Raw genomic sequence first — 70,176 nt, forward strand, 5'->3', positions numbered from 1 at the left:
ATACATATATATCTATAACTTTGTGATTGTAAACTTTCTTTTCTTTATTCATGATAAATTATGCTTTTACAGCATACATTTCTTTTTCCCTAAAAACTAGAATGGAGGATCCTTCCTCATTCTTCTGCACTCCCGGCGTTGATCTGCTCTCTCTTTCTCCAGCCGCTCAAGCGCATACTCTATATTGCCTAGCTTGATGCTAAGCTCGGTTTTCTCCAGACTATCTTCTGTAGTCTTGACTCTTCTCTCCACTGCCTCCTTCTCTTCCAGAAAATTCAGCTCAAGCTGGCTGAGTTCTTGAATTTCCTCCACGAAGGCAAGGAATTCTTTCAGATCCTTCTCTAGCTCTGGACAAAGGTCCTCTTCAAGCAATGTCTTCGTCAGCTCATGTATTGTTCGTGTACCATCAGGGTGTCGGATGTTAAGGAACATGTCCTCCTCGAAGGCCTTCCTTCTGAGCTCTTCCAGTGCAACCATGTATGATGCCATTTCTTTTTATGAAATTGATCGAGTTGTGAAGCTTACCTTCTTCTAAATCGCTTTATATAAGCTTCATTCTCTCCTTGGAAGTTATTGCTCCTACAGTTTCTCGAGGTTAAGTCCTTGGTAACTGAAGTTCTCTTTACTCCCGTGGCCGGTGGTAAACGATTCTTCTTTTGCATTAACTCCCTACCTTAATTCACGTAACTCTCATTCCTATAGCGTTTATTTCTCCATCTTTTCACTCAGACCTTCTCTGAGGGGGAGTACTTTGTACTTCAAGCTGAGTTTTTCACACCCCATACTTTTTGCTTATGACAAAAAGGGGGAGTACACCTAGTTTTTGATGTGTGATTTATTTTTGGAGAATTTAAGAGTTCCACTTTTATGACCATAGATATGTCACTGGGCAAATACAAGGAATACATTTCACTTCTTCTGAAGTGATTCTAATTGACTCTGATACCACTTATCGTTGACTCTGAATACTTATGCGCTCTGATTATTTTATTTCATCTATGTCATGCGCCTTCACTCTGAACTCTTATATTATTTAGCTCAGAATCTAGACATTTCTAACGTTATCATTAAGTCTTAGATTCAGGGGGAGCTATGCTCATAATCAAGCTGTGACTTGGATTCAGAATGAGCAAAATAAACTATTCACATCAGGATAAGTTTTATTCTATATCTCTAAACTCTGAGTGAATTCAGTTTATTGTTTAAGAATTGTTCATCAAAATACTTAGTTTTGTCATCATCAAAAAGGGGGAGATTGTAAGATCAAGTTTTGATCGAGTAGTACAACTCTATGTTTTGATGATTACAAGTTAACATTTTAGTATGAACAATTATGGTACTCTAACGTGTTTTTCTAAGTGTGCTATTTACAGGCTCTGACCTCAACTCAATCTCACACAAATCAGAAGCACTGTGCATAAAGAGTGACCCAAGCAACGCTTTTGCAACATCTATGTTCACTCTGAACAGTAGAAATGCTTCAGAAGATCTGAAGTTATACAAGCTCTGATATGGACTCAGTCACTTGAAGTTCTGAAGATCCAGAAGTTCTGACAACCAAGAAACTCTGAAGGTTCAGATGTTCTGATGGTGTAGAAGACTCTGAAGATCCAGAAGCTGAATAGTGGAAACTCTGATGTCCAAAAGCAAGATGACTCTGAAGACCATGTACTTCCCTTTGAGTTCAGAATCAGAAGATACAACGGTCGGAGGATCTGTGCTTTCCCTCTGACTCTGATCAACCGGCTTCACAAGTTCCAACATGAAGCACTCCCCTGATCAGAAGACTCCTAGGTTTAAAGGTCAAGTCACTATCCAAGTACAAAAGCAAATGTACTATCCTGACGACCTACCTAACATTCTCAGCCACAGTAGAAGCTGGAATTTCCAGAACTGCCCTCCAACGGTAGCATTTCCATGCAGCGTTCAAACCCTAATCCTTGGAGTATAAATAGAGGCTGAAGATTGAAAGATGCGGTTGGAAGAATTACACACGCGCAAGCTATATTCAAAACCTTCTAAGCATTCTTTCATCTGAATTCATTGTGTTTACTATTAGCTTTTTAGAAGCAAATCCCTTGTAAACATTCTTTCTTAAACAGTTGTTAAGTTACCTTTAGGAGATCAAGTTTGATTGGATCCTAGAGAAGACTAAGAGAGTGAATCTTAGTGTGAGCTAAGTCAGTGTAATTGTAAGACCTGGATTTACAGAGCGAGTTAATTTCTGACTCACGCGTAGGATCAGTGTAAGCGTGACAGAGTTTGATGTTTGAGAAAGATTAATGAAGAAGAAAGTTCAGGAATTGCTTGAGGAATGTTGCGTAGTCGTTTTAGGAATTAGTGCGAGTCATCTGCACACCTGCCTTATGGCGAGAGTGTCCAGAATAGGCTAATTGCGCTTTTAGAGCAACGTTTATGTGAGATTTCGAATTCTTGGGAAAATAAAAGGTTCTCTTTATTTTTCCTTCGACCAGCGTTTCATTTCGGAACCTTGGACTGTACGCACGATAGTATTCACTTTTCGGAAGTCCGACGACGCTAATTTCTTTGCTTCGAAACCCTAGATTCGTGCGATGGATGAAGACTTTTTCTATTCGGGACTTCTAACGAAGTTTCCGTCTGCGTTGCCAGATTTGTTTCGACATTTCTAATCTTTCTTCAGAAGGAAGTTTCTTCATCCGACGTCAAACGCAAAAAGTAGTTTTGCGACATATTTCAACCCATACTACGTTCAAGCTATTTTCTCCCTTAAATGAACCAGGAACAAGTATCGACCTTTTATAGAGAGATACTTAACTCTGATGCATAATATGACGACGTCATATTTGTTCTAATTGTCTCACAATTATTCTTTAGCTTAGTTTCTACTCATTTCTTGATTCATGGATCATTTTATTTTGCTCAAAGTGATTCAAATATATATTTTATCATTTCATAGAGTTCCTCATAATTTTTGGGATAATAATATATCACCCTTATATTTTTATCTTAACTCTATGAGTTAAATCATTTAGCGTCTAAATCAATCTTACCGATTAATAAATATCTCATCCATTTTACTTGGCCTTTCTTGCTCCACGTCTTTCATGTTGGCCAATCCATTCATTTTACCACATGTTTTCTACTTTATTCATTCCAAATTTCTTTCCCCTGGCAGAATGCGCACACCGTAGTCCCTCTGTTTCTCTTATTCACGTCTTCTTTCCCTCACCACTCTCTTTACTCTCATTTTCAATTGGTTTCTGCAGCAATTTATAATCCTTGTTCCTTTCATCTTGTTCTCATCACCAACCTCATCTCGTTCATTTTCTTTGTGGCAGCCCACACACAACTGTGCCTTCTTCCTTCATGATCAAGCCACCACCTTGGTTCTCTCTTCACCCACGCAAGGCACAAACCACCACCACCTCTAAGGCATTTTCATGGTAAAACCTCTTCTCCTTTTTATCATGTTTTTAATGGGTAAAGATTGAGTTTTGATTTGTTATGCTTTTTCAAAAATGACTTTCATCCAAAGTGCTTTTACAATTGTTGTTCCCTATCACCGGATCTATAGATTTCACTGATTAGTTTTCTAAAAAGTTGTTTTTTTAGTTAAGTGATTTTGGGATTTTAATGATTTTAATTTAAGCCTTGATTAGTTATTTTTAAATGTTAAAAATGGCTTTGGAAGTGATTTGGGGAAAAAGGAAAATTTATACATATTTATGTAGTCGTGACCGAGCCTATGACATGTGTTTTGGGCTTGGAAAATCAATTCTGAAACTTGTTTTTATTTAGTGAAAATCATAAGTTAAGTTTATGGTGACAAAACTTTGGGCTTAAACACAAGAGGCTGAGAAGTTTTGGGTTAAACTGGAGTTTTAAAAGTATTGGGGTCTGTTTGATAAATTTATTAAAGATTGAGGGTTGAAAAATAACTTACCTTTATATGTGGACCTTTTCATGATTATGTGCTTATCAAGGGACTATGGTTGAATTACTTAAAAGTTGAGGACTGGTTTGCAAAATGGGTTTTTCTTAAGGACCTTTCTTTAAAAAAAATCACAAATATTTTCTCTTCGGACTTTAGCCCTTGGAACATAAAGCATATGCATTGACCTAAGTGAGTTAGAATGATTAGCTAAACTTATTTTGGAACTTTAGATATGACCTTAGAGACTAAGGTTTAGCATATGAACTTATGAAGGGTACGAATAACGGAGACGCATGGCGACGAAGACAAAGAACAAACGGAAGTGAGCCAACACGGGAAAGCAAAGATATGATTGGATTGGTATTGAGTCGCAACTTAGTAAGGAAAGCGCCTAAGGTTAGGGCAACTTACATATTAGCTATGACTGCATGATAGGCATCGATAAATTCGACTTATGCTTTACTTTGATATTGTTTATGATGATGATTTATTGTTATGATGTTTTACATAACTGATGATGTTGAGATGATTGTTGGATTGTGCGTTTTGACGATTCATTGATCTGGTGATCTTTGATATTTCGGGTTGGATGAACAACCCTAGGCAAGTCCAAACGAGGGGTTTGAGACTTAGCCATTTGTTGGTATTCGTTGGTTTACTTAGACTTTCCCCGGGAAACCTCTTTTGGGTGGTTGGTTTTTGGAAACTTAGAAAGATTAGAATTTCGAAAATTAGAGACTTTGGGAGACTTAGACTTTGAGAAATAAACTCATAACCTGACTAATCCAATTCGAAACGTTTTTACTAAACGAATATAGGGAACCTAAAGGAGAAAATGATTGCGAAAGACGGGGAAAAGTTGACTTTTGTTGTGGGTTTGGAGAGTTTTGGAATTGGGGAAAGCCACTAAGGTGAGCTATGGTGATGATTGAAAGTCACCGAGTACTCTAGTACTCTTGGGAGTGTTGTTCAAGTCGTGTTGTATTGACCGGCACAGACTCTGGGCTTTGTTTGTGGGTTTTGTGGTGGGAGTTGTGTTGTATTGATCGACACTAACTCCGAGTCGTGTTGTATTGACCGACACTGACTCTGGCTTTGATTTTGGGTTTTTTGTTGGGGCTGTGTTGTATTGACCGACACTAATCCCTTGGGTTATCTTGTTGTTGGAGCCGTGTTGTATTGACCGACACTTAGTGCTCTTGTTGTTTGGGCTGTGTTGTATTGACCGACACTAGACCCTTGTGTATTCTTGTTGGTGGAGTTGTGTTGTATTGACCGACACTTACTCCGAGTTGTGTTGTATTGACCGACACTAACTCTTGGGTTGTTTCGAGTTTGGGTTTGAGCTAAACACTTATGTGGTGAGGACGATTCGATGTTTGGCTAACCATATTGCATCAATCGGGTGAATAACGGGAATGGTTCACCTGTGCATCTCATGGTGAATAACGGGAATGGTTCACCTTGCATTAATGATGAATAACGGGAATGGTTCATCATATGGTGAATAACGGGAATGGTTCACCAAGGATGAATAACGGGAATGGTTCATCCAGGATGAATAACGGGAATGGTTCATCCATAGTGAAGAACGGGAATGCTTCACTTGTGGCGAACGGGAACGCGTCACAAATCCGGATCATGATTGCATTTCACGCATACATTCATTCTGACTTGGATTGTGTGCTGTTTGATTATTGAAGCATTGTTAGAGCCATAACATGCTAGGATTGTTTATATATATATATATATATATATATATCAACATATATCTATACCCCGTATCACATGTTGAGTGTATATCTACTTATTTCTGTGAGTTGACCCTAGCGCCTTGGCTTTGGTTGCATGTTTGTGTTTTGGGCGGTCGGCCTGCTGCCAGATGTCGATGGCTGATTGGTTTTCGATGGTCTCTCCCTCGGGGGGGATCAGGTATGAGCTCGTAGATCGTGCTGCCCCCACCGCTTGGGTGATCGATGTCCCTGGTCACCGAGCGACGTACCGGGGAAGGGTCATGGAGGACCGGACTGACGAGCGTGGACGTCTGACGAAAGGAGCTTTACGACGCATGGAGCTGAGCTTCAACTTGCCAACTTTAGTTCGCTGTGGACTCGGTACCTAGAGGGTAGGTTTAGGCAGGCGTCATATTTTGTGTAGATCTCTGATTCGTTTTGTTTTTGGGACAGGGTAGGTTCCCGACGCATGACTTTTGTGTGGTTCTCTTACTGAGGGATCACAGTGAGTCAGTCGGACCATAGGAGTCTTTGCTTAGGCCATTTAGAGGCCGACTTTCTCCTAGTGGTTTGTAATTATAATTTTCTCACTTACACTTCTGGGTCTGTATATATTTGCCTACGAGCACACTGCTTTGGAGTCACTGCGAGTGCGCGTGACGTGGAAGTGCAGCTGAGGCTGTACATGTTTATATTTGATGTATATTGGTTAGTTTAGTTTAGTGGTTGGGCTATGTCTTTATCTTCTATTGCTTGATTTAAAAGGAATCAAACGAAAAAAAAATTACCGGTTTTCCGCGTAGAGTTATTTTTTGTTACTAAAGTGACACCTGGAAATCGGGGTGTTACAGTAATTGTTAGTCACTTGTAGGTTTCAAGTGCAGTTGTAACACTTACCTGATTAGTGGATTGCCTTCATTCTAAGAAGGAAGAAATCACCTTAACGGGTGGACTGGATTAGCTTGAGGGATTTATCAAGTGAACCAGGATAAAAATCCTTGTGTGCTTTTCTATCTCTTATCTTAAGCACTTAGTTCTCGAAAGATTTGTTAAAATCTTTAAGTTGGAAGTTTTATCTTGAAAACGTTATTCAAACCCCCCTTTCTACCATTTTTCATACCTTCATCTCAAAGCATGTAAATCAAAATTGAAAAATAGGAGGGTAATGGCAAATCAAACATAGAGAAGGATCCTTCGTCTCTCACCCTGCATTATTTTAGAACTGCAAAATAGGCGCCAAAGAATAATTAACCAAACCATAAACTTAGATTCAAGAATCCCAAATTAATATAAAATAGACTATAAATTAAAACTTCTGACTTTGACATATTTCTTGGTGATATACTATTTTAAGGCCATGCATAGAGAAGGAGAAAAAAAGAGATGAAGTATGTGTTGGTAAATCCGCAAGTGTACGAATCCACCCGATTTTAATTATCGAACCACAGGAATTGTGAGTAAATAAATTCAGCTTAAGCCTTGAGTATGAAGGTTTGCTTTATTGAGATGATGAAACGTCGAAGTAGTAAAAAGGGAAAATAAACATAAACTCAGAAAAGAACATGCTTTGGATCCTTGATCAACTAGCCAATTTAAGCACATCATTCTAAGCACATGAACTCATGAATCTCTCTTGATGTTATAGCCTAAGCAACTACCTATCGATTCCTCACATAGATACTTCTTTCAAATCAAAAGATAAGCCCAATTCCTTGTATACTTAAACATTTGTATGAAGCATAAAGATTATAAAGTTCAGGCCAACAAACTCCAACCCTTCCTCTATTCCTAGTAGCAAGCATAGAAGGGGTAATCCCAAATCGGTTCCCTAATCTATAACAAACTTCCGTTCTAATTATAGAAAACCATAAAGCAAGCATGCATACAAGCTTAGATTGATATTCAGAAAATAGGATTCAAGTAAAGAAGGAGATCATGTGGGAAAGAACTTAAGATTATAACTTAAACATGAAAACCAAAGCATAAGAAGAGATATTGCCATGCTTGGCTAAGAACCTGAATTACAAGCTTGGAAGTCTTCTCTCACTCTCCTAGATGTTCCTCTCCTTCTAAACTTATGTAAAAATGGAATAGATATCAAAGATTACAAAAGCAAACCACTAAAAACCTATTTATAGGCAAAAGAAATGAGTCTGGGCGCTCAGGCGCCAATTAAGCACGCCTGAGCGCCAATTCCACCCAAAAACACAGCCTCTGGAAGGCAATTGGCGCCTAGGCGCCAATTAAGCATGCCTAGGCGCCAATTCCAAAATCCTGGAAATAGTAATTGGCGCCTAGGCGCCAATGGAGCACGCCTAGGCGCTCTAAACACGGTGGAAAGTCCCTTGATCTTCATTTTAACTCATCTTTACTCCACCTTAAGCCTCCATTCAATTCTCCAAGCCTCCAGACCTTCCCCTCTTCAGTTGATTCAACCTGAAACCTTGATGAACAAGCATGAAAAATATCTTGAAACTTAAAGGTCAGTTTTGCACAAAGGCCCTCAAAACAAGTGGAACTTTCAATAACCTCTTAAACTAACCTAAAATGCAATTAAAGCCCCTAATAAACTATGAACTTACCTAAATGAAGCAAAAACACAAATAAAGATAAAAATGCATGAGAATGCATAAAACACTACATGAGACTCAACAAAAAGACTCAAAACTAGCAAGGAAAAACCCTAAAAACATCATATAAATCCGGGTCATCACACCACTATACTCAACGACAGCTCGCCCTCGAGCGTCACTAAGATTAGCTTGCCCTCAAGCACAAAGAATTACTCCCAACACACATGCCAAAAGAGGGATACATTTTTAGAAAACTAGGGGATCAAGTAAATGCAGTTAGTTCCAAGAGAAAGATTCAACAATCAACTCTGTGCAACTTTTAGACAAAGAGGAATTAGAGTCCACTATGAGAAGCATTTAGAACTAACATCCTAGCTTGAGACAATTGTTTAGTGCACTGAGCACACACGCAAGTTCATAGGTTCTGAGAATCATTCACTCAAGAGCAACTAAAGTTGACAATGCATTATTCAATGAGACTTCAAAAGGGTTGTAATGTTGGCTAGGTAAAGCACATGGTAGGTGGTCCCTAAGGAAGACTAAGGTTGCTGCAAAAAGTTTGAGTGTGGTCCTATTTGGAACTCCGGAGCTTTCAAGCTATTGATACTTATCACACAAGTCTCTCAACCCCCTTTTGTTTCAGAATTTTTTTCTTTTTTTGGAACTCCACCCATTCCATGGAGTTCATTTTTTTTCTTTTGAATTTTGTTCAATTTTTTTCTTTGGGGCAAGAGATAATTGCACTTTTCATAAACTAGCTCCATTAAGATTTAAGGACCACAACTCCCCATTGAATCCAACCATTCATCGAGCCCAAAAAACAAGGTAACAATAAAATCTCCATAAGGCTCAAAAGGGTCGACTAGGGACAAAGATGCTATAAAACAAATTCTGAAGTCCAAGAAAACCTACCAGTCTCAAAAATGCAAGTCTCATAAAGCTACTCTCAAGGACGCGCAAAATGAAAAATAAAACCCAGAAGTGCAAGTGAGTCAGGATCCTCCAGGGAAATTATATAGTGAAGGGTCAAAGCTGGATCCTTGTGGACTCACATCAACTCTATCCTCAAGACAACACTTAGAAGGCCGAAGTCTCTCCCTCTCTTTCTCAAACATACAATCACTCCCCAAAAGAAAGCACAAAGTATCCACTTAAAAACATTTTCAAAACCAGCATCATGTGAGTGAGCAAGACTTGGGAACATGTCATTTGAGTATAAGAAAGTAATGACCAAGGTTTAAAAGACTCTAAATGACAATGCATGATCGAAAAGTATAAACAAAATCTATAAAAGAAAAATATGCTAAAAATGCATGGACTAAAACTCATAGCAAGAAAAGAACCTCCTTCCAAGTGATTGAGGCCTCCAAGTGTTCTCCAGTGGCTTTTATTTCCTGAAAAGCAAGCAGAAGAAACAAAAACGTAAAACAGAAGAAGAAAAAAAACATGGGTTGTCTCCCATTCAGCCCTTAGTCTTAGGTAGACTATACTTCAAACTCGTAACTCAAACCAAAAACCACAAACAATCCCCGGCAACGACGCCAAAAACTTGTTGGTAAATCCGCAAGTGTACGAATCCACCCGGTTTTAATTATCGAACCACGGGGATTGTGAGTATATAAATTCAGCTTAAGCCTTGAGTATGAAGGTTTGCTTTATTGAGATGATGAAACGTCGAAGTAGTAAAAAGGGAAAATAAACATAAACTCAGAAAAGAACATGCTTTGGATCCTTGCTCTACTAGCCAATTTAAGCAGATCATTCTAAGCACATGAACTCAGCCCAATTCCTTGTGTACTTAAACATTTGTATGAAGCATAAAGATTATAAAGTTCAGGCCAACAAACCCCCTTCCTCTATTCCTAGTAGCAAGCATAGAAGGGGTAATCCCAAATCGGTTCTCTAATCTATAACAAATTTTCGTTCTAATTATAGAAAAGCATAACGCAAGCATGCATACAAGGTTAGATTGATATTCAGAAAATGGGATTCAAGGAAAGAAGGAGATCATGTGGGAAAGAACTTAAGATTATAACTTAAACATGAAAAGTCTTACATGAAAACCAAAGCATAAGAAGAGATATTGCCATGCTTGGCTAAGAACCTGAATTACAAGCTTGGAAGTCTTCTCTCACTCTCCTAGATGTTCCTCTCCTTCTAAACTTATGTAAAAATGGAATAGATATCAAAGATTACAAAAGCAAACCACTAAAAACCTATTTATAGACAAAAGAAACAAGTATGGGCGCTCAGGCGCCTATTAAGCACGCCTGAGCGCCAATTCCACCCAAAAACACAGCCTCTGGAAGGAAATTGGCGCCTAGGCGCCAATTAAGCATGCCTAGGCGCCAACTCCAAAATCTTGGAAATAGCAATTGGCGCCTAGGCGCCAATGGAGCTCGCCTAGGCGTTCTAAACACGCTGGAAAGTCCCTTGATCTTCATTTTAACTCATCTTTACTCCACTTTAAGCCTCCAGACCTTCCCTCTTCAGCTGATTCAACCTGAAACCTTGATGAACAAGCTTGAAAAATATCTTGAAACTTAAAGGTCAGTTTTGCACAAAGGCCCTCAAAACAAGTGGAACTTTCAATAACCTCTTAAACTAACCTAAAATGCAACTAAAGCCCCTAATAAACTATGAAATTACCTAAATGAAGCAAAAACACAAATAAAGATAAAAATGCATGAGAATGCATGAAACACTACATGAGACTCAACAAAAAGACTCAAAACTAGCAAGGAAAAACCCTAAAAACATCATATAAATCCGGGTCATTAGTATGGTTTATCAAAACTTTATAAGTCAATTGAAAACACTCCATTTAATACGATTGAAGAAACTTTGCACAGTAATAACATAGAGAACTCATCCAAAACATTAGTTATTTGACATGACCAAAACTATTGAAATGGTTTCACATGGAGAAACTATCAACTGTTTCTCTACTCTGTAAAAAGCTGACCAAATTTAATCCCCTTATGGTGTTTAGGTACTAAAGAAAAGCAATTTAAGTTCTTCTCTCCTATTCTCTTGCATTAGATTGGGTGAAGAAAATTCTTCCCATTTCATAAATATTGAAATTGAATAGATATGAAGATTGATTTAGAATAGATATGGAGAGAGGCCCAATTGGTAGTGATAACCCTTGTACAAACTGCTCCATAGGGTATATAGCACAACAACTTTGTGTCCAATGACTAAGATAATTGCAGTGGCCGGTCCAAGTCAGATTAATATTTGATTTCACTTTGTAATCTTAGGAAGGAAAAATAAATCATCCAAAGGCGAAGAAGAAGTGAAACAAAATATAGAAACAAGGCTTAATTGCAACTTTTGCCCCTGACGTATACCAATTCCACGATTTTAGTCTCCCACCTAATTTAATTACATGGATGGTCCCTGACTTTGCTGGTTGTCTGCAACGTTGGTCCTGCCGTTTATTTGTTAACAGAGGAGACTTACGTGGATGTCCAATTGGAGAGAGAAAGAAGGACTGAAGAGAGAGTGAAGCATGTGAGTTGCACGTGAGACCTTCAACGATCATATTCTACCCTCTTTCTCCTTAAAAAACAGAGCATCGTGAGGAAGATGTTTCGAAGCTTGAGATTGAGCGAAAAGTGAAGAGATAAAGAACGAACGAGTCCCTGGAGGTGAGGAAGAAGGTTGAATCAGTTGTTGATCTCTTTCTCTCTCCAATTCGACTTCCACATCAGCTAAGTGACCATCCACGTAAAGCTCCTCCATTAACAAATAAACGGTAGGACCAACGTTGCAGACAACCAGTAAAGTCAGGGACCATCCGTGTAATTAAATTAGGTGAAGGGCTAAAATTGTGGAATTGGTAAACGTCAGGGACCAAAGTTACAATTAAGCCTAGAAACAAATAAAGAAAGTGAGGAACAAAATAAAGTGGAAGAAATGGAAGATCTGCAATTGCCATAAGGTATGAAAATAAGGCCCTTCTCCATAGCTTGATCCATAACTTGTGAAGATTCAAAAAAAGGAATCATGCTAAACTGCAGAAAAGGAATTTCACGTGCAATGGGAAACTAATATCAAATACAAAACATGTCACTCCATGGCCATGATTCGACATCACTATAATTTCATAACAATTGCCATTCACATAATAGAGATTCACTCTTTCATAACAATGATCATTCACATAATAGAAATTCACTCTTATTAGGTGCTCAACATATGCTGAAAATATGGCATTTACTTAACTCATTGAAAGATAAATATTAAACAAATGGAAAAAGTTAAAACAGAGGCAACAAATTTGTATTCTCCTGTACAATAAATTCTTAATTAGACAAAAAATGAGCAAGATTGGGTACCTATCAAAAGCACAGTTCATAGTTTCGTAGAAATCATTGGGTAGCTTTATGGGCTATCACTCCTTCGCAGCAACACTCGTCCATGCCATGTTCATAGTGCCATTGTCTCCACCAAATGAGAAGCGAGAAAGAGGAGTTTGTGTTTTGGGACAGATACTTGAAATCCCATCTGAAAATCCCCACAATTAATGACCAGCAAAGGTTTATTTATAACCTTCTACCTTCAACAAAGGGGGAATCCAGCAAGATTTGGAAGCCATCGAATTAAACAACCTGGAAAGCACCTAGAGTAGCTGGATATCTGAGATAGAAAGTAGCTAAAACCGACTGGAAAGAAAAATTAATAGCTGGCTTATAGATTTAGAGTATAAATCCTAGAGCACAAAAACCAGCTTGATGGCTATGTTGAAGCTTGTAGGTGCACCTTTATCCTGGAATGCAAAGGAAAGGACGAGTGGTAGATGAAATTTCGAGGGTTATAGCATGCAACTTTATGCGAAAATCCAATGCCAAGAGATATGTAAGGACGATTTGTAGATGAACGAAGCGGATTCGGCGGCGGTGGAGCCCGGAATTCGCGGAGGTGAAATGCATCATAGCACATCTACCAACCCTAAGCCCTAGGAAACCTCTTCTATCCATTTAGGGCCAATATGCGGTGCAAGCCCAACCCAAAGGAAAGTGGGACAAAAAAAAAGTTGCACATGAACAGTGAAATAGAACTTTGCTTTTTAAGTTAGTAGATTTTATATTATTACTTTTAATTTTAAATTAACTTTTGTAAGATCAAGTTTTGATCTAGTAGTACAACTCTATGTTTTGATGATTACAAGTTAACCTTTTGATATGAACAATTGTGGTACTCTAACGTGTTTTTCTGAGTGTGCTATTTACAGGCTCTGACCTCAACTCAATCTCACACAAATCAGAAGCACTGTGTATAAAGAGCGACCCAAGCAACGCTTTCGCATTCACCATGTTCAGTATGAACAGTGGAAAAGCTTCAGAAGTTCTGAAGTTATACAAACTCTGATGTGGACTCAGTCACTAGAAGTTCTGAAGATCCAGAAAGTCTGATAACCAAGAAACACTGAAGGCTCAGATATTCTGATGGTGTAGAAGACTCTGAAGATCCAGAAGCTGATTAGTGAAATTCTGATGTCCAGAAGCAAGATACTCTGAAGACCATGTACTTCCCTCTGAGTTCAGAATCAGAAGAAACAATGGTCAGAGGATCTGGGTTTTCCCTCTGACTCTGATCAACCGGCTTCACAAGTTCCAATATGAAGCATTCCCCTGATCAGAAGTCTCCTAGGTTTAAAGGTCAAGTCGCTATCCAAGTACAAAAGCAACTGTACCTCCCTGACGACCTACCTAACAGTCTCAGACATAGCAGAAGCTGGATTTTCCAGAACTGCCCTCCAACGGTAGCATTTTCTATGCAACGCTCAACCCTAATCCTTGGAGTATATAAAGAGGCTGAAGACTGAAAGAAGCGGCTAGAAGCATTCACATACGCGCAAGACAAATTCAAATTCTTCTAAGTTTCTTTCATCTGAAATTCATTGAGTTTACTATTAGCTTTTTAGAAGCAAATCTCTTGTAAACAATTCTTTGATAAACAGTTTGTTTAGTTCCTTTAGGAGATCAAGGTTGATCGGATCCTAGAGAAGACTAAGAGAGTGAATCTTAGTGTGAGCTAAGTCAGTGTAATTGTTAGTCACTTGTAGGTTTCAAGTGCAGTTGTAACTCTTACCTGATTAGTGGATTGCCTTCATTCTAAGAAGGAAGAAATCACCTTAACGGGTGGACTGGAGTAGCTTGAGTGATTTATCAAGTGAACCAGGATAAAATCCCTGTGTGCTTTTCTATCTCTTATCTTTAGCACTTAAGTTCTCGAAAGATTTGTCAAAATCTTTAAGGTGGAAGCTTTATACTGAAAACGTTATTCAAACCCCCCCCCCCTTTCTACCGTTTTTCATACCTTAAATTTGTATCAGAGCGCAAGTTCTGATTACCACACCTAACAGTGTTCAGTGATCCGGGCCGGTGTGAAAAACAATGGCTGCTACCACCAGTGAAACTCAAAGAGATGGTTACAATGCAAAGCCTCCTATGTTCGACGATCAAAGGTTCGAATACTGGAAAGATAGACTGGAAAGTTTCTTTCTGGGTTTCGATGCAGATCTCTGGGATATTATTGTGGATGGCTACGAGCGTCCAGTTGATGCAGATGGCAAGAAGATCCCAAGGTCAGAGATGACTGCAGATCAAAAGAAGCTGTACTCACAACATCACAAAGCAAGAGCAATTCTTCTAAGTGCTATTTTCTATGAAGAGTACCAGAAGATTACAGATTGTGAGTTTGCGAAAGGCATTTTCGAATCTCTGAAGATGTCTCATGAAGGAAACAAGAAAGTCAAAGAATCAAAGGCATTGTCTTTGATCCAAAAGTATGAATCCTTCATCATGGAGCCAAATGAGTCCATTGAAGAAATGTTCTCCAGATTTCAGTTGCTTGTAGCTGGCATACGACCTCTCACCAAGAGCTACACAACAAAAGATCATGTCATAAGGGTCATCAGGTGTCTTCCTGAAAGTTGGATGCCTTTAGTGACTTCAATAGAGCTCACGAGAGATGTTGAGAATATGAGTTTAGAAGAACTCATCAGCATTTTGAAATGCCATGAGCTGAAGCGCTCAGAGATGCAAGATCTGAGGAAAAAGTCCATAGCCTTGAAATCTAAATCTGAAAAGGCTAAGGCTGAGAAGTCAAAAGCTCTTCAAGCTGAAGAAGAGGAATCTGAAGAAGCATCAGAAGATTCTGATGAAGATGAGCTGACTCTGATCTCCAAGAGACTCAATCGCATCTGGAAGCACAGGCAGAGCAAATACAAAGGCTCTGGAAAGGCAAAAGGAAAGTCTGAATCCTCAGGTCAGAAGAAGTCCTCACTTAAGGAAGTCACATGCTTTGAGTGCAAAGAATCAGGGCACTACAAGAGTGACTGTCCAAAGTTGAAGAAGGACAAGAAGCCAAAGAAGCACTTCAAGACAAAGAAGAGTCTGATGGTGACATTTGATGAATCAGAGTCAGAGGATGTTGACTCTGATGGTGAAGTCCAAGGACTCATGGCTATTGTCAAAGACAAGGAAGCAGAGTCAAAGGGAGCTGTTGACTCTGACTCAGAATCAGAAGGAGATCCTAACTCAGACGATGAAAATGAGGTATTCGCTTCTTTCTCTACCTCTGAACTGAAACATGCATTGTCTGATATCATGGATAAATATAACTCCTTATTGTCTAAGCATAAGAAGCTGAAAAAGGACTTATCTGCTGTTTCCAAGACTCCTTCTGAACATGAGAAAATTATTTCTGATTTGAAAAATGATAATCATGCTTTGATCAATTCTAACTCTGTGCTTAAGAACCAGATTGCTAAGTTAGAAGAAATTGTTGCCTGTGATGCCTCTGATTATAGAAATGAGTCTAAGTATGAAAAGTCTTTTCAAAGATTCCTAGCTAAAAGCGTGGATAGAAGCTTAATGGCTTCAATGATCTATGGCGTAAGCAGAAATGGAATGCATGGCATTGGCTATTCTAAACCAATTAGAAATGAGCCCTCTGTGTCTAAAGCTAAATCCTTGTATGAATGCTTTGTTCCCTCTGGTACCATATTGTCTGATCCTTTACCTGCTAAAGTTGCTAAAAACCCTCTTAAAAAGGGATCCTTCTCTATGACTAAATATCATGCAAATATTCCTTTAAAATATCATGTTGAGACACCCAAGGTGATCAGAACCTCTGGGTAACTAACAAGAGAGGACCCAGAAAGTGGGTACCTAAGGACAAGATTATCTATGTTGCAGATATCCTTGATAGCTCCACTGAAACACCAATCATGGTATCTGGACAGTGGATGCTCGCGTCACATGACGGGAGAAAGGCGTATGTTCCGAGAGCTGAAACTTAAGCCTGGAGGCGAAGTTGGCTTTGGAGGAAATGAAAAGGGTAAAATTGTTGGTACTGGTACTATTTGTGTAGATAATAGTCCATGCATTGATAATGTGTTATTGGTAGACGGCTTAACACATAACTTATTGTCTATAAGTCAATTAGCTGACAAGGGTTATGATGTTATATTCAATCAAAAGTCCTGCCGGGCTGTAAGTCAAATCGATGGCTCTGTTCTGTTTAACAGCAAGAGAAAGAACAACATTTATAAGATCAGATTATCTGAGTTGGAGGCTCAGAATGTGAAGTGCCTTCTGTCTGTTAATGAAGAGCAGTGGGTATGGCATAGACGGTTAGGGCATGCCAGTATGAGAAAGATTTCTCAGCTGAGCAAGCTAAACCTTGTCAGCGGCTTACCCAATCTGAAGTTCGCTTCAGACGCTCTCTGTGAAGCATGTCAGAAAGGCAAATTCACAAAAGTCCCTTTCAAGGCAAAGAATGTTGTCTCAACCTCAAGGCCGTTGGAACTTCTGCATATCGATCTTTTTGGACCAGTGAAAACTGAGTCTATAGGTGGCAAGAGATATGGGATGGTTATCGTTGATGACTATAGCCGCTGGACATGGGTAAAGTTTCTAACCCGCAAGGATGAGTCTCATGCTGTGTTCTCTACCTTCATTGCTCAAGTGCAAAACGAGAAGGCTTGTAGGATTGTGCGTGTCAGAAGTGACCATGGTGGAGAGTTTGAGAATGACAAGTTTGAGAGTCTGTTTGATTCCTATGGAATTGCACATGATTTCTCTTGTCCCAGAACTCCTCAACAAAATGGTGTTGTTGAGAGGAAGAACAGAACTCTTCAGGAGATGGCTAGAACCATGCTCCAAGAAACTGGCATGGCTAAGCACTTTTGGGCAGAGGCAGTAAATACAGCATGTTACATTCAAAACAGAATCTCTGTGAGACCAATTCTGAATAAGACTCCTTATGAATTGTGGAAGAACATAAAACCCAACATTTCTTATTTTCATCCTTTTGGCTGTGTTTGTTATGTTCTCAATACTAAGGATAGATTGCATAAATTTGATGCTAAGTCTTCTAAGTGTCTATTACTTGGTTATTCTGAGAGATCTAAAGGTTTTAGATTTTATAATACTGATGCTAAGACTATTGAAGAATCTATTCATGTTAGATTTGACGATAAGCTTGACTCTGACCAGTCAAAGCTAGTTGAGAAGTTTGCAGATTTAAGCATTAATGTTTCTGACAAAGGCAAAGCTCCAGAGGAAGCTGAGCCAGAGGAAGATGAACCAGAGGAAGAAGCTGGTCCCTCTAACTCACAAACTCTGAAGAAGAGCAGAATCACTGCAGCTCACCCTAAGGAATTGATTCTGGGCAACAAAGACGAACCAGTCAGAACCAGATCAGCCTTCAGACCCTCTGAAGAGACCTTGCTCAGTCTGAAAGGATTGGTGTCCTTAATTGAACCCAAGTTCATAGATGAAGCTCTTCAGGACAAGGATTGGATTCTGGCCATGGAAGAAGAATTGAATCAATTCTCCAAGAACGATGTTTGGAGCTTAGTGAAGAAGCCTGATAGTGTCCATGTAATTGGAACAAAATGGGTATTCAGAAACAAGCTGAATGAGAAAGGAGATGTAGTCAGAAACAAGGCAAGGCTAGTTGCTCAAGGCTACAGCCAGCAGGAAGGAATAGACTACACTGAAACATTTGCTCCAGTAGCAAGACTGGAGGCAATCAGACTGTTGATCTCTTTTTCAGTGAATCACAACATAGTTTTACATCAGATGGACGTGAAGAGTGCCTTCCTAAATGGTTATATTTCAGAGGAAGTCTATGTTCATCAACCCCCAGGTTTTGAAGATGAGAAGAAGCCAGACCATGTGTTCAAATTGAAGAAGTCACTCTATGGTCTGAAGCAAGCTCCCAGAGCATGGTATGAGAGACTCAGCTCATTCCTTCTGGAGAATGAGTTTGTAAGGGGTAAAGTAGATACAACTCTTTTTTGCAAGACTTATAAAGATGATATCTTAATTGTGCAAATTTATGTTGATGATATTATATTTGGTTCTGCTAATCAATCTCTATGCAAAGAATTTTCTGAGATGATGCAGGCTGAATTTGAGATGAGTATGATGGGAGAATTAAAGTACTTTCTGGGAATACAAGTTTATCAAACACCAGAAGGAACATATATCCATCAGAGCAAGTACACTAAAGAACTTCTGAAGAAGTTCAATATGCTGGAATCTACAGTGGCCAAGACTCCAATGCATCCTACATGCATTCTGGAGAAAGAAGATAAAAGTGGTAAAGTATGTCAGAAGCTCTATCGTGGCATGATAGGTTCACTTCTATACTTAACTGCATCTAGGCCAGACATACTATTTAGTGTTCATTTATGTGCTCGTTTCCAATCAGATCCAAGGGAAACCCACTTAACTGTTGTTAAGAGGATAATAAGGTATCTGAAAGGCACCACTAACCTTGGCTTGATGTATAAGAAAACATCAGAGTATAAGCTTTCAGGTTATTGTGATGCTGATTATGCTGGAGATAGAACAGAGAGAAAAAGTACTTCTGGAAATTGTCAATTTCTGGGAAGCAATCTAGTCTCATGGGCAAGCAAGAGGCAATCAACCATTGCACTATCAACTGCAGAGGCAGAATATATCTTAGCAGCAATATGCAGCACTCAGATGCTCTAGATGAAACATCAGCTGGAGGATTATCAGATCCTTGAGAGCAATATCCCAATCTATTGTGATAACACTACTGCAATCTCATTGAGTAAGAATCCTATCTTGCATTCAAGGGCAAAGCACATTGAGGTAAAGTATCACTTTATTAGAGATTATGTACAGAAGGGCGTACTTCTTCTGAAGTTTGTTGAAACTGACCATCAATAGGCAGATATCTTTACAAAGCCCTTAGCAGAGGATAGATTTAATTTTATTCTGAAAAATCTGAACATGGACTTTTGTCCAGAGTGAAGATGGATCAGAACCTCTGACTATGATACTTCTTGATCAGAAGATGTCTAGTCCAGAAGGTAACTCAATCAGAGTGTGTGTACCCATTGGTACTGACTCTGAAGCTGAGACAGCAACACGTGTGTCAGTATTTCTGATGCATAGTTCCTTGTGCCCGTGTGACAGTCTGTCATGATTGCGTGTAGATGTGCTTCTCTCCTGTGTGTGATATGTGTATTTACTGTTACTATCTATCTTTAATTTTCAACCGTTGATTTTAAATCGCTTTTTGAATCAACAACGGTTATTTGTCAAAACCCACTATACACACACGATCTCCTTCACTTTCGGTTTTTACTCTCTCTCTCTCTTGCTATTTCAAAACCGCTTATCCTCGATTTCTCTCTCGATCTCTCTTCATCTTTCAACCTTCATCTTCTACCTAAACCTTCAACCGCTCCAAAAATGGTGAGTCAAACCAGAAGAGCTACTGCAGATGCAACCCAGTTCCCTCATATGGTAGTTGGTCTAGCAACAGGTCAAAGGGGTCCTGAGAATCCGACTCAAGATCAAGGTCAAGCTCAATAGCAGATTATTCCGATTGCAGAACGGGGCTGTGTCGTTCACTGCGTATATGCTCCTGAAGAACTTCAAGTACTGGCAGAATGGAGATTCGACCTCGACAACCTTGCTACAAATGGGTATGTTCTTCGTCCTGAAGTCCAAGTTCAAGGTTGGGGAAATTACTTCAACAGGCTTCGAGGACCGGTGTATGATAAACTGATCAAGGAATTCTGGAAGCACGCCGACTGCGATGATACTCAGGTGGTATCTCACATTCTTGGAAGAAAGATCATCATTACAGAGAAGTCTTTCGTGAACCTGCTGGGTGCAGAAACTGCTTTTGGGTATCGTTTCCAATTCACTGAACCGAAGCTGAAACCCAAGACGAAGGATGAGACCAACAAAGCCCTGTACACCAATTACAAACCGGGCAAGACTAATTACAAAGTGATGGACCTTCATCCCAAGCTCAGGATCTGGCACAAGATTTTGCTCCACTGCATAAACCAGAGACCAAAGGGCAGTTCCCCAGACTACATCAACTTCAACCAGAAGGCGATGTTGTTCTTCATCCAAGACAAGAAGAAGATCTGCCTTCCCTACTTCCTGTTCTCCTACTTGAAGGAGTGTATCCGGAAGTCTCGTACCACTGCCTCCATCAAGTCAGCAATCAAGTATATTCCCTTTGGGAGACTGTTGTCTGATCTCTTCATTGAGAGTGGCCTCATTCAAGATCTGATAAATGCTGGATGCACAGAGGATCTGACCACCATTGTCAGTGATGTCTTCACTGCAAATTCTCTAAAGAAAATGGGCCTAGTCAAGAAGAAGATTGCTCTTGCCCATGAAGACACATCTTCTGAAATCAGAAGTAGAAGGGTGCCTCTGAATGACTACCCTCTGTGGACACAGGCAGACAATCCTGAAGCCAGTAGGTGCTATGTTGAAGACCTAAGGGCTCAAGGCTTTGAAATTGATCTCGATGAATTCTTCAGCAGACTGCCGCCAGCTCCAGAGTTTCCTTCTCCTATCAAGAAGAAAGTTCAGAGGAAGATGATCCTAGAAGAATCTTCTGAGGAATCAGATGTCCCTCTGATCAAAAAGAAGAAGGCTGGTCAATCCAAGAGAAAACATGATGAAACCAGCAAGCCCGATGATGGTGATGATGGTGATAATGAGGATGGTCCTCCTTCTCCTAAGAAGAAGAAGAAGCAGGTCAGAATTGTGGTGAAGCCTACTCGGGTGGAACCAGCTGCTGAAGTGATCAGACGGATTGAAACTCCTGCCAGAGTGACAAGATCATCAGCACATTCAAGTAAGTCTGCAGTTGCTTCTGATGATGATTTGAATTTATTTGATGCACTCCCCATATCAGCCATGCTCAAACACTCTTCAAATCCCCTCACTCCTATTCCTGAGTCCCAACCAGCTGAACAAACCACCTCTCCACCACATTCCCCAAGGTCTTCATTTTTTCAACCTTCCCCTACTGAAGCACCTCTCTGGAATTTGCTCCAGAACCAACCCTCTAGGCCAGATGCACCAACCTCTCCCATTACCATCCCGTACAACCCATTAACTTCTGAACCCATCATTCATGAGCAACCAGAGCCTAACCCAACAGAACCTGGATCCAGAACCTCTGATCACTCTATCCCAAGAGCATCAGAACGTCTGGCTCCCAGAACCACGGATACAGACTCTTCCACAGCCCTTACACCCGTATCCTTCCCAACAAATGTTGCTGATTCTTCTCCTTCCAACAACTCTGAATCCCTTCGAAAATTCATGGAAGTTAGAAAAGAAAAGGTGTCTACCTTAGAAGAATATTATCTCACTTGTCCAAGCCCTAGGAGATATCCTGGCCCTAGACCCGAACGTCTAGTTGACCCAGATGAACCTATCTTGGCCAATCCTTTACATGAGGCAGACCCTTTGGCTCAACAAGCTCACCCTGCCCCAGACCAACAAGAGCCTATTCAACCAGAACCTGAACCAGAACAATCTGTGTCTAACCAATCCTCAGTTAGATCACCCCATCCTCTGGTTGAAACTTCAGAACCTCACCTTGGAACCTCTGAACCAAATGCTCAAATGTTTAACATTGGCTCTCCACAAGGTGCCTCTGAAGCTCACAGCAGCAATCACCCAGCCTCTCCTGAAACCAACCTATCTATAATTCCTTACACTCACCTCCGACCCACATCTCTTTCTGAGTGCATCAATATTTTCTATCATGAAGCCTCTTTGATGCTACGCAATGTGCAAGGTCAGACTGACCTAAGCGAGAATGCTGAACATGTGGCTGAAGAGTGGAACAATCTGGGCACTTGGCTAGTGGCTCAAGTTCCAGTTATGATGCAGCTCCTGCATGCAGAAGGAAGTCAGAGGATCGAGGCTGCAAAGCAAAGGTTTGCTAGAAGGGTGGCTCTTCATGAACAAGAACAGAGACATAAGCTACTTGAAGCTATTGAAGAAGCCAAACGAAAGAAAGAACAAGCAGAAGAAGCTGCACGTCAAGCAGCAGCTCAAGCTGAACAAGCCAGACTAGAGACAGAACGACTTGAAGCTGAGGCTGAAGCTCTTAGATGCCAAGCACTTGCACCCGTAGTTTTTACTCCTGCTGCTTCTGCTTCCATTCCAGATCCTCACGCTGCTCAGAATGTTCCTTCTAGTTCTGCTCAGCCAAACTCGTCCAGACTCGACATTGTGGAACAACGTCTTGACACTCATGAGTCTCTGCTGATTGAAATGAAGCACATGATGATGGAACTTCTGCGTCGATCTGATAAATCCTAGCTTTAGGATCTCTTCGCTTTGATTTCTTTTTCTTTATCTATGTTTTATTTCGTTAACCTTTAGCTCTTTCTTATTAATCTTTACTTTGTTCGCTTGTGATTATCTATGCATATATATATATATATATTTCTGACATTATGTTTGCAAATCATTTTTTATTATTATTCATCATAAACGCTTTTACATCATACATTCTCTTTCTTTTTCCTAAAAACCTAGAATGGAGGATCCCTCCTCATTCTTCTGCACTCCTGGCGCTGCTCTGACCTCTCCTTCTCCAGACGCTCCAGTGCATACTGGATGTTGTTGAGCCTGTCTTTTAGCTCATCCCTCTCCAGAATCTCTTCTGCAGTCTTGAGCTTCTCTTCAAAAATCTCTTTTTCTTCCAGCAGCTTGAGTTCAAGCTGGCTGAGTTCTTGCACCTCCTCCACGAAGGCAAGAAATTCCCTCAAGTCTCTCTTCAACTCTTGACGCAGGTCCTCCTCCAGCAGTGTCCGTGTTAGCTCTGAGATGGTCTTTGCACCCTCTGGATGCCTAATGTTCAGGAACAAGTCCTCCTCAAAGGCCTTCTTCCTCAGCTCTTCTAGTGCTACGATGTATGATGCCATTGTTTTTTACTGAAAATTGTTCGAGTTGTGAAGCTTACCTCTCTCTCCAACGCTTTATATAGGCTTCACTTTCTCTCTGAAAGTTAATGCTCCTACAGTTTCTCGAGGTTAAGTTCTTGGTAACTGACCCTCCTCTTTACTCCCTTGACCGGTGGTAAACGTTCTTCTCTTGCATTAACTCTTCTATTTATTTCGCCTAACTCTGATTCTTGCATCGTTTTCATTTTCTTTAAACTTAGACTTTCTCTAAGGGGGAGTACCTTGTACTTCAAGCTAAGTTTTTCACACCCCAAGCTTTTTGCTTATGACAAAAAGGGGGAGTAAACCCAGTTTTTGATGTGTAAGATGTGTTAGTGTGATTTATTTTTCTTTTGGAGAATTTAAGAGTTCCACCTTTATGACCATAGATGTGTCACTGGGCAAATACAAGGAATACATTTCACTTCTTCTGAAGTGATTCTAATTTGACTCTGATACCTTGTCCGTGACTCTGATTACTTATGCGCTCTGATTACTCTATTTTCATCTATGTCATATGTAACACCCCGATTTCGGTGGCGTCACTTTAGTAACCAAAAGTAAACTTAATGCGGAAAAACGTAAATATTTTTTTTTTGATAATAACTAAGACAAGACTGAATTAAATAAAACCCAAATGCGAAAGGCAACAGAACTAATATACAATATATATAGTATCCCCCGCTGTAAATAGCGACCTCGTCACGAGTAACCTCCAATGACGGAAAGTAGAAAAGTGTAACGCCCGTAGGCAAAATGTACAATCCCAAAATGTTAGGTCAAGTGTCAGCAACACAAGCCCTCAAAAATAAGAATAAGTCAGAGCTAGGACACTAACACCCAACCTTAATAGACTCTAATCACCCATCCCCCATACTTCCATCATCGACTCCCATCTGGTCATGCATGAAGTCCGGGTCCACGTCGAAGGCTCAATAGTAGTCATTTCGCTCCGGGTCTTCCCCGAACGACGAGGAATCACGGAAGAATCCACCAACGACATCTGACAAAAAGGGCATACATAGCCCCCCAAACACAGGTAGCACGCGCAAGGGTCAACTTACGGAATATAGTATAGAGAATACAAGACAACAGGTAAAGTATAAGGGGTATAGATATATATATGTCATATATATACATATAAGTTCTGCATTGTCTACCCTAAGGTTTAAACATAGCATGTTATCAACACTCTAGTACAATTCAATCATCAAAGCACATACGATATTTATCAACATCTACTCATCCAAATCCCCAACGAATATAATTAGAGTGCATGATATGTCAATGCAACGTCAATCTCGACGATTCCGGAAAGATTAGGCTGGGCACGTTTGAGTCGGTCCTAACACTGGCATTGTGTCGACCATAACTCCCGAGTGTCACTTACAACCTTGACATAGCCGGATCAGTCCTAACCCTGCGGGTCGACTTTTCCCTCCGCTATGCCCGACAATCAACAGGTCGATCCTAACCTCACGGTCGATCATATCCCCCGTCGATGTCCGAATTACCCGAAGGCATAAACTGTACCCGAAGGCATAAACTGTACCCGAAGGCATAAACTGTACCCGAAGGCATAAACATTATCTCATGATGATCTCCAAATCATCCGACTCATCTCCATCCAATGGTCAAAACTGCTCAACGAGCAAGAGTATCAACATACTCGGAAACTATCAATTTCCCAGACTTATCCCCCGGATAGCCCAACAACACAGCTGCTACAACAGCACAAGAGCATCAACATACTCACTACTTCTCAACTTCCTCAACACTTGGATCCGACGACACTTCTCGTTTTCCAAAACTAAGATCTTCATCCCAAGCTTCCTTTCGAGTTTATTATCATTATTTGAAGATTTAGAGGTTGTTTAATGTCTTATGAGTTTTCTTTACAAAATAATATCCTTTTAATCTTATCGCGAATCTTATAAGTTCCCGGGATCTCCAAATCCCAAATGACTCCAGAGAATGTCTCGATCCATGAAAAACCATAACAAGGCCCGAATCTCATTCGTCCTATCGAACTTTCTCAAAACTCTCAAAATAAAATCGGCATGACCTGCCCGCTATTCTCACTACTCAGAATCACAGATATGAGTACAAGACATAGTTTAAATCATCACCGTCATCAAACATGTCATATAACAATACATCTCAGACTAAACACGTAGCACTTAGCATATAAATCATGCACCACACATCCTAGATTACCCACATAGCACATAGCATGTAAGTCAATCTCAAAAACATAGTAGTAGATGCATCATCTACATTGTCAGCCGAAGCCTCAGAAAACATTTTCCCAATCATACACAAACAAGTGCATAAACAGTAAATCAAGTCGAATGCGTCGACACCTAAAGCATTAGCTAGTAAGGTAAGTTGCCCTTACCTCTAGTTATTCCAGCGTTCTCCTCAAACGTTCCTTCACAATGAGCTCCTTGATCTTCAGGAAATTCTTCAAAAGAACCTTTAAAGTAAAACCACAGAATTCTATCAAAATCTATCGGAAACTAAGCTATCAATGCTCACTAAGGTTACACGAAGTAGTTCATACTCCGAGGTACGATAATCTAGCGCGAAAGGACAAGTTTTCGGAAAAGGAATTTTCCCCCTCCTCCCCTATAGGGCTCGGCCACTTTTCACAATTGTGGGGCTCGATTTTTCTTCGATCAAACTTGGTTCCTATGCTTTCATTAGCCGTAACTAAGGGTATTCTGAACTCGGAAAAATTATCGGATCAAAAACTGTCGCAAGGGTATTTTGGTCATGATTTTTAACTTAGAAATTTCAAAACTGAAATCCCAAAAACCAAATTTTGCAGGGACGTTACTAACGACGTTTATGACAACTAATCCTACTAACACTAAGCTAAGGCGATAGTTTTTAGCCTAAAGGTTGAAGCTTTACCTCAAAAACTCCAAAAATGGGTATTTAAGGCTAAAATTGATTCCGGCGGAATTCCGGCGACATAACGGAAAATCTAATCCGGCAGAAGTGATCTTGGGCACATATAGAAGAGGTTTAGAATCAGAAATGAAAGATTCAGGATAGTTTTGCAAAAACCCATAAACTATCCGCTCAGAAAACTCTACAGAAAAGCTATGGAAAAAGCGATCAGAGGTAAGGATTAGCGACTATACCTCGAAGCCTTGAAGTAGCAACTGATTGATCGACGATCAAGCAAACGATGAAGAAAATCTTCTCTTCTCCCTCCCTTGTAGAACTCGCGGCCTTGATGAAGAAAATGGAGGAAAATTTGAGTTTTTCTTCCTTTCTTTGCTATATATAAAGGTTGGAAATTCGCGGGAAAATGAAAGTTTCGCGAATCTGATTTTTCCGGCGTCATACTCCGTGAATTAATAGATATGTTTTGGCGAAAGAATTCCAAAACTAAAATGAGGTCTCTTTGTATTTTTGGCAACTAATGCATAATCGGTATAAAACTATTTTACCCGATAAGTTGCTTTTTGCATCGGATGTCGGAATAGAAAACTTCCTTCTGAAGAAAGATTAAAATCATCAAGAGAAATGGGTGTACGCGTGTGGAATATTCATTTGAAGCTCTGAATAGAAAAAGTCTTCATCGTCGAGAGATTCTAGGGTTTTGAAATACCAGGGATTCGGTTTCGGCAAACTTCCGATGATTGGAATCGGACGTTCGTAGATCCTAGAGTTTCGCCTCGAAACGATTTTGATATATGGAAAAAGAGAAGTTCTAACATTTCTCTGAAGATTTTTGGAATTAACTTCCATCGTGCCTAAAAGTGAAAATTAGTTATATACTAGGGTTTCTGACCTAGGTTAAGCGTATAACGATCGTACTATAACTTTTATCGATCATGATGTAATCCTTTGACTTTTCCTGAACTTTCTCCTTCATAAATTTATTTCATTTGGTAAACTCTAGTTCAGGTTTCCCTTCACAATACATCAACCCTAATCGTAAATGGAAATCTCTTCCACTGATCCTAAGCTTAAAATCTTGGGTCTTACATCATAAGTTTTTCACTCTGAACTCTTATATCATTTAGCTCAGAATCTAGACTTTACTAATGTTTTCATCAAGTATTAGATTCAGGGGGAGCTAAGCTCAGAATCAAGCAGTGACTTGAATTCAGAATGAGCAAGATAAACTATTCACATCAGGATAAGTCTTATTCTATATCTCTAAACTCTGAGTGAATTTAGTTTAATGTTTAAGAATTGTTCATCAAAAATCTTAGTTTTGTCATCATCAAAAAGGGGGAGATTGTAAGATCAAGTTTTGATCTAGTAGTACAACTCTATGTTTTGATGATTACAAGTTAACCTTTTGATATGAACAATTGTGGTACTCTAACGTGTTTTTCTGAGTGTGCTATTTACAGGCTCTGACCTCAACTCAATCTCACACAAATCAGAAGCACTGTGTATAAAGAGCGACCCAAGCAACGCTTTCGCATTCACCATGTTCAGTATGAACAGTGGAAAAGCTTCAGAAGTTCTGAAGTTATACAAACTCTGATGTGGACTCAGTCACTAGAAGTTCTGAAGATCCAGAAAGTCTGATAACCAAGAAACACTGAAGGCTCAGATATTCTGATGGTGTAGAAGACTCTGAAGATCCAGAAGCTGATTAGTGAAATTCTGATGTCCAGAAGCAAGATACTCTGAAGACCATGTACTTCCCTCTGAGTTCAGAATCAGAAGAAACAATGGTCAGAGGATCTGGGCTTTCCCTCTGACTCTGATCAACCGGCTTCACAAGTTCCAATATGAAGCATTCCCCTGATCAGAAGTCTCCTAGGTTTAAAGGTCAAGTCGCTATCCAAGTACAAAAGCAACTGTACCTCCCTGACGACCTACCTAACAGTCTCAGACATAGCAGAAGCTGGATTTTCCAGAACTGCCCTCCAACGGTATCATTTTCTATGCAACGCTCAACCCTAATCCTTGGAGTATATAAAGAGGCTGAAGACTGAAAGAAGCGGCTAGAAGCATTCACATACGCGCAAGACAAATTCAAATTCTTCTAAGTTTCTTTCATCTGAAATTCATTGAGTTTACTATTAGCTTTTTAGAAGCAAATCTCTTGTAAACAATTCTTTGATAAACAGTTTGTTTAGTTCCTTTAGGAGATCAAGGTTGATCGGATCCTAGAGAAGACTAAGAGAGTGAATCTTAGTGTGAGCTAAGTCAGTGTAATTGTTAGTCACTTGTAGGTTTCAAGTGCAGTTGTAACTCTTACCTGATTAGTGGATTGCCTTCATTCTAAGAAGGAAGAAATCACCTTAACGGGTGGACTGGAGTAGCTTGAGTGATTTATCAAGTGAACCAGGATAAAATCCCTATGTGCTTTTCTATCTCTTATCTTTAGCACTTAAGTTCTCGAAAGATTTGTCAAAATCTTTAAGGTGGAAGCTTTATACTGAAAACGTTATTCAAACCCCCCCCCCCTTTCTACCGTTTTTCATACCTTCAACTTTATCATCTAAAAGTTGAAATATTATCATATTATTGTTAAGTTCAAACGCTGAATAGATCGTCTATCATGTTTTGAATGATAACAATTTTCTGAGAGCTTAAATGCAATACTCAAACATTCAATGTGAATTTCTCTTTCACGAAATATCTTTCAGGAATCACATCTCCATCGTCTGATGACAAAGTATAAGACTACAATCAAAGCTCAATCCAATCAACGTACAAGAAAATTCAAAGCAACAGGGCGGACTACACAAGTTGAGAAAAGACTGGATCGTCTGACCAAGAGAAGAACGAGAAGGATCAAAGCTTCAAGGCAGACTACCTAAGCAAGAGGAAGTCTAATCTGCTAAATCGTCTTATCAAGAACAGAGAAGAAGATCACGAAGACGAGAAGAGTTAAAGCGTCAGGATAAGCTATGCAAGAAAGGACAATGTCAATGGATGGTCCGAGAAGACTGCAGTCAAAGAAGATCATCATCGCGTCTGCCTCAAGTACTAATGAAGGAAGAGCAATGTCTAGAGAATGAGCGGCACATTCAATTTGAAACCTCCGGCATTCAAGGAGAGAAAGCAGGTGCAACGAATCACGTGATATCTCTCAAAGCACTTTGTTCAAGGAAGCAAGTACAACATTGTCAAAACTAGTTTCCACTTTCTCGCACACAAGGACTTGAACAAGGCTCAAAATGCTACCAACCTCTGACAAAGATACACATTGTAGAGGGCCTACGCTCAGGGGTTACCCGCCAAGCGACGGTCGCCCAGCCTGGGAATTGGGCCTCCTTCAGCGAGGCAGTTACACAAGGCCCAGCTCCCACCCTATAAATAGGGAGCGGTTACCATTTGTAGGAGACTCTTGGCTCATTTGCTAAATACACACAAGAAATTCAGTCACATTCTCTCTCTAACTCTCTCACTCTAAGTGCAATCTCTCTACTCTAGGGGTTATACTCTCTCTCAATGTTCATGGCAAGAACACTATCCAAACCTCTCTAGATTTAGAACTCAAAGTATACTCAAGAGTCAAATCTTATTCAAACACTTTTTTAAGTATATGTGATGTGATATGAAAAAATGTGAGAGATAGGAAGAAAACGCAAGTTAATGTAAAATGGAAGAGAAAGTAGTGGGTGAACAATTATTGTTGGTAAATACTTTTTAAGTTGTATTGTTTAATTTGGTAATTTTTTTTTACATTACTTAAAAAAATGTACCAATATTTTGTGCTAATTTTATTGAGAATTCAGTTCAATTCATAATAGATTTGATTTTTATATCACACATATAGACTCAATTGGTAAAGAACGATCACTAGTCCTAGAGGACGGTTGTGTATTCGATTTCCCCCGACAAAATGAGGATGGTGTTGTTAGACGATTTGCAAGAGCCCCTAGTCCTTGAGGTATGTCCTGATCCATAATGATGATTGAAGTCGAACACTCCTAAACCTTATCTTTTACATTGAAAAAAAAAAGTGTCGAAATAAAAATGCTAAAAAAGTGGTGTAAAATTACACCACTCTAAAAGTCGTGCATATTAGGGGTCACCATCTTGATGGATGGGTTCCCCTAATATGCATCACTTTTAAAGTGGTGCAATTTTACACCACTTACTTTGACCAGTTATAGCAGGTCAACACATTATTATTTTATTTTAAAAAGTATCATTAAAAATTTATTATATATTAAATTTGTTTAAAATAAGATTGTTGACCTGAGGCTGGGATCCTCTCTAGTGGATTTCTCTCAATTTTTCTAAAGTGGGCATCTGTGACGGTTTCGAACCGCCACAAAATGTTGCTAGCTGCCACAAATTCTGTCAATTTTTTGCGGCAGCATTTTTTGGCAGCTTTCAAAATTTTTTGGCGGTTCGAAACCGCCACAAATGTCAACTGGAGAAAAATTGAGAGAAATTTACTGGAGAGGATCTGAACTCGTTGACCTGTTATAGCAGGTTAAAAAAAGTGGTGTAAAATTCCAGCACTCTATAAGTGGTGCATAGTGCATATTAGGGGTCACCTATTTTGATTATGTATTTAATATAGGCTTAAAGGGTCCAAAGGCCCCTGAGATTACAAAGGGAATCAAATCCAGGACCTAGAAAAATTTTGCATCAAATTGGGTCCCTAGAATTTTTTTTTAATTCAATTAAGGCCAAAGTGTGCCAGAGCTCAATTTTGTCCTAGTCACCTTTACCACATGACTTTTTTATTTTTTTAATTAGAAAAATTAATTAAAATTATAATTATAATTCCAACTCATTTATTTAACAGAAAAAGTAAAATAAAAAATAAAATTAAATAAAAACCTAATCTAATCAGTCATAATCCCTAATTCATCATCTCACTCAATTCGTTCTGTGACTTTTGTCTCCCCCCCCCATAATTCATCATCTCCCTCAATTCATCTACACAAATTAAAAATTTATTTTTAATTTCCCCAATTCATCTAATTAGTGGTCCAAGTTCAACCAAATTTTAGTCAAAATCTTCCCCCTAAATCTCACCATACTTACACTGAACTATCACACCATCCATTCTACAGCAAAAATGATGAAAAAGCGCATGCAGAGCATCTCAACGCCATGGCTATGGCGACAGGGGGTTTTGGGTAAGGGGGTGGTGTGGATAAGGAGGTTTTCGAAGAAGAAGCTGAAGCTAAATGAATTTTCTCCATACCCACTTCATCTCTTTCTTCTTATGTTTGGTTTGTTGAGGGTGGGGTGGGTTTTTGTGTTCGGTGGTGGCTTTGTTGAAGGCTACCACCTCTTCTCCTTCCTCTTCTTCCAGATCCAGATTCAAATCCCTAATTTCGTGTTCAACCTGCGAGCTCTTCGGAATCAGCCTTGGGTTTGCTATTGTTCAACTTTAGAGTGGGTATCTGGGGTTTTTGGTGGATCTTTCTTCTGGGATTGTTCTCTTGCTTTCTAGGATCATTCATCATTTTTCTTCTGAAGTTGATTTGAAGATAAATGAGGATGAAGAGGAGGATAAATTTCTGAGTTTTCAATTTGGGGCAGAAGAGGGATGGGGATGAAGAGGGTTGAATTTAGGGCTGGAGGGGAATAAGATTATGTATTTGATATTATTAGATTAGGGATTTCATTTTGTTTAGTTTAGGTTAATGTTTAAATTATGGATTTTATTAAGTTTTTTTTTTTTTGCTTATACAACTGATTTGGAATTAAAATTTTAATTTTAATTAATTTTTCGAATTAAAAAAAATAAAAAAGCCACGTGGAAACGGTGACTAGGACAAAATTGAACCGTGACAACATTTAACCTTAATTGAATTAAAAAAAAAAATTTAGGAACTCAATTTGATGCAAAATTTTTCTAGGTCCTGGATTTAATTCCATTTGTAATTTGAGGGGATTTAGACCCTTTCAGCCTTTAATATATGATATATCCTGATAAATCCCTAAAAAGCTGTTGTCGGGTTTGTCACTGTGAGAATAGCACTGCAGAGTTCCGATTACGAAAACCAGCCACCAAGAACAACCGTGCCCAACCGGTGTCGCTGCTTTCTCTCTGTCACTCTTCCCTTTCTCGGCACCCTCTGTGTATGTTGCTTTCTTCTTTCTTTCAAAAAATGAATTTCCCAATTGTTACTGCACGCGCATGTTTCGTTCTCTGTTTCAGTACAGTTTCTTCTAAATTCATGGGTTTGTGTGTTTGATTGCAACCCCAGTTTCTGATAATTGATGACTTTTTTGTTAGTATCAGTTTATGTGCTCAGATTCAAGCTATTGTTCAATGTTTGAGCATGGAATTGGAATCTTTCACTGTGTGAATTACTGTTTGGTTGCAAACTAGCATTTTTGGTACTTGAACCCTTACAGTGGTTTATTTGTTAACAGGGTTTCCTTCATACCATGAAGAGGACAATGCCATGGGTTGATGAGTCAGGTGATGAATCATCATCATCTTCAGATTCAGACTCTGAGCATGATAGTGAAACTGGGGGGAAAAAGCCCCAAGGTATTTGATTTTGATGCACAACAGAACCCCTTTATTTTATGGATTTTATAACTATGCTGAAGTCAGGCTGAATGCAAAAGTTTAACATGTAGCATGTTTCTTTTATAACAGTAAACTCAATTAATTCATGAGTGATGGGTGCAACTAGTACTCTAGTCTAGGAGTGGCCTAGTATTTTGAATAATGAATGTGCATTGCTTTTTATTGTGATTATGTCATTATGCTTCCACATTTTGTGTTTTGTGCTGTGGGCCTAGATTATATCTTGTCTTGTTGTGACTTATGACAGTAGTTTCTTCATGCCTACTGCCTAGCTTGTGGACTGATGCTTATCCTAGCCATGAAACCTTGGTATTCACAGTTCCTTCAGGTGTTAATCTGCAACATTTTGGAACATATGGAGATGGGTAGATCAGGATTCATCTTAGGGTGGGAACATCATCCTTTAATAAAATCACTCTGATGAACCACTATTACGTATCTGTTTGGAATCACGTTATCCACCGCGTGGATGCGGATAAATACGCACGCCTAGCCGCATTGGACGCATACAAACATACTCTGATTATGTGACAATTACCTCTAGATAATTTCATGGTTGGAAACGCAGTATGTGGTAGAATAGAAGTTCTAGCTAAAGCAAAAATGTAATTGAGGGATAATAAATATGGAAGACAAGTTTCACAATTTGCTGTAGATTCAGTGTATGTTTAGGGTGCCATAAAACCTCTGCTAACATGAATTGCAATGATAAACTTATCATAGAAATGTTCAATTTATCATTGGAATTATGACTTCATAAAAGTCAAAGGAGGACTTTCCTTCAGTTTGCGTTCAACCAAACTGAACAACTATCCAAACACAGGCTCAGTTGTTCAGGATTAAACCCATCCCCAGTTTAATATAGTGCATAATAATTCATAATCTCTATACTTTTGCTGATAGACAGTCTCTTGGAGCATGTATTACTTAATGATAGCCTAAATTAGAGGAACAATTAACCATACTAATTATTATGCTTTTCAATTTCCTCTTCATAGGAATTCTGGTAAGAGTTTCTTTAGCATCTTGGATAGATATTGAATAGAAGAATATCACAATTTTAAACGTCCATTCAGAACATATTATACTGGCTTTACTGGTTTAATAAACTTCATGTCTGCAGGTAAATCTCAAAAGGAGAAAGGCGCTGTGATTGACTTTGATGCTCTAAAGCGATACGGGTATAAAGGTGGACCTTCGGTCCTAAAGGTACCTGCACCCAAAGAAGATGACAAGGATAAAGATTGGTCCTGGTCCACGGGAAAGGAAAAGCGTGTTGACAACAAGGGAATTGAAGAATCATATGAAGAGAGACAGAAAACAAGAGAGGCTCTTTCCCAAGGAGAGCAGCTGCAGACAGTTCTGACTAGGAGTGAAAAGAAGAATCTGTCATTCTCTCAGAAGGAAAAGAGGAAAAGAGAACTTGGCCAGGCAAGCAGGGGGAAAAATTACGTCGAAGAAGAGAAGAGGTTGTTGAGAGATAGTGGAGTCTATTCTGGTTTTGATGCTTGATAAGTCAGGCTAGAAGAATCCACTTCGTTTTGTGTAAAGATTCTACATCCTGTGTCGCTTTGTCGTACTGAAAAGATTTGGTTGTAGTCTTGGTTTATTGTGGCTTAAAACTTACAAGAGAATGTTGTGGATGATCTACTATAATCTCAAGTCATTTAAAATGTTGTAGGGGATGAAGTAGGAGGATATATCATTACTTCATTTGGTATCTTGAAAGTGTAAAAAACATCTAATTCGTGCTTCATAGGAGAATGAAGTAGAAGAATGTGTGGACTGTGGATGATCTACTATAATCTCAACTCAAGTCATTTAAAATCTCATGTTAATTGCTGATTTTGAAGGGAATGAATGTGTGAAAATGGTAAAAAGTATTCCCCTTAATTTATTAGGGTGAAACACAAATTTGATACAACAAATCCAATAATTTCCTTCCTCTGTTACTCTTTTTTTCTTATTTGGGAAAATGTATGTTAGTGTCATTCACACTTGAGCAATAAAAAAAACGTTACACAACTACACAAGGTATAACATGTAAGTTTTACTAAAGTTCACATCCATCGTTAATATTGAGCTATTTTCATTTTATCTGGTCCTGAACATACCGAATATGGGGTAGAAAGTTCAGAGAAATATCAAATGAAAAGTTAGAGACATTGAAATACGACATGGTTTTCACATAAATAGATATAAAATAAAATTTAACCTAAATTTTATAAAGTGAAGTTCAGTAAAAGGTACACTACTCCTAAGTCCTAACTCCTAACCATGAAAGTAAAAATTGAAAAGCATATCATATCATACCTCAAGGTTTAAAATTTTAGTGCCTTAGGTCTATCATACAAAATGAAGAACAGATACAGGAATTTATAAACCATAATAGAATATGAAGTAGGAGTAATTTAAGATAGAAAAATATCACTCAACCTTATAATATGAAGCAATTTCTGTTAATGACTGGAGGATCAAGTTTTTTTTTTTTCAAAAGTCAAATTTTATTCAAAAGAAGGCCTTGAGAACACCCTTCTCAATAAGGATACACATACATAAAGTACTTACAAAGCACCCAAATCAACCCAAAGTGGATCAACCCTATTACATCCTTTCTTTGCTAAGTAATCCGTTGTAGAGTTTGCTTCTCTGAATGTATGATCCACTGACTGGAGGATCAAGTTGCATTTTTGTAAAGTACATTTCATCCTTGACGATTTCAGTTACAAATATTGTTTCGTGAGTAACCATCTGAAAGCCCGAGGAGAAGCTCAGGTTGCTATACATTTAACCAAAAGTCCCCATCAGCAAACTACTGGCGAGTACAAGTAATCCATGTATGATTTTATTGATCCTGCCCAAACAAATTAACACTAGCATTAATAATCACCTAAGAAAGAAACTGGTATGGTCGGTACCTTCTGCATTTTTTATTCTGGATAAAATGAACAGCAAAGTTCAAACACACTATAACCTAAGTTGTTACAGAAACTTACTATCAGATTTAGAAAATTCAACGAATAAAATAACAAGAAAACGGTAGTTCATCAAATAAATATGACAGAAGAAGCATACTTTATGTACCAAGATCAGCATGTTTGAGTGTAGGTAAAATGAGTGTGTGGGAAAAAGTAAAGTAGTTGAACACTGTCCAGACATTGTCATAATTTAAGTGCATTTGATTCTCAGTATTAAATGGCATACCCACAAAAAGAAGTACACATAAAAATAAAAATAAAAATAAAGAGAAAACATATATTGATACGCTCAGAAACATAAGAGTCGCAATGACATTGCTAGTATGACCAGGCCATGGCCAATGTGAAGAGTTAGCAAAGGCAATTAACTAACCTTTACATTGAAAAGAGCACTACCATCAGAAACCTGTTCACCCACTTTAACTTGAAGCCCATGCACAAAGCCAGAAGATGGTGCCTTTACAATATGCTAGAAAAAGTGCAGAACATTGTCGGTTATAACTTGCTGAATAGATAAACAAAGACAAGAAACAGAGAAGTTTCCAGCATTTATAGAGCAATTATACAAACCTCCATCTTCATTGCTTCTAATACTAACACAGGTTGTCCCACCTCTACTCTTGCCTCATTCTTTGTGAGAACCTTAACCACCAAGCCTGCCATGGGTGCCACAACAGTCCCATGAGGGTGGGCTGATGTTTCGAATTTTGGTTTATGTTGGGATTCTTCATCCTCAGACAACTCGAGGCCTAGTTTCTCTCTGAAATAATGATGATTGGACCCTTGCCAAATATGAATGTGCCTTACTTGGTCCTGGATCCCAACACAACCATATTAGCTTTATTAAAAATTATATTTGACAATCAAGATAGCAAACTGTTTTTACCAAATCAATCAACACACTCCAAATAATCATCCATGTAGACGAAGAGATTTACCTTTGAATAAATAGCTAGACTAACATCGTTGATTACACCATCAGCTTCAACTCTAAAATGGTGATCTTTTACGTATGTTGCTTTAACTTCTAAAACTGAAGCTCCATTTTCTTCTGTCTGGAAGTATATAGTAACATCTTGAGTCAACTTTTAAGAGAATTTCTGGCATAATAAAATAAAATAAAAATCACTATTTCATGTTATACTCAGATGTTACCTCAATCAGGTATCTCCCATCAGGCTGATAAGTGATGGTAAGCTTCAAGGTCTTTGAGCTACCACTATCATATTCATTATCCCACTCAAGTTCCACTCTGCGCTTAGCTTGATGGTGGACTCTAAACGGTGGAGAACCATACCATATAGGATTTAAGCTGCTGCCACCTGAACATACTGACAGATGTAAATACCAAGGACATTTAAAAAAACAACTCAGAACATTAGACAGAAATAATGGGACAATACCAGGGGCGCTTCTTGCAAAAATGAAATGCTCTTTCTCAATGAGACATGCAGCCACAAGGGATGCACTAAGTCTAGCAGCATCGTATGCTTCTTTGGCAGACACTGAATTGTTAGCATCAACAAAGAGGTCTTCTCTATAATTATCAATAAAATGAGTCTCCACATTGCCATTTTCAAATGCCCAGTGATTAGCAAGCTTTAGAAGAAAGTAGACATTGGTTGGTAGACCTGCAACCTGTTGAAAATGATATTGACAATTCACACATGGAGCAAGATTTTTAAATGATGGAATACAGCTTCAAATAATATTCGATTTATAATAACGTGAATCTCTTCTTTTATTCAGAGGGGCTTGAAATGCCTTATTTTATTAGGCGGACACAAACTATTATCTGTTGAATTTCTTGTCAAGGTTATACTTGAATTTGATAAAATAATACTTGTATTTCATTGATTAATACTTGACCGAAAACTACAATATATATAGACTAACAAAGAGATAAAAAGAAATTAAATCTATCTAAACCTATCTCTATTTAAATAGATATCATCTCTCTTTAAATAGATACTAATCTAAGATATACTAATCTAAGATAGAGAAACAAATCTAAACTATATCTCAATGAGACAAGACTAATTATAAACTAAATCTTAATAGATATTCAACACTCCCCCTCAAGCTAAAGCTTACTTAGCTTTAAGCTTGTAACAAATCAAACCCAAAAAGAAAATTATCTTAATAGATATCCCTTAACAATGACGGTCTTGGCGAATCTCTGAATTAAATAACTTTTTAAACTTCTAGTAAATCCATGGCGGCAAAAGACAACTTCTCATACTTCAAATTGAATAATCTTTCGAACTTCTGCAAAATTCACGGGCAGGCAAGAGATAACTTCTCATACTTGATCTGGCTGAAATTGATGCAAGACAAAAACCAATTCTTCTGAAGTGTCGTAGGGTAGCTGAGCCAGCAAATAAGGGCGAAAAACCAGCAACAATACGCCAGAAAACAAAGGCTGAAGCAACAACTCCCCAACAACAACCACACAGAAATAAAACACACTTGAGGTCGATCGATTGATGGCTTCTAAGACAAACAATGGTGTCAACTTTGACACAGACAACTCTCAAACATTAGAGAGTGGGCCAGCGCAACCCGCAGCTGAAGCCCTAAAACCAGAAAACCAAACAACTAGAAAACCAAACAATCGAGACAAAACAAACGAAGGTGACATTGTCACCTTTAAAACCAAATTGCATAAAATCAGCCAAGATCAATATAATAAGAGCATCTCGAACAATGAGACGCAAACAACAACTCAAGTCTCAAAAACCAATGCGGATCTGAGCGTCAAAACAGAGTTAAAACTCTAAACCAAACCAAACCAAACTAAACCAAACCAAACCAAACCAAACCAAACCAAACCAAACCAAACTTGGCCAACAATGAGAGATGGCACAACACACGTCAAAACAGAGGATCCTTAAAACCAAACCTGGCTGATACACAAAGAGGACCAGCGAGAACAAAGCAGCGGAGAGAGCGGCGCAACCTGGCTGATATACAAAGAGAACCAGCGAGAACAAAGCAGCGGAGATAGAGGCGCGTGGACTTCACACGCAGAGAGATGGGAGGCGCATGGCTTGGAATCCGGCGGCGGTGGCTGACGGTAGTCTCTAAGATATTTAACAATATCTAACACTTTCCCCCCTCAAGCTAGATCATATATATCATATGCATAGCTTGTAACAAATATTATTAACTCGAGAAGCCGCTGCTGCCGGAGAGAGAAATTCACACAACACTTACCCTCAAGCTAGATAGGCTCTGATACCATATTAGAAATTGGGAGGCCTATACTCAACCACAAAAGCTAGCTCAAGAGTTGAGGTTTGCACAACCCTTATAAAGGCTATCTATGCTCTATCTCTAGCCAATGTGGGACTTCTAACACACCCCCTCACGTCCAGGACTGAACAACCTGGAACGTGGGATCAACAACAACGGGTGGCCCAAATATGGGAGGTCTCCACACAACAAATGGATCTAGGATAGGCTCTGATACCAACTTGAATTTGATAAAATAATACTTGTATTTCATTGATTAATACTTGACCGAAAACTACAATATATATAGACTAACAAAGAGATAAAAAGAAATTAAATCTATCTAAACCTATCTCTATTTAAATAGATATCATCTCTCTTTAAATAGATACTAATCTAAGATATACTAATCTAAGATAGAGAAACAAATCTAAACTATATCTCAATGAGACAAGACTAATTATAAACTAAATCTTAATAGATATTCAACAGTTATAAAGAATTAACACATTCCTGTTTCTAATGTTTTCCTGCCTTCGATATGGTGTTACTTTTGTGTCTTGTTGGAAATGGAATAATTCATGATTTACAAAAAAAAATGATAAAGTAATAATTATCATATAAATGGTATAGAACATATGCTGAGTATAAGATAACGGATGTCTAAAGGCACGAAAGAAAATTTATACCTGAAACTTTGACAAACTATCCTTCAGTTTGACCAAAGCAGCAGCACGATTTTCTCCCCACACCACAAGCTTAGCTATCATTGGATCATAGTGCATGCTAACAGTGTCTCCTTCTTTAACTCCAGTCTCCACCCTAACTGCCAAATTAGCAGATTTGCAGTAGGTAAAAATGAAAGCCACAAATATATCTTGAAGTTTCATGCTCTTCCAACCACAGAAAGTATGGTAAATTTTCAGATCCACCATAAATAAGTTACTAGGTAAATTTTGCATCACTGACCACCAGATGAGACTGGAACATGATAATGGTGTAGAACTCCAGTTGCTGGAAGAAAACCTTTAGGAACATTTTCCGCATAGATACGAGCTTCAAAAGCATGACCTGCTACCCAACGATGTATTATTATATACAAAAGCTTCAAGTTTCGGTATAATCAATGGAACTTCACACATATTCTCACAGTAGTACAATAAATAATTGACAAAGCTCAAAATCATTAACTAATGGCTTGTAACAATTTTCTATATGTTCTTTATTTTATTTTTTAAAAAATCAGTTTGTTTTCCCTCATTATTAAGTAAAATTTAGAGGATGTCACTGAGATTACCTTCTCAAGCAATTAACCATAATAGAAGGAAGAGTTTTTCTTATTGCAGAGAGTGCAACAGAATTTAGGCCTAGATATTGCTATGTGGCTTCCAATCACCTCAGTTTACAGAAAATAAATAAATATGAATAAAAAATCATATTTTTAAACATGAAGGTACCAGTCACAGAGAAAACTAAGTTTTTAAACCGATGTTTTCTATTGTGTCTCAAGAAAAAGTAACCAAGTGCAGAAGTATATATTGTAGTTAACTACAGACCTGTCAGGAACCATCAACTTTAATCCACCAAGGACTGTTCAAGTTTAATATCAAATTAAGCACATCTAACCTCAAAATACATCCCTACCCACACTCAAAAAATGGAGGGGAATGAAACTATTAAACCCCAAATAAAAAGGAAAAACAGAATCACCTGATATGGGTACTTGTGATTGACTCAATGGAAGAGCTTCTCCATTGGCAACATGGATTTGCCATTCAACAAGATCTTGACCAACAATCATCTCTGTGACAGGATGCTCAACCTATTAACAAGCCCCATGTCATCCTTTTGTGGGCCTTAATTCTAGGACAATACAACAGTAAAAATTAATCCAAGCACCTGAAGACGGGTATTCATCTCCATAAAGTAAAACTGGTCAGAGACCGTATCAACTATAAACTCCACAGTCCCAGCACTGTAATAGTTAACTGCCTTCAGCCATAAAAAAGAAACATGAAACAAATGGATGGTATTGATTAGAATGGAAAATATGGGATGAATAAAAGGAAAAGAAAAAAGGAAACAGCTCCTTATTTCTCAAATATTTTTAGAAGACAGTTATATTTCACAAATTTAGATTGTCCAAGAAACCTATCAACTATCAAGTGATCCAAGTAAGTGGGTAAGAGAGACACAAAAATATATATTTTAAGGTTTTCGTCCTTAGGAAGTCAAAGAACTGATATTCAAATACTTCAATTACAAGTGGCTGAGAGAGCATAGTTTAGCTTTCCGAAATGTAAGGGCTTCACCTTTGCTGCAGAAACAGCAGCTTGACCCAAGTGTGCACGAAACTCAGTAGAAATGCTTGGCTGCAAATTTATCATTATAAGTTTACTGTATACCAGAACAATAAAAATAATAATATTACAGACATGGAATGTGAGCCTTACAGCTGGAGCTTCTTCAATTATTTTTTGGTGCCTCCTCTGCACACTGCAATCTCTCTCATACAAATGCAGAACATTCCCATTCTTGTCTCCAAATATCTACAATGTCAAAACAGAGAAGAATCTGTAATAAACTCAAGTCAAAGGTAAATAGACATATTTTATCGATGCCTTATTATATGTTCAAGTATAATTTGAAGAACTGAACACAAAATATGAGACAATTTTTATTTTTTCAAAAGTAACATGAACAGGGAGATAAAATCAACATTAGTACTTGGACTTCTATGTGCCTTGGACGGGTAATATACTTCTCCAGCAAAATCGTGTTGACGCCAAAAGAAGCTGCTGCCTCACGTTGTGCTGCCAGGAACGATTCAGCAAATTCATCTGGAGAGTGCACAATCCTCATACCCTACAATAGTCACATAGTCCAAATTTCAACCTTATGAAACTTTAATCTCATGAGCAGTAAATATTCTCTTAACAAATCTCTTTCTCATATTTTTTTCACCATAAAAAGAAACCTGCAATTCTTAGAATAGATTTTCAACTCTGAAACATGTAGAAACCTAAAAGAGTAATCACACATTACAATAATATTACGAATTATGTTATCACCTCTTAAAGAAAACAAGGTGAGTAAAGTATGAAAGTACGGCATGAAATCAGCAATTCAAGACCATCACAATCAATTTGAGATGAGAACCATAGAACATGGAAAAAAGCAATATTCAGTCCAACTTGTTGGAGAAAGGAAACTAAATGGTAAAGGGAACATATATTTAAAAAATGTCTAAAATGCATTCACTATTAATAATCATCTAGAACAGAGAATGAATTGACTAGAAATTAGAAAATAAACAAAAGCAGTACATCACTGCATCAAGGGATCAGGAAATGGTAATAACTGGAAGGAGAATAAGCATAAAAGGTACCAAGCACGAGCACCTTTCCTCCACCTCCATGAGTTGGCTTTATGAGGACCGGATAACCAATTTTATCAGCTTCCAACTTCATCTTCTCAATATCTTGTTCATCGCCATGATATCCAGGCACGAGCGGCACCCCTGCAGCCCCCATTATCCTCTTCGATGCACTAATGATTTTAGGGAAAAAAAAACTTTGATCAGCTGAAGATGATTCACAAAATATCTCAAACATTACTTTTCCAAGTTAAAAAACAAACTCAAAATAGTTGAACCGGCATGTTTTGATTTAATTACAAGATTGCGTTTGAAGGAGCTTATTTGAGTTTATCTCATAACATAAACACTTGTAACTTGTGAGTATTTTGATAAGCTTATAAAAATAGGTTATGACCTACCTACCTACAAGTTTATATGAGCTTATTTTCATAAATTTTGCCGGTTAGCTTATAAGTAAGTGTTTATCTCAATCTATAGACTACTTTGAGCTCATTCAACTTCATAAATAAGCTTATAGGATAAATGCCTATTACTCTAACTCTAAGTACTTAACTAAGCTGCTTAAAGGCACAACACAATGATAATGATAATGATACTGGTGCTGGTAGGTACCTCTTGTCACCCATATCTCTGATGGCAGATGCCGGAGGCCCTATGAAAGTGAGACCCTTGTCTTCACAGAGTTGAGCAAAATCAGCACTTTCAGACAGGAACCCATATCCAGGGTGAATAGCCTAATCACACAAAACATGTTCATCCTTCAACTATCACCATCAAGTCAAGTGACTGAAAATGGAAAGCAAGTGAAAACTGAAGTGAAGGGAGAGTTTGATTGATGATACCTGGGCACCGGAGCGCAGAGCAGCATCAACAATGGAGGATGCATTGAGGTAACTCAGGCGAGGAGGAGGAGGTCCGATTCGAAAGGCCTCGTCGGAGGAGGCGACGTGGAGTGAGTCCTTGTCGGCGTCGCTGTAAACGGCGACGGTGCGAATCCCTAACCTCTTGGCGGTTCTGGCGATCCTGCAAGCGATTTCACCTCTGTTAGCTATCAGAATCTTGTCTATACGCTGTTGTGCGTTCTTCTCCGAGAAGGGTCGTGCATACACGCGCCGGTGAAGGAGCGTGGTGGTGGTTTTGGTGAGTTCTCTGCGGAAGAGAATGGAGGAAGCCATGGTTTGGTGTGTGACTGAGTGAGTCGTGGTGGAATGAGACGGAATTCATTCATATATGGAGACAACGTGCGAGTGAGGGAGTGACAGGACAAGAGTGTTTTGATGATGGACGCAACGTTGTTGAGGGTAGATTTGTACAATTGGGATCATGGAAATGATAAGCATGCCAAGCTGTACTGAAATATTGTAATAGTGAGTGGGGGGATATGGATAAATCAGACTTCTGCTCAGCCTTGGTCTTGCTTAGTAAGCAATAAGCATACACTTTCCGGATCCATATTTGCTCAATTAGTTGGTGAGGATAAAACATTTTATGTTTGATTCTTGTTGCTGATGTGAGCAGTGTATTGGTGTGCAATCTACAATTTGTAGTAACTAACATGTGGTTTCAAAGGCATGCTGGCCATGGTGATGATTAAGCTGAATTTACCCAACTTTTATTTGTCGGCATTCAATGGATGATTTTATAAGAAAATTTTCTCAATGTCCTTGTTACATGTGCCCACTAGGGTGGGGAATTAACATTTTGGTCCACCGGTGGACCAGGGGGCATATTAGACATTTTCCCATTTTCTTCTCCATTCCCCTCTCCCCTCCCTACCTGCTCCCAAATTACCATTGATTTTCCATCTTCTACTACAATGGTTCCCCACCGACCACCGACCTCCGGCCTCCTCATCACCACCAACTACCGCCACGACCCTCTTATCCCCCACCCCACAACCCCACCCTAATTTCCTTTCCACCCTCCCCCCCCCCTTCTCCACCATTCCCAGAACCCAGCAAATGCCCCAACCAACAATTTTCCCTTTCCATATGAGCTCTCTTCTCCCACACCCACATATAGATCAAAAAGATCAAAACTTTGCAACCCATTTTTCCACTTTCTAGCTTTTTTGACTGTTGGAAATTTCTTATTTTTCATATCTGGCAGGTAAGATACATGGTGTTTTGTCCTTCCTTGTGGTTGCTTGTGTGCCTATTTCCCTTTGCGCATGGACAGGTCAAGCTTGTAAGACCTGGATTTTTAGAACAAGTTAATTTCCGACTCACGCGTAGAATCAGTGTAAGCGTGACAGGAGTTTGCTGTTTGAGAAAGATTAATGAAGAAGAAAGTTCAGGAATTGCTTGAGGAATATTGCGTAGTTGCTTTCGGAGTTAGTGCGAGTCGTCTGCACACCTGCTTTACGGCGAGCGTGTCCAGAATAGGCTATTTCGCTTTTAGAGCTACGTTTTAAGTGAGATTTCGAATCCTTGGAAAATTTAAAGATTCTCTTTATTTTTCCTTCGACCAGCGTTTCATTTCGGAACTCTGGACTGTACGCACGATAGTATTCACTTTCTGGAAGTCTGGCGACGCTAATTTCTTTGCTTCGAAACCCTATTTTCGAGCAATGGATGAAGACTTTTTCTATTCGGGACTTCTAACGAGGTTTCCGTCCGCGTTGCCATATTTGTTTCGACATTTCCAATCTTTCTTCAGTAGGAAGTTTTGTCGTTTGAGCATCACAGCAAAAAGTAGTTTTTCGGGACAGATTAACTTACACCGCTTTTGGGATTTTAGATATCGTTTTTCCCAAATCTTAGATATTTGTTTTGAGTTCTGGAATTCTGACGCCAGAATCTCTCTTAGAATTCCTTGGTGAACGTGCTGCAAAAATCGGAATCGCGAAATTTTCATTTTCCCGCGATTTCACCCACCTATAAATAGGTGAAAAAGCAAAATATCTTCATTTTCTTTCTATTTGGGCCGCGGTTTGAGGAGAGCAAGGGGGAGAATTTTTTTCGCCGAAACTCGACCGATCTTCGTGCAGTTCGTCCCTACTTCTAGGTATTGAGGTAACTAGCATGAATCCTACCTCTGTTTACTGTTTCTGTTGCGTTTCTGAAGTCGTTTTTGTGCTCACAGTTTTGAGTTTTTTCTAAAAATGTCCGATTTCCTTGATTTCTTGGTTGGGTTATGTTCCTTACGTTCCCATGAGCCTAAAACCTCTGTTAGTAATCGCCGATTGCGATTCAGTTGTCCAGGATCTGAAAAACTGTTTCAAAACCTTTTTGTCTCACATTTCGAAACTTTATTGTCGAAAAGTCATAATCTGACTTCGTGCCTTTAGGAATTGTTGTCACGGATGTCGTTAGGATCATTGCTGTCAAATTTGTTTTCAGAACTGATAACTTTGAAGTTTTGAGCCTTTATTTTGGACCAAAATGCCCCTGGATAGTCGTATTACGACCCGATTGTCCGAAAATTGTTCCGACAGTTTCTTTGCCTTAGTTTTACCCTAAAACTACCTTGTGAATTGATTTGGTCGAAGAAAAAGAGCCGAAGCCCTTTTTCCTTTGTGGCCGTGACCTTGTAGTGTTGGGGAGGGAGTTTTCGTTTTCGAAAACTTGTCTTTTCGTACCCGATTGTCGTATTCTGAAGCTTTAATGCTTTGTCTATCGTTTATGTGTTGTTTTGTGATCGAACTAATCGATATTGTTTGGATTCTGCTTTGTTTTCTCCGAGGTTCAGTTGAAGGAACTTTGGAAGGTTCAGAGCACTTGAGTGAAGGAGCTTGTGATTTCGAAGCTGGATCAGCTCGAGGTTAGGGCAACTTACTATATTTAGCTATGATTGCATGATAGGCGTCGATAAATTCGACTTATGCTTTATCTGATGTTGTTTATGATGATGAGTTGTTGTTATGATGTTTTCCATAACTTGTGATGTTGTGCTTTTGTTGGATTGAGCGTTTTGACGCAACTTCGGAGTGGAGATTCATTGATCTGGTGATCTTTGATATTTTGGGTTGGATGAACAACCCTGGGCAAGTTCAAACGAGGGGTTTGAGACTTAGCCATTTGTGGGTATTCGTTGGTTTTCTTAGACTTTCCCCGGGAAGCTTCTTATGGGTGGTTAGAGTCTTTTGAGTTGGTTGTTACTGTAATAGCTCTGATTCGTTTTGCTTTTGGGGATAGGGTAGGTTTCCGACGCATGACTTTTTGTGTGGTTCTCTTAGTGAGGGATCACAGTGAGTCAGTCGGACCATAGGGGTCTTTGCTTAGGCCATTTTGAGACCGACTTTCTCCTAGTGGTTTGTAATTATAATTTTCTCACTCACACATCTGGATCTGTAACTATTTGCCTACGGGCACACTACTTTGGAGTCACTGCGAGTGCGCGTGACGGGAGAGTGCAGCTGAGGCTGTACATGTTTATATATTTGTATATTGGTTAGTTAGTGTTGGGGTTATGTCTTTATTTCTTTATTGCTTGATTTAAAAGGAATCAAACGAAAAAAAAAATTACCTGTTTTCCGCGTGAAGTTTATTTTTGGTTACTAAAGTGACACCTGGAAATCGGGGTGTTACAAAGCTCTTAGATTCATTTTTCTTGGCTAGGTAGTTTAGTTGCAGTGGCTGATTGTTGACCTCTATTTTTGGTTTTGCCTTCTCTTAGTGTAAGCACGGACACCTCTTACATATGGAGTGTCCCGATGTCGGACACCGACACGACACCGACACCCGTATGACACTTACATGACACGTGTCAAACACTTCTTTGCGGTATCGGATTAAAAAATATATTTTTTTACGGCTCGAACACTTGAGCTGACACCTCTTCTTAGCTGGACACCTCTAGGACACTTGTATTTTTAAAAAAAACATATAAGTTTTAAAAGTGAAGCATGAAAGAAATTAATAATTTATCACTTGAAGAACCATAGTCAAAGACATTTTCAATGATAACAATTAATAAGGGAGTGAAATTAATGGATAGATTAACTATTTTCGTAGACAAGTTATCATTTCTTACAAAGAAAATATCAAAGCAATTCCATCAAGGCAAGTACTAAAAGGATACGTCGATTCATTATATTTAATATTAACCAAATATACAACTGCATGTACTAATGAATGTTTTAGATATCGGCTTGGTGATCAACTCGGTCAGGATGATGGGTCAATTAGTCTCTGATTGAACCACTGAACTTGATTCGGTTTATACTAAAAAAATGTAAAGTTTATAATACAACGAACAATATTTTATTGAAATATCAAATGTATAACGAAATATGTACTCTCCTTTTAATCTAAAAGCAAAATGGTGTGGTGGAAAGACATTAACTATTTTGCTTCCGGGTTGTGAGTTCAACTATTTGACCAAGCAATTATTTTAACTCTCAGTTGAACATCATTTGACAACAAAATAGCTTTGACTGTGAATTTATTTTAGTTAACCTCGATATTTGAAATCTAACTTCCCGAAGTTACCAAGTCTATGACGTCACATCTGGTTCAACTATAAAACCAATCCAACAAGAGACTCAGACCGTCCAGAGTACCAAACCATGGTCAGACCGATTGGTTCGAGCTGAGTTTTAATACACTAGTACTAATAACATTATAAATACTGCTTCAACATTTTCCTTATAACCCTAGATTTTCATTCTCAATACTCAACGGCGGCGGAGAAAGGTGCTTTTAGACTGAATTTTGATTCTTCTCACGATTGATCTCTTGAGATTTTCAATTTCACTTATCAAACTAATTACAATTAACTTTTGTAATTCTTGGGTGGATTTTGTTTAGGGTTTGAAGAGCTTTACTTGAAAATGAGTAGCAACGACAATGCTGAAAGCTCTAACCTTGGAGGTAAATTATACTTAAGTCATTAATATATGATAATCATGTTCGATTTAGACGATTTTAATCGATTCAGATGTTAATTGTGGATGGCCATTCTTTTTTCTTACATTTTTATTTTTTTGATATATGGATCTTGTGCATGATTATGAATATGTTTGGAAGGCAAAATATCTCATTTTTCCGTATTTATTTTCACTTAAGAGGAAGATGAAGCGGAGTAGATCTACTTAAATCTAGATCGAAAGAATAACGACGATTTTGTAGATGAAACCACTACTTTATTAAAGATATTATCGTAGCACAATGTTCATTTAAAACATTCATAAAAGTAATGTAATAAATTAGATAGAGTCAATTGATTTAATGGTAATCATCTTGGTCGACATGGACCACTTTCACATAGGTGATTTTTTAAAAAATAATATTGGTGGGGTGAGCAAGAATTTGTGGCCCACTCGAACCCACACAAACTGTCGTTTTAAAATGGTTGTCGGGCAGATTATATCGGGTACACAAATTTTTCCGGTGAGTAAAATGAGTTAGACATGGAATACTTGAGGAGGGTTCGGATTTCAAATGATACTTCTGAAATGAGTCTGTATTAGTTTTTTCCTCTCATCTACATATTTTTTTCTCTCATCTACCACCTTTTTACTCTCTCAAGTTGACAATTAAATGCGTCTAGCTCTAGCCCAATATGGACTGACCCCCCTGAACAAGCCACCTGAAAAAAACATTCACGGTTGGGAATAGGCCAATATTAGTCAAGGACAGTTTTGGTCAGTTGGGCTAAAATTTGCCCAAAACCAACTGAACCTGCCCACTGCCATAGTGGGCTGGATCAAGGGGGCACTTCGAAAGTTGAGACAATATGATCACATTACTGTATTCTATTTTTATTATAGGAGGGTTTGAGTTGATTGATGAGGTAAGAGGTGAGTAAGAATCTGTTCGAAGGTTTCAAGATGTGCTAGGAAGGTGCGCATGTATAACTATTGCAGTTAGCAAATAACACACTATTTATTGGAGAAACGTTTGTTTAGAAACTTTCTAGGCATTCTCAAGTGTTTTGAACTCATATTTGGACTGGAAATGATTTTTTTTTAAATGTAAACTGACCTTTAGTGGAGAGAAGAGATATTTAGAAATTTTTAACTTTACTTGATTGTAGATTGATGAATATCTCATTTGTGTATTTGGGAACTGTAGTGGGTGCTAATCCAAGAAAGGAGGAAATGTGTAATCCTGTGATACAAAAGATAAGGAGGAAACTATCCTATTGGAAGAAGAAATAAATCTTTTTGTGGCCGTATTTGTCCTATAGGAAGTGTTACATAATCTATTAAAACTGAACCTTGAATCTGAAGTATTTCTTACTTGTCTAGGTATCTTGACCAGAGCGGTGCAATAGAGCTTCTATTGAAGCAAGCTCTGATACCATAATAGAAAATAAAGAAAAATTAGAAGTTGTTGACATACAACTTAAGAATTTAGAGGAGAAAAATGTATACTCTATATCTCTCAGTTCAGTGATACATTAGCATATCTTATATAGAGTCTATATGTACATGTGATAATAAAATACAAGTAACCGTACATAAATCTAACTAATTAATTGTGCCAGCTCACATGCAATTGTTTAGCTAGATTTCTAACTATTAATCACTTTTATCTCAATGAAATTGCATTGATTGATATAGAGATCACAATATTAGATTTCAAATTGTTTGATGCATATATATATATATATATTCGCACTATGTAAACTTCATTCTACTTACTTTTGAAATTTATTTCCTTTACTTTTAAAGGTGGTGAGTCTTTGACTAAAGTTGTCAATGACAATTCTCCAATTAAAGTTGGAGACATTGAAGCAACCACACTCAATGAGACTGAAAGTAAAAAGGTGGCAAGACGAGGACGCAAACCTGTAAGTTCCTCATTCTTTTGATACAAGCTAATTATGTTGATTATTATACATTCACATTTTCACCTTTTGTAATTTAAGGTCCTGTAATTATATACAATGGTCTTATATTTTAGAGGTGCTTTATTTTCAAAGGTTAGAGCAAACGTAAGAAATAGTGCAATTTCACTTCGCTATGTCTGCAAGGAGAGAAACAGAGCTAGAATTCTTAGAAAGGTTATTGCCTACTGCTTGGAAAGAAAATTCTACAGAGTATGTGTTCTTTACTTTATGCAACTGATTAATTATTGTGTATACTCCAATTAATATGTATGTTCCTTTGTATTTTATATTTTCCATAGGTTAGTTAAGATCACTTTTTGAAAAATGGCTAGCAATATTCTCTTTAGCACTCCATTTCCAAAATTTTACCATTGATTACTTGAAATTCATATGTGATTCACTGAAAAATAGTATCACTTCAAATTTAATGGGTCTCACATAAATTTCAACCAATTAACAAGTGAGTGTTGAAAAGAAAGTGAGACAAGATAGTACTTCTCTTCACCCTTTAGTCTTGATGCATGAATTGTAATTCTTTATAAGGAGAAATTCTCTGGTAGACGCTATTAAAAATTGTTCCATCCATGAACGATGTTTTTACTAGTAACATGTAGTATATGTTAAGTTAGAAGTGTCTCACATTGCCTAGTGTTTTGACATAAATAGCCTTTATAAGGGTAGAGCAACCCCCAACTCTTGAGCTACCTTTTGGGTTGAGTTAGGCCTCCCTAGTTCTAATATGGTATCATACCATTTCTGAGATCCATTTGTTTGTTGTGGAGACCTCCCATATTTGGGTCATCCATTGTTGTTTATTACACGGTCTAGATGTCCAGCCCTGGGCATGAAGGGGTGTGTTAGAAATCTCACATTGACTAGAGATATGACATAGATAGCTTTTATAGGGTAGAACAACTATCAACTGTTGAGCAAGCATTTGATTTGAGTCTTCCTAATTCTAATATGTTATTTACCGTTGGCTTATTCTGTGTTAAAATTAATTTTAAAAAATACTTATTTAACTTATGAACTATATTTTTATTATTGCATAGTAGATAAAGTCCTTTACATTTTATAAGATATCTTATACAGTTTTCTAAAAAATATTTATTTACTACACTGTTAAAATTAAGTTATTCATTGAAAAACCTATCTTCATTTGGATGCAGAAACAGTTCAACAATGGTACAGAGGAAGATATGGAGTATGATGAGGTTTTGAAAAATGAGCCAATAATGGAAGACTTCCTACCTACAAAAGAAACCCCACCAAGGTACAAAAAATATACATTAAATAATCAACCTCAAAATCATCAACAAAATTATATATCTACCTGTATATTTATAAGAATACTAATGATATATTTAAACCTATTTTTATCTAGTATGAGTGTGATATTATTTGTCATGAACAATGTACGATTGTAGCCCAAGCTTAAAGAATACCGAAGCTGCAATGGAAGATGTTGCATTAGAGGGGTCAAATCCAACAAGGAAGAGAAAAAACACTTCTAGCGGTAAGAGTGGAGATCCTTATAATGTTACTTCGAATTATATAGAAATAATCATTGTACTTTGTTTATAGTGTTGTAACTATGTTGCTCATAAGATTTAATTTATATGGAATTTTAATGTAAAATTTCTTTTATAGAGATATCCAATTATTGGTCGCCACATCGAACAATAAATTTTCAATTTAATTGATAAAAAAATGTAACACGGAATGATTAAATGTCAGTGCAAAATAACTTTTACACTAACGATACATCAAAATTAAACTCATAGTTAGAAGTTTGCAATTTATTGATTAGCATGATAAAATATCATATACATTTTCTAGAAACCGTGTTTGATACTGATACTGATTTTTACATCCATATATGTAGGTTAAAAAGCATGAGGAGAAATGCTTGGAGGTGGAGAGTAGTTAATTGGCAAAAGTCGTTCAACCTCAACTTATACTTGATGATATTCTCAAACTGTTATGTGTCATCCTAAACTTTCATTTATGAACTTAGTATATGCATGAAAAAAAATTCACAAGTTTGTTAAACTTATTCATGTTTTTGAACCTTTAAATAATGTTGAGTTGAATCTTGGATTTCTTTATATAAGTACTCGTGAAATGAATCTTGGATTGCTTTATATAAGTGCTTGTAAGTGAATTCCATCAAAATCAATATCTGATCAACCACCAAAACGGTCCAAAACAATTGGTAGATAGCTTAAATCATTAAGCATTTAGTTGAGGATTTGATCTCTTGACGATGTATATGGAGAATGATTTATTCGGAGAAACCCACCCACTTGATACGATCTTCGAGTCTCGATTGGATTAGTCACATGATTGCTAGTTGTTTATACATAAGTACTTGTGACGATTTCTTTGATAAATAGCTATACATATTCAATACAAGTTCCAACATAGTTGGTAGATATTTGAACTCCTTATTCAGGGTTAGATCTCTTGGAGGAGTGTATGTAGAAGAATTTGTTGGGAGAGACCTATGTTCTCTGAGTCTCAAGAGGATTAGTCACATGGTTGTCGACTGTTTATACATAAGTAGGTATAGTAAGATTAGTCTCAATATCTGATCAACCACAAAGAAGGTCTAGTAGAGTTGGTAGATAGCTAGACTCCTTAAACATAGAGTTGATAGTTTGATCCCTAGACAGTATGTATGTATAGAGAATGATTTGTTGAGCGAGTCCTGCCCATTTAATATGATCTCTGAACATCAAAGTAATTAGTCACATGTGGTTGTCGATTGTTTGGATACAAAAGTGGTTAGCCTAAAACTTGGGTTGTATTGTGAAATTCCGGTACAGGATGGACAGATGTTCTATACAATGTCCAGGACAACGCGTATAATAAACCACATTAGCAACAACAACACAGTAAAAACAGAAAAAACAATACTCCCTCCGTTCCTTTTTAACTGTCGTTTTAGAAGAAATTTTTTGTTCCTATTTAACAGTCGTTTTGATATTTTAAGGTCCATTTTGTCAATTATACCCTTACTAGTAAGGGGAAATTAAATTCTCATTACATTAATTCAAAGTCTTGTCTAGTAAGTTGAAATTAGATTCCAATGAAAGTATCCAAAAGAGCTTTCAAAGTTACATAGAAAAATGTGTTAACATTAGATTATGTCAAAGGAAAAGATTCATCAATTGAAGAGTAAAATTCTATAAAAAAGGATTAGTAACAAACATTAGAATTACCAAGTGCGAAATATAAAAACTCTAATGAAAAAAGTAAGAGACTCGTTGGATCTTCCACTGTACCCATTTTTTTTCCAATAATGACTAGTGTCGTTTCAGCACAAAACCATCAACAACAAAGTTTCGAGTAGCAGCAAAGTTCCGGGTTGGAACATTGAGAGAGGGGGTAGCCCCTAGAGTGTAGAGAGATTGCACTACTAGAGAGAGAGAGAGTTATAGAGAGAATAACTGAATTTCATGTGTTTATTCATAAAATGAGTCAAAGCCCCTTACAATTGATAATTGCTACCTATTTATAGGTGTGGGGGTACGGGCATCACACGTCTGCCTATTCCTCATGGGCCACTTGGCCCACGCATTCAGGCCTAGTCTAGAGGCCAATCTGACCTGCCGATGGCGGGTTACCTTAGGGCGTCGCCCCTATAGGGGCTCGCCCGGTCCAGAAGTCCACAAGACACTTAGTGGTGTTTTCAGGGTCATTCCTTTGTTGGTTTTGCGTCTTTTTGTTGAGTCTCATGTAGTGTTTCATGCATTATCATGCATTTTTATCTTTCTTTGTGTTTTTATTTTGTTTTGGTATTTTTGTAGTTTTATAGGGACCTTTCTTGCATTTTGAGTAAGTTTAGGACTTGCATATCTTTTCTATTTTAATTGAGGGTCTTCTTTGCTAATTAACTCTTTGAAGCTTCTGGATATTTCCTTTACTTTGTGCCTAAGTTACCAGGTCTGAAACTGATGAATAAGGAAGGTCAAGTGGCTTGGTGAATTGAAGAAAGGGTTAAAGAGGCTTGAAGAGGAGTTATGAAGAAGCTAAAAAGCCTTTCCAGCGAGCTTTATTGGCGGCTAGGCGCTAGTTTTATTTTATGAACCTCCTGGAATTGGCGCCCAGGCGCTAGCGCTGGGAATTGGCGCCTAGGCGCCAATTACCTTCCAGAGAGCATGTTTTCAGCTTGAATTGGTGCCTGAGCGCCCAGACTCGCCTGTTTTGCCTATAAATTGGTTTTTAGACATTTTTCTTGGAACTTTTGGTCAATTTCTCATATTGTAATAAGCTATAAGAGAGGGTTTGAGTTCTGGAGCTTGAGGAGCTTTCTCTAAGCCTTATGTTCCAGGTTTCATCTTTACTTTCTTGTTTGGATTTCATAGCCATGTTTGGCTAAAACCCTTTTTTGCTTTGGGTTCTTTGTAAGACTTTGAATGTTTTAGCTTTCATTCCTTTCCTATTCATGTTGTTCTGAGTAAACCCTTGAATCTCACTCCTATGCTTAATCATTCAAGCTTGAATGCATGCTAGCTTTTTACTTTTCTATAATTATAACGATAGTTTGTTATAGAATTGGGACTTGTTGTGAGATTACCTCTACTATACTTGCTGCTAGGAATAGAGGAAGGGTTGGGGTTTGTTGGCCTGAAATGTATGTTTACTGCTTCTAGCAAATGTTTAGGTTATCAAGGAATTGAACCTATCTTTTGATTAGAAAGGGTTTTCTTTACGAGGCATCGATAGATGACTACCTAGGCTAGAACATCAAGGAGAGACTCAGGATTAATTGAATAGGAAGGTTTAATAAAACTGAATTAGTTGAGCAAGAACCCAAGGCAATCTCATTTCTGAATTTCAATCGCTTTATTACTCGTTCACTTGTCTTTCACTTAATTAAAAAAATCAATCAACCTTTAAAACTGAATTTTACTTGCTTTTTAACCTTGAACTTAACTCTTAAACTGAGTTTGCAATCTAATTCCCTGAGGTTCGATAATTTAAAACCGGGTAGATTCTGTACACTTGCAGAAGAACCAACAAGTTTTTGGCGCCGTTGGCGGGGAATTGTTTTGTGATTTTTGGTTTAAGTTTTTAGTTTGTGGTTTTGTTTTAAGTTTTGAACTTGTCTAGAATTGGTGCTATTAATCTTTCTCTGTTTAGTGTCATACTTTCAGGTTGCTCTCAAGAGAGACACCGTCATGGGTGGCCGTATGACGGAAGAGGAAATGCAAGCTCATATTGAGGCAAGAATACAAGAGGGTATCACCCTCCGATTGCGAGAGCAAGAAGTTGAGAATGCCAACCGAACTCTTCGGGAACTTACTTCGGGTTTAATGAGCTTTGACTATCCCGGAAGTATTGTGATCCCCGAAGGAGTGGGGAACTTTGAGTTGAGACCGACATTTATCAACATGGTGAGCCAAAGCCAATATGGTGGAGGTTCCTTGGAAGATCCTCATGCTCATATGGAAAGGTTCATCCATAATTGCAACACTTATCGGGTGATGAATGTTCCTTCGGAAGCAATTCGGTTGAGCCTATTTCCATTATCTTTGAAGGATTCAGCAGAGGATTGGCTAAATTCACAACATCAAGGGAGTCTCACTACTTGGGAAGACCTTGCAGAAAAGTTCACAACGAGGTTCTTCTCAAGGTCCCTTTTGAGGAAATTGAAGAATGACATCATGACATTCGTACAATCCTCAGATGAAAATCTTTATGAGGCTTGGGAGCATTTCAAGAAGCTTTTGAGGAAATGTCCTCAACACAATCTCACCTAAGCAGAATGTGTGGCGAAGTTCTATGATGGGCTATTATATTCATCAAGGTTTGGCTTAGATGCGGCTTCAAATGGGGAGTTCGATGCTCTTCCCCCACAAGCGGGGTATGACTTGATAGAAAAAATGGCGGTGAGAGCCATGAACTCCGAGAATGAACGCCAAATCCGAAGAAGTTCTTTTGAAGTGAAAACTTATGACAAGCTCATAGCCTCCAACAAACAACTCTCCGAGGAAGTAGCGGAGATCCGAAAGCATATAAAGGAGACCAAGTCAATTGGAGCAAGAATGACTTGGTTGGAGTGCAAATTTTGTGGTGAATCTCATGCTAGTAACCAGTGTACTGTCAATGATGGTGATAGTGAGACCAGAGCATTAACTCATGGAAGAGGAGCTCCAACCGCAGAACAAGGGCCTCTTGTCCAGCCGCAAATTGCTGAAAGGATGGTTGGCAAGAGGAGTTTAGAGGAGCTGATCGAGATATTCATTGATCATACAGCGAGCAATTACAAGAGCCATGAGATGGCTATAAAGAGCTTGGAGAACCAATTGGGAAAGCTAGCAAAGTAAATGTCCGATAATCACCAAGGTAAGTTCTCTTCCGAAACTTTAACTTTGACTGAGCCAGAAAATACTGCTGTTGTTTCTACTAGGAGTGGAAGAGTGTTGCATGAGGCAAAGAAAAAAGTTGAGGGAGAGAAAAATGAGGAAGTTGAGGAAGAGAGAGATGAGGATGTCATGGAGAAAAGAGCGAGAGAGCCCATTAGAACTCGAGTTGTAAATACCCATATTCCTGAGCTCCGCAAGATTCCATTTCCCAAGGCTTTGGTGAAGAAAAATTTAGATAAACAATTTTCTAAGTTCTTGGAAGTTTTTAAGAAACTCCATATTAATATTCCTTTCTCCGAAGCCTTGGAGAAAATGTCAATCTATGCTAAGTTCATGAAAGATATCCTCAGCAAGAGAAGAAAGTTGAGTAAGGTTGATGAAACTATCTTGATGACCGAAGAGTGTAGTGCCATTTTGCAAAGAAATATGCCTAAGAAGAGAAGAGATCCCGGGAGTTTTACTATTCCGGTGGAGATTGAGGGGTTAACTGTGGTAGAAGCCTTGTGTGATTTAGGAGCGAGTATCAACTTGATGCCGCTTAGTATGTTTGAAAGGTTGAACTTAGGTGAGGTTACCCCAACTATGATTTCTTTGCAAATGGCAGATAGGTCTTTAAAAACCTCTTACGGGATCATTGAAGATGTTGTGGTTAAGGTGGATAAGTTGGTCTTCCCAGTGGATTTTGTCATTCTAGACATGGAAGAGGACTCAAAAGTCCCTCTCATACTGAGGAGACCATTCTTAGCCACTGGTGAGGCTGAGATTAAAGTGGCTAAGAGAACTCTAACTTTGAAAGTAGGTGAAGATGAGGTCCTCTTCAATATTTTTGACTCTTTGAAACACCGAGCGGATGAGGAAGTTTTCCGATGTGAAGTAGTGGATGAGCTCGTGTGTGAAGAGTTTGGTAGGATATCTATTAAGGACCCCTTGGAAACAACAATCATGGAGGGGCTAGAGATAGAGGACCAAAATCTTGAGAGTGAACTTGATTCTTTGTACCATGAGGTGAATGCTACTCTAACTCAATTAGAATCTGTCTCGTCCCTTTCCACCAGAAGGATTTGGAAAGAAGAATTAATTAGGGATGAGGAGATTTCTATTGAGGAGAAGAGTGAGCTCAAGCCACTCCCTTCCTCTCTCAAGTATGCTTTTCTTGAGGAAGGTGAGAATAAATCTGTTATTTTGAGTAGTGCTCTCACTCCCTTGGAAGAGGAGAAACTCCTCATAGTTTTGAGGGATCATAAGTCAGCTTTGGGTTGGACTATTGATGATATCAAAGGTATTAGCCATGCGATATGCATGTATAAAATTTTGCTGGAAGAAAATTACAAACCTATAGTCCAACCTCAAAGGAGACTTAACCCTTCCATGAAGGATGTGGTGAGGAAAGAGATAATTAAATTGCTTGATGCAGGTGTTATTTATCCAATCTTGGATAGTGAATGAGTAAGTCATGTTCAAGTGGTTCCCAAGAAAGGAGGCATCACTGTTGTTGCCAATGAGAACAATGAATTGATTCCCACTCGTCAAGTGACGAAGTGGAGGGTTTGTATTGACTACCGAAGGCTGAATTCGGTAACTAGAAAATATCACTTCCCTTTGCCTTTCATAGATCAAATGCTTGATAAGTTGGCTGGGCATCAATACTACTGTTTTCTTGATGGCTATTCCGGGTACAACCAAATTTGTGTTGCACCGGAAGACCAAGAGAAGACGACATTCACTTGCCCCTACGGCGTGTTTGCTTATAAGAGAATGCCATTTGGGCTTTGCAATGCCCCAACCACTTTCCAAAGGTGTATGTTTGCTATTTTCTCTGACTTGACAGAGACTTGCATCGAGATTTTTATGGACGACTTCTCTGTTTTTTGTCCAAATTTTGATGCTTGTCTAGGGAATCTAGCTTTGGTTTTGAAGAGATGTCAAGAGACCAACTTGGTCTTAAATTGGGAGAAGTGTCATTTCATGGTTAGGGATGGCATAGTGCTTGGACACAAGGTGTCCGAAAAGGGGATTGAGGTTGATAGAGCTAAGATTGAAGTTATTGAAAAACTCTCTCCCCCAACTAACATCAAGGATATTATGAGTTTTCTCTGGCATGCTGGTTTCTATAGGCGGTTTATTAAAGACTTTTCCAAATTAGCTAAGCATATGACCAACTTGCTTGAAAAGGAACACCTTTTACTTTTGATGAAAATTGTTTGAAAGCTTTTGAGTCTATTAAAGAGAGTTTGGTGACAGCCCCTGTTATTGTTGCTCTGGATTGGTCTCTACCATTTGAGATCATGTGTGACGCTAGTGATCTAGCTTTAGGGGCTGTCTTGTGTCAAAAGAAAGAAAGAGTGTTGTATGTGATATACTATGCAAGTAGAGTGTTGAATGAGGCCCAAAGGAACTACACTACAACTGAAAAAGAGTTGTTGGGTGTAGTCTTTGTTTGCGAGAAGTTTAGGCCTTACATCTTGGGTTTTAAAGTTATTGTTCATACTGACCATGCTGCTTTGAGACATTTGTTTGCTAAACAGGACTCTAAAATTAACACTGATTGTGTTTGAAAATTTATAAGTTCATATGCTTTTCAAAGAAAGAATTATTTATGCCAATATAATTTCTAAACCAGCCAGATAATCCGAAGATGCTTAAGATCACTTATTTAAATAGGTTTATCTTTCATGATATTCCAATAAAATTCATCATACTCAGAACTGAATTTCATAAGCACTTCGGTCATCAACAGTACGACATCGCCATAATTTAGAAAATCATTCAAAAACTTCCATAAGGAGAGGTTATAAAATCCTCTCAACAAAAATGTAAAAGTAACGTAAAATATCTACCCAGTGTTACATTACAGAGCAAGACACTTATTTTATTATAATAATAATAATAATAACATAAACTAAGACTCTTCGAAGCTACTCCTCATGAGCCACATCTCTATCTCCAGTACCTGAGCGATGTCGCATAGAACATCATTCCAACAGAAGGGTAAGAACTTACATTGTATAAAATATAGCATAACAAAGAGCAAGTAAACAATTCAGATTCTACTCTATAAACTCTTTACCTTTTCTTTAAAATCTGAGTGATTATAATATTTTCTCTCAAGACAGTGTCACAATTCTTATTAATGTTTCGGAAAATTATAAGCTTTAAGAAGAATAATAATTCGACTTTACCACAACAGCAAAACAATTCACCAACAATTCACCAAACACATAAAACCACTGAAAACGTGAAACTTAGTGTGTGAGACTCTAATGTATGCATGTGGTACCAATTGTTAACCTTAGCGGTATCACCGCGTCCACTCCAGACAGTTAACCACCAATGAAATCCACTCCAGACTTCCAGAACCACGCCAGTTCTGGGACAAACCTCAGTTTTCCGATGAAAACCGACACGTTGCCTCTTGACTAAATGAAGTGTATTTCGTGCAAAAACTCATAAATTAAAACATGCAATTTGAGACCACTCCAGCCCCAAATATATAACATATTTTCTCACCAAATTCCATAACGGAAATCACTCCAAAATTGCACAAAATAACACTTCAATACAATTATCAAATCATTCACTATTCCACTGACAAAATAGCAACATAAAATCATCAAATGTCTCATATCAATTACTAGAATCAATTTCAGAATCAATCCAAGAAATAAGCAGAAACATAGCAAACTTGCATATAATCCTGGTACTAAATGAGCAGTCCAAAAATTATGAAAATTTTACCAAACATAGTCTTATACGTTAGCTTTCATATAAAATTGGTTTCACCCAATTTGAAATTCTGTAGAGAGAGTTGTGCTCTCTACAACACATGCTGTTAGGGTGTCTGCAAGCAGAAATAGAGTTAACTTGCAGATAATTCTGGTATTGAACCAGCAACCCAAAAATTACGAAAATATTACCCAATATAACCCTATGAGTTAGCTTTCATACAAAATTTGTTTCACTCAATTCGGAATTGTTTAGAGAGAGTTATGCTCTCTACAACACAGGCTGCTAGGGTGTTTGCGGCCAGAAACATAGTGAACTTTCAGATAATTCTGGTACTGAACCAGCTATCGAAAAATTATGAAAATATTACCCAATATAGCCCTATGAGTTAGCTTTCATACAAAATTGGTTTCACTCAATTTGGAATTCTGTAGAGAGAGTTGTGCTCTCTACAACACAGACTGTTAGGGTATCTGCGGGCAAAACAGAACAGAACCCAATTTTCCCCGGAACCTCAATTTCGCTCAAAATCAATTTTGCTCACCACATGTTAACACGAAACACAGTCTCTCAGTTCTGAATTTTCAAAGAAGATGGGGGTTCCTTCATGTTAAACTCAACCTCTGTTATTCTACAATTATACAAGGTAAATTCAAACCCTTACCTCTTGAAGATCAAATTCTAGGTTTTTCTTCTCTTTTCTCCCCTTCTCTCTTTCACGCTTCTTTTTTTCTCCTCTGCTAACTTCTCCAATTCTCAAATTCTGATTTTTCTCTTTCTAATTCACTCATATCCCTTAAATAGTCATACTAATGGGCTCCACTCTCAATTACTCACACAAAAACCTAACAACCTTATTTACCTAAATCTTATTCTATATCACATGAGATTTAAATTATAATCACATAATTCATCAAATTACCATATAGCATAATAATAAATAAAATAAAATAGTAAATAACCTAATAACGAAAAATGGGGTGTTACATCCACCGAGGAACCCCTACCCTGGTATGTACATTTTGCTAATTTCCGTGTTGCTGGACTTATTCCCCATGACTTGACCTGGCAGCAGAAGAAGAAATTTCTGCATGATGCAAAATTATACCTCTGGGATGATCCTTTTCTTTTCAAAATTTGTTCTGATGGAGTCATAAGAAGGTGCATCCCAGATGTTGATTTTGAGAAAATTCTTTGGCATTGCCATGGATCAAGTTATGGTGGACATTTCAGTCGTGAGAGGACCGCTGCTAAGGTTCTCCAAAGTGGTTTCTATTGGCCTACTCTACATAAGGATAGTAGAGCTTTTGTTGAGAGTTGTGATAGATGTCAGCGGACTGGGAACATTTCAAGGAGAAATGAGATGCCCCTAAAAAATATTTTGGAAATTGAGTTGTTTGATGTTTGAGGCATCGATTTCATGGGACCTTTCCCACCTTATTTTGGTTTCCAGTATATTTTAGTGGTTGTTGATTATGTTTCTAAGTGGGTTGAAGCCGCTGCACTCTCAACAAATGACTCTAAGGTGGTGGTTGCTTTTCTGAAAAAGAACATTTTCACTAGGTTTGGTGTCCCTAGGACTATTATAAGTGATGGGGGTACTCACTTTTGTAACAGAGATTTCGAGGCTCTTTTGGAAAAATACGGTGTTACGCACAAAGTGTCTACCCCCTATCACCCTCAAACTAGTGGGCAGGTTGAGATTTCTAATCGGGAGTTAAAACGTATTCTTGAAAAGGTGGTAGATTCTTCCAGAAGGAATTGGTCAAGGAAACTTGACGATGCTTTGTGGGCCTACCGAACCGCTTTTAAAACTCCGATTGGTACCTCTCCTTTCCACCTAGTTTTTGGGAAAGCGTGTCACTTACCTGTGGAATCAGAACACAAGGCATATTGGGCCATAAGGAAATTGAATTTTGATTGGAAAGTTGCTAGTGAGAAGAGACTCTTGCAACTGAATGAGCTTGATGAGTTTCGACTCCGAGCTTATGAAAGCGCTAACATCTACAAGGAAAAGACAAAGAAGCGGCATGATAGAAAGATTCTGAAAGGGAATTTGTCTCAGGGCAATTAGTGCTACTCTTCAATTCTAGATTGAGACTATTCCCTGGGAAACTTAAGTCTAGATAGTCTGGACCCTTTGTGGTCAAGAGGGTGTACCCTCATGGTGCTGTTGAGGTTGAAAACCCAGAGACCAAGAATACTTTTACTGTGAATGGGCAGAGGTTGAAAGTGTACCTAGGTGGTGAAGTATTGAAGTTGGAAACCATGTTTTTCAGACCTCCAACTTGACAAGGAGGATAGTCTACCTAAGACTATAACGATGGGCTGCTTGGGAGACAACCCAAGTCTTGTTTTATTTTGCTCCTTTGGTTGTTGCATTTTGCAGGGAATGGGAGTCTGAAGTTTAGAAATAAGAGGTGGATCTGAGGCCTCCGTTGTGTTTGGTAAAAGAGGTTATCCCTACTCTCTTAGCAAAATTCATGCATTTTTAGCATATTTTTCCTTTGTAGCGTTTCTTTATCTTCTCAATCATGCATTTTTGTAAATAGAGTCTTTTGTGTCTAGGTTGTTATTCCCCTATACTTAGATGACATGCTTCAGAGTTTCTCTCTCTCACATGATGCTTGTTTTGAAAATGTTTTTAAGAGGATACTTTGTGTTGTTTTTGGGGGAGTCTTTGTATGTTGGGAAAGAGAGGATGAGACTTCGGTTTTCTAAATGTGTCTTGATGATTGAGTTGATGTGAGTCCACAAGGGTTCATCTTTGACCCTTCACTATAAATCTTCCTGGAGGATCCTGACTCACTTGCACTTCTTGGTTCTGTGTTGAATTCATTCTTTGCATGCTTTAAGAGACTTGCATTCTTGAGACTTGTAGGTTTTCTTGGACTTCAGAGCTTGTACTGTACATCTTTATCCCTAGTCAACCCTTTTGAGCCTTTTGGAGAATTCTTTGTTATCCTTGTTGTGTGGGCTGGCTGTTTGGTTGGAGAATGGGGAGTTGTGGTCTTTAAATTGTTTTGGAGCTAAATAAAGTCTGAAATGTCTCTTGCCCCAAGAGTAAAAAAAACAAAAGAAGAAAAAGGAAAAAAGCTCCTAATCAAGTTGGAGTTGCAAAAAGGAAAAAAGAAAGTTGAAAAGGGGGGTCAAGAGACTTGTGTTAGAAAAGTTTGTTGTAGAAAGCTCCGGGGTGTCTAATAAGACCACACTCAAGCTTGTGCAGCCATAGTTATCCTTAGGGACCACCTACCTTGTGCTTCGCCTAGCCAACATTGCAACCCTTTTGAAGTCTCATTGATAATGCATTGTCAACTTTAGTTGCTCTTGAGTGAATGATTCTCAGAACCTATGAACTTGCTTGTGTGCTCAGTGCACTAAATTATTATCTCATGCTAGGATGTTAGTTCTAAATGCTTCTCAAAGTGGACTCTAATTCTTCTTTATCTAAGAGTTGCATGAAGTTTATTGTTGAATCTTTCTCTTGGAACTAACTACATTCACTTGATCTCCCGGTTTTCTGCTAGTGTATCCCTCTTTTGGCGTGTGTGTTGGGAGTAATTCTTGGAGCTTGAGGGCAAGCTAATCTTAGTGACGCTCGAGGGCGAGCTGTCGTTGAGTATAGTGGTGTGATGACCCTAGTTTAGTGGTGTTTTTAGGGTCATTCCTTTGTTAGTTTTGCGTCTTTTTGTTGAGTCTCATGTAGTGTTTCATGCATTATCATGCATTTTTATCTTTCTTTGTGTTTTTATTTTGTTTTGGAATTTTTGTAGTTTTATAGGGACCTTTCTTGCATTTTGAGTAAGTTTAGGACTTGCATATCTTTTCTATTTTAATTGAGGGTCTTCTTTGCTAATTAACTCTTTGAAGCTTCTGGATATTTCCTTTACTTTGTGCCTAAGTTACCAAGTCTGAAACTGATGAATAAGGAAGGTCAAGTGGCTTGGTGAATTGAAGAAAGGGTTAAAGAGGCTTGAAGAAGAGTTATGAAGAAGCTAAAAAGCCTTTCCAGCAAGCTTTGAGCGCCTAGGCGCTGGGAATTGGCGCCTAGGCGCTAGTTTTATTTTCTGAACCTCCTGGAATTGGCGCCCAGGCGCTGGGAATTGGCGCCTAGGCGCCAATTACCTTTCAGAGAGCATGTTTTCAGCTTGAATTGGCGCTCAGGCGCTATGAATTGGCGCCTGAGCGCCCAGACTCGCCTGTTTTGCCTATAAATTGGTTTTTAGACATTTTTCTTGGAACTTTTGGTCAATTTCTCATATTCTAATAAGTTAGAAAAGAGGGTTTGAGTTCTGGAGCTTGAGGAGCTTTCTTTAAGTCTTATGTTCCAGGTTTCATCTTTACTTTCTTGTTTGGATTTCATAGCCATGTTTGGCTAAAACCCCTTTTTGCTTTGGGTTCTTTGTAAGACTTTGAATGTTTTAGCTTTCATTCCTTTCCTATTCATGTTGTTCTGAGTAAACCCTTGAATCTCACTCCTATGCTTAATCTTTCAAGCTTGAATGCATGCTAGCTTTTTACTTTTCTATAATTATAACGATAGTTTGTTATAGAATTGAGACTTGTTGTGAGATTACCTCTACTATACTTGCTGCTAGGAATAGAGGAAGGGTTGGAGTTTGTTGGCCTGAAATGTATGCTTAGTGCTTCTAGCAAATGTTTAGGTTATCAAGGAATTGAACCTATCTTTTGATTAGAAAGGGTTTTCTTTACGAGGCATCGATAGATGACTACCTAGGCTAGAACATCAAGGAGAGACTCAGGATTAATTGAATAGGAAGGTTTACTAAAACTGAATTAGTTGAGCAAGAACCCAAGGCAATCTCATTTCTGAATTTCAATCGCTTTATTACTCGCTCACTTGTCTTTCACTTAATTAAAAGAACCAATCAACCTTTAAAACTGAATTTTACTTGCTTTTTAACCTTGAACTTGACTCTTAAACTGAGTTTGCAATCTAATTCCCTGAGGTTCGATAATTTAAAACCGGGTAGATTCTGTACACTTGCAGAAGAACCAACAAGAGAGTTATAGAGAGAATAACTGAATTTCATGTGTTTATTCATAAAATGAGCCAAAGCCCCTTACAATTGATAACTGCTACCTATTTATAGGTGTGGGGGTACGGGCCCCGCACGTCTGCCTATTCCTGATGGGCCACTTGGCCCACGCATTCAGGCCCAGCCTAGATGCCAATCTGACCTGCTGATGGCAGGTTACCTTAGGGCGTCGCCCCTATAGGTGCTCGCCCGGTCCAGAAGTCCACAAGACACCAAGCTTGAGGTACGAAGGTCGAGCGTGTCTTTAAAGATTTTACTGGCTCGTTAAGTCTAACCTAATTCCAAGACATGCATTGGTCGTAGGTCACCGACATGGCGTTTTAATCAGAGGCTGCCAATACAAGCCTATCAGTTAAGGAGTCCACAAGTTCATAAGTTCATAAGTCCACAAGTTCATGAACGGCGCGGGGGGGGGGGGGGAATCTATTTTGTCGGGCGATCCTATGGTGTCTACGTCGGGTGCTGCGGAGTGGTCATCTTGGCGGTCGCCATGATCAGACGGCCTTGATTGAGCCGTCCCTTCGAATCCATCATACGTCATTTCAAAGCAGAAGTTGAAAGGACTTCTCACCAATCACGCGCATTCAATCTCATAAATGCCTGTTTGCCCTTCCCCGTGTAATCATTTAACCCTGCAATCATGAATCACATTTCCCCACTAACTCCACGCGTCCAACACGTGCCCTAAGCCAAGCGTCACCCTGCGCCTATAAAAACCTGCTCCCTCATCATTCTTCACTTTCCAGACTCCCCGTTCTTCCTTGGATTATTTTGAGCGAACCTTCAGCGCGCTTTTGCTCCGGATCCACTGCTTCCTATTCCCTCTTCAACCCCTTGCTCACTCGACTGCCTGGTGAGTCTCATTTACCCTGTCTTTATCTTCTTCTTCATTCTCGCATAACTTTCTCAAGTAGATTCAAGCTTTTCCTTCCATCATGTCTCCAAAACTCCAAACCGCATCTTCTTCACAAAACCCCACTAATAACGAACCCCCGCCCGACTCCTCTGCTGCTGGCAGATTTCCCCTTGAACCCTCAGAGGTGGCCTCCTTCCGTCTGAGAACCTTCGCCACACTCCCAACGCTTGTTCAACTGGCTCCCCCTCAATCGGTGATCGACCAGCCCTCTGAGTATGTCTCTCGGAACATGGTGATTGACCTTATAGAGGCGGTTGATGGCCTGTGCTATGAGGATGATCTAAATGGAAAGCTCGGCGCCGCGGCCTGCAAAGAGGAGGACCGCCCCTGGCTCCATAAGGTTGATGGGGGCATAGTCCGCTACCACATTTTCTACGTGTATGAGTACTTGTTCACGGAACTGGGGATGAAGTTCCCCTTCTCGCCCTTCATCTACGATGTTCTGGCTGACAACAATGTGGCCCCTTGTCAACTGCACCCCAACGCCTGGGGATCATACGGTGCTTCGAGATTCTGTGTGACGCCATCCAGGTCACGCCATCGCCAACCCACTTCTTTTATCTTTATGACGTTGACGCCAAATCCTTAAAGGCCAGATGTTGGGTTTCACTGAAGGCGCGCACAGGCCGCAAGACCGAAAGGACAAGATTCGATTGTGTTGTTTCTTTGGGAGCGCTGATTAAAAGGGATAAATCTTATATGCTTAGAAGTCATTTAGCTTTCTGTTAATTTGAGTTTTAAGGGACTTCTCTATGGCCTTTAGGGTTTTACTTCATGATTTATGCTCCTTAGTTAAGTTGAGTGTGCATATGTTTGATCTTCATTTCCTTATCTTTTTGTGCATTGTTGTAGCACTCTTGAGATTGGGTGTCATATTTTGTAAGTGTTGTTTGGCAACCCTTTCGAGCTTTAATTCCAAGCACTGTTGTCTGTTGACAAAAAAATGAAGCAAAATCTACGATGATGAATAAATCTGGTGAAGAAAGGTGTCATCTTCCGTTTGTATAACAAAAGAGTGTCTACATCCGAAAGGATAGTAGGAAAGACGGAAAGGAGAAGATTCAACAAAATGAAACCGGTGGAAAGGATTCCACAAATATGAAAAATGAGAACAAAATATGAAAACTACTAAACGCTTATAATGTATATTCATGTTTTTAATGATAGCAAGCTAAAACTACTTCACAATTTAAATTTTTTTTCTTCCGTCACCGCATCACCACTAGGTCCATGATGGTCCAAGATCATGTTAGAGTGTTAGACGCTGCCCTTATAGAATCTACTATTTTGCTCATCACTTTGTTTTCTTTGTCCATCTTCTCTCCTTTAATTTTCTCTGTTCTTAGTTTTAATTTTCTCATAAACTGAACATGGCATGTACGAAAACCATGAGGATGAGTTCATATTTAATGCAGGACAACGCTCAATACAGTAGCATCGTTCAATATGCTATAACTTATAGTATATAAAATTTTCCTCAAAATTAATCTTGGCGTATAAAAGAGCTGTTGCAATAAGAAGAAAAAGCTAGGTGATCGAGGAAGCGTTTAAAAGCAGCCACACATGGGGTGGGAACCGTGGAAGGAACATCAAACAGTTGTTGGAGAGGAGTGGACCCATTAGGTTCTTCTTCGCATATGATCAAAGCTTGAACCTAACAACATATGATGACAATGACAGGATTTTGATGAACTTTCGGTTTTCGGTATCTTCAATGTTGAGATGGGGACAAACACAATCACATCATCTCCCATTCCCATGGACAACGCATACAATGTCAAGTACTGTATTGCCATGACAACGCACAATATTCCAAGTTTGTATCTATCTTCCTAGGACTAGACTAACAGGTTATCTGGCCCATGGATAATCAATATTCATGTATGTTAGTGAAATCTAGCACTCTCTCATTTTTGCACCAGGACCAGGTAAAATTGAAACTTATGAGTAAATCAAGTGGGTTGGGGTAGTGATGTGCAATAGTACCTAAGCACTTCAATTTTAACAATGAGGTAAGTGATTAATTTCACGTCTACCTACCCTAAGGATGCCGGGGTTAAGAAAAAAATTAATATGACTCTAATGTTTTAAGCCCTTACATGACTTTTGTGATTTTATTAAACAAGTAAGAAATTTCACATAAATTTATGTGGAAAGTATGACTTTAAAATTTTAAAAAATATGTGGTATATATTTGTAATTTTTAATCAAATTATTCCAATGACTATTAAAAAACTGGTGAATTCCTAGTTTGTTATACATTATTAAACAAAATGATATATTTGCCCGAATGATAGCTCGGTGACATATATGTTAGGTGGGGAAAATTCAAGATTAATTTTTAAAATGTGTAATTTATTTTTTTGGTATAAAAAAAATGCATGCACCACTGTGTAGGGTGAATAAAACAAAAAGAAGTTATGGTGTCATCTTGTAGATGGCGTGGAATGTAAACTACAGTCACTTATGGATGTTCCAAAAGATATTGACTTTCTAAAATCTTTTCTCTCCTATCTATTGATTGTGTGATGACTATGATGATTGTGATATTCTGTTTCTACTCGCTCTGTTCTATCCCAAAAATGATTCATCAATGTTAAGAGTATCAATTAAACTTTCACTTCCTAGTATGCAAAATCTATAGGGCTCGTTTGGCACGCCGTATTATGTATAATAGTATAAACTCATGCAATACAATATGGATTTATTTATTATTTCGTGCTAATATTATATTGTATAAACTTATACATCAATCCTCTCTTATACATTAAAATGATGTATTATTTAATCCACCATATAAATGATGGATAAAACATTATAAGAGTGTGATGTATAAGCCACCATGACCGCCCTCCACCACCACCACCATCGCCACCGCCTCCACCACCTCAACTGCCACCATTGTCGCCGCCACGACTACCACCGTCGTCGTCGTTGTCATCGCTATCACCACTGCCACCACCCACCACCATTGCCACCGCCACCATCACCATCATCTTCCCTCTTCCACCACCGCATCCACCACCTCAACCGTCATTATCATCGTCGCCACCACTAGATACCGCCATGACCCACCACCACCACTACCGCCACAACCACCTCCCTCCATTGCCGCAACCACCACCATTGCCACCTCCACAACCATCATCACCGCCGCCACCACCACCTAAACCACCACTACCACTGCCACTACCGCTACAACCCTCCACCACCGACACCACCACGCCTCTGCCACCACCACTACCATAATCACCTTCCAACACCATTGTCGGTGTCATCACCCTAACCACCACTACCACAACTACCATCCTCCACCACCACCACCTCCACAACCACCACTGTCACCGCCACCACTACCACCAATGTCGTTGTTGTCATCGTTATCACCACTGCCACCACCACCATCACCTTTCACCTTCCACCTCTACAACTACCACCACAACCACCACCCTCCATTACCACCAACGTCATTATCGCAGCCACGTCGGCCGTCACTGTCATCTTTACCACCAACGTCATTATCGCAGCCACGTCGGCTGCCACCGCCATCTTTAATGGTACCCATTAACACCATCTTCATTTTTATAATATATCATTATTCAATATTTCACAAAACATAGTTTATATTAATTTAAACGAAATGACAACTTATGCAGTCTATAACCAAACATTGTATAGTATTAAAGATTTAATCAGGCCTAATATTATCAAGCATTATACTATCAGGCATTATACTTTACAACA

At 38.6% G+C, this 70,176-nt stretch overlaps 2 protein-coding genes, 1 long non-coding RNA gene and 1 other non-coding gene across 4 annotated transcripts; 2 read left to right on the top strand and 2 right to left on the bottom strand.

Moving 5' to 3' along the window:
• The first annotated feature begins 3,154 nt into the window (after positions 1-3,154).
• On the top strand, positions 3,155-6,588 carry LOC130718693 (uncharacterized). The gene is made up of 3 exons (XR_009012763.1): positions 3,155-3,425; positions 4,190-4,312; positions 5,799-6,588. It is a non-coding gene; the product is annotated as an uncharacterized LOC130718693 (long non-coding RNA).
• A 25,787-nt stretch (positions 6,589-32,375) lies between these two features.
• LOC130721131 (uncharacterized) lies at positions 32,376-34,803 on the top strand. The gene is made up of 3 exons (XM_057571870.1): positions 32,376-32,532; positions 32,830-32,950; positions 34,116-34,803. The coding sequence occupies exons 2-3, from the start codon at positions 32,845-32,847 to the stop codon at positions 34,502-34,504; spliced, it is 495 nt and encodes a 164-aa protein (XP_057427853.1). The 5' UTR covers positions 32,376-32,532; positions 32,830-32,844; the 3' UTR covers positions 34,505-34,803.
• A 596-nt stretch (positions 34,804-35,399) lies between these two features.
• On the bottom strand, positions 35,400-44,015 carry LOC130717516 (methylcrotonoyl-CoA carboxylase subunit alpha, mitochondrial). The gene is made up of 16 exons (XM_057567762.1): positions 43,426-44,015; positions 43,196-43,317; positions 42,606-42,753; positions 41,932-42,069; positions 41,658-41,753; positions 41,517-41,576; positions 41,104-41,196; positions 40,915-41,026; positions 40,174-40,275; positions 39,894-40,030; positions 37,374-37,608; positions 37,126-37,292; positions 36,909-37,025; positions 36,541-36,783; positions 36,344-36,439; positions 35,400-35,846 (listed from the first exon to the last, which is right to left on the bottom strand). Exons 1-16 carry the CDS (start codon positions 43,756-43,758, stop codon positions 35,838-35,840), a joined length of 2,208 nt encoding a protein of 735 aa, XP_057423745.1. The 5' UTR covers positions 43,759-44,015; the 3' UTR covers positions 35,400-35,837.
• An 11,998-nt stretch (positions 44,016-56,013) lies between these two features.
• LOC130721659 (small nucleolar RNA R71) lies at positions 56,014-56,120 on the bottom strand. Its single transcript, XR_009013580.1, has one exon. It is a non-coding gene; the product is annotated as a small nucleolar RNA R71 (small nucleolar RNA).
• Between the last annotated feature and the right edge of the window lie 14,056 nt (positions 56,121-70,176).

Source organism: Lotus japonicus, chromosome 5 (genome assembly GCF_012489685.1).
Source record: "Lotus japonicus ecotype B-129 chromosome 5, LjGifu_v1.2".
Taxonomy (NCBI): Eukaryota; Viridiplantae; Streptophyta; class Magnoliopsida; order Fabales; family Fabaceae; genus Lotus; species Lotus japonicus.

Excerpts from the sequence above, each read along its gene's own strand:
- LOC130721131 (XM_057571870.1), top strand. The coding sequence starts at position 32,845 with ATGAAGAGGACAATGCCATGGGTTGATGAGTCAGGTGATGAATCATCA. Across the intron at positions 32,951-34,115 it reads TGGGGGGAAAAAGCCCCAAG|GTAAATCTCAAAAGGAGAAA; the intron begins GTATTTGATTTT and ends TCATGTCTGCAG.
- LOC130717516 (XM_057567762.1), bottom strand. The coding sequence starts at position 43,758 with ATGGCTTCCTCCATTCTCTTCCGCAGAGAACTCACCAAAACCACCACC. Across the intron at positions 40,276-40,914 it reads ATCACAAGTACCCATATCAG|GTCATGCTTTTGAAGCTCGT; the intron begins GTGATTCTGTTT and ends GTTGGGTAGCAG. Across the intron at positions 36,440-36,540 it reads TAGAAGCAATGAAGATGGAG|CATATTGTAAAGGCACCATC; the intron begins GTTTGTATAATT and ends CACTTTTTCTAG.